Below are 72,089 nucleotides of genomic sequence, written 5' to 3'. Positions count from 1 at the left end.
TGACTTCACTTTCATGATGAGAAATAAATAAGGTAAGAAGGCTGCTACTACAAATATTGTAAATAAACACACAAAATCTCTCCCATCCTATGACCTGGACATAGAAACTGATTCTAATCAATACTTTCTTCTCCTCAGGGTTTTTCTCAGAGCACTTTTCACATCTTTGTTCCTCAGACTGTAGACTAAGGGGTTCATCAAGGGAACCACATTGGTATAAAAGACAGAAGAGATTTTTCCCTCATCCATAGATCCACTAGAAGATGATTTGAGATACACAAATGCCCCAGATCCAAAGAACAGAGAAACAGCAATGATGTGGGAACTGCAGGTGCTGAAGGCTCTGGACCTGCCCTCCATGGACTTGATGTGGAGGATGCTGGACAGGATGAGACCATAAGAGACAAAGATGGTGAGACTGGGCACAATGATGTTGATGCACGCCATGATGAAAACTACCAGCTCAGTGACGTAGGTACTTGTGCAGGAGAGCTGAAGCAGAGGGTGGATGTCACAGAAATAATGGTTGATGGTGTTTGCATCACAGAAGGTCAGTCTCAGCATGCATCCAGTGTGAGCCATAGCACCAGAAAATGCCATCAAGTAGGAAGCAAGCATGAGGCTGGAACACACTTTAGGGGACATGGCAGCATTATACAAGAGTGGCTTACAGATGGCCACATAGCGGTCATAGGCCATTGATGTCAGCACATAGCATTCAGAAACGACAAAAAAACAGAAGAAGTAGAACTGAGTCATGCACCCCATGTAAGAAATAATATTCTCCTTCGATAAGAAATCTATCAGCATTTTGGGTGTAAATACTGAAGAATAACAGAGGTCTGTGAAGGACAAGTTAAAGAGGAAAAAGTACATGGGGGTGTGTAGATGTGAATTTATCCCTATTAGGATTATCAGGCTCAAATTTCCTATCAGAGTGACCATATACATTAATAGAAACAGGAAAAACAAGGGAACTTGGAGATCCAGTTGGTCTGTTAACCCTACCAGGATGAATGCAGTCACGAAAGACCCATTCCCAGGAGCCATTCCTCCCTAAGAAAATCTGTGGACACAGGAGAGGTTTACGTTGGGAATAGTTCAATCCTTCTGACAATATCTCATCCTACAAAAGAGTGTACATACTCAGCGTGTCTGAGACCAGGCCAACCTGGGCCCGTAGAATCTGCCTTTACCATGGGCTTTCCCTTTCCAGAGTCTTGATAAGCTAAATAAAACAAAGAGCGTCACAGACAGCCTACAGAGAGAAGGCAGTGCTGCCATACGGATACATGCCTGCTGTGAAGACGAAGGGATAAGAGAGGGGAATCAAGTTAGAAAGTCCTCCTCTTGTTTCACCTTTTCTTCATTCACTTGAGCCTTCTCCTCTTCGGTAAAATTGTAGGCAGAGACCCCAGTTACAGGTGCTGGCTTCTGGTGCAGATTAGATCTGGTGTGAGTTGGAACCAAGAAGACTGTCTCTAACCAAAGACTAAGGGACCCAAGGCTAGAGGAGGTTAAGTTATTGCCCAAGTAGAAGAGTGAGAGTCTGTCCATAGAAAAGGAACTTACTGACTGAGATACTTCTGCACCTCCTAACCTCTGAAGACTCTCTGATTCCCCTTCAATATAGTCTCCTAAGAGTTTCACTTGAATCTCATGACTGCACAAAATGGTGGGGAGACAGGGAGACAGGAAAGTGGCAGATCTGATATCGGCAGAATTCAGAAACTCACCCTTATGTGGCCAGAAAACTTATGTGGCCAGAGTTCTCCCTAGGTATTTGTCCTGGAAAGGCAGTGTCAGGTCTGAGGCTCTGGTTCATTTGATTATAAAATGAAAAGTTGAGCAGCCCAGACTTATTTTCAGGTATGCCCTGGAAATCTTTCTGAACTACAAATATTAATTTCTAATTATGACTTTGAGTCTTCTCATTCAGCAAGGAAAATTTCACAGCATTGTTATCAGGATTGCCACTTGATAATACATGGAAGATGGACTGTGAGTTTAATGATGTAGTGCACTCGGTTATAAACAGTGTGGAAGCTTGCTCAGTCTCTCCCCAGGGAATAGATTCTATGTGTAAAAAAGAAGTAAGGGAGTTACATTTACCATGTTCTCTACCTAGGTCCTGAGGGACTCAATATTTTCATCCAGTTTACACATAACTCCAGGGATTGCACACCCCCCAGGGCAGAGGTGAAAGTAAGCTCCCATCTTCCTATCATCTTCATCACTTTAGAAAAATCTATTGTGCAGGTTCTATCTCTATGTCTTCCCAGATCCTAAGAGGAAATTTTCCAGAGTCTACCTATGGGTTTCTTCATATCTTTACCTAAAATTTTACAAAGCCTCTAGTAATTCAATTCACTTGTTGTCTCTCATGGATTATCTAAAAGAGAAAATGCTAAAGGCCTTTCTCCCTACTAAATTTTTTGCATTTGAAACACCTACTGGAAATATCTACCTAAGGTTCCAGCTGGGTCCTTAAATGTATTATTTCATTAACTGAAGTCATCAATTATTTCTCATAGTAGAAAAGAGTTGGGGCTATAGAGTTAGAGGGTATGAGTTTGAGGCCTACCCCCATGCTTACTAACTTGGACACAGTGATTAACTCTCCATGCCTCAGGTTCATAATTCCTAAAATATTGATGATAATAATAGCATCTCCTTCATTGGGTTATCTTGATGATTAAATGAAAAAAAATACGAAAAAAAAAAAAAGGTTAGAATAGTACCTGGCATGTAGTATACAGTCAAATAATGCCCACTGTCTTCATATATGTTCTCCAAATTTTCTGTTAAGTCCTCCATCAAAACAATCACCATTTTTCCCTTTAATTCCTGTGTCTCCCTATAAATTATAAGCTCTGTGAGGACTAACATCTCTTCTGTCTTATTTACCACTTCTCTTGTACTGCTGTGAGTAGTGCAGGGACCTCCCTTGTGGCTCAGCTGGTAAAGAATCCTCCTGCAATGCGGGAGACCTGGGTTCCATCCCTGGGTTGGGAAGATCCCCTGGAGAAAGGAATGGATACCCACTCCGGTATTCTGGCCTGGAGAATTCCATGGACTGCGTAGTCCATGGGGGTCACAACGAGTGGGACACGACTGAGTGACTTTCACTCCAACAGTAGGCCCTGCATAAATAACTCTGTAAGTTACATTGTTCTCTGGTGAAGGCCTTCCGAGTGTTTCTCACGTTTCTCACATGCTCGGCGTTAGGGTCTACAGCCACACTGACTCCCATCCTTTTCCCTCAGCCACCACGCAAGCTCAGATACTTTTGAGGTTTTTATTAAACCATATGCTGAAATGTAATGATTCCAGTAACAATTCTAGCTTTTCTCACATACTCCCTCTTATTTGGCCATATACACAGCTGGAGAATAAGTTCTGAAAGCACACCTCTCCCTCCCTTCTTTAAAATTTTCAGTGACCTTCAGTTACCCTGGGACACCTGAATCACTGTAATAAAATTATACGGCAACATTGTAGTAAAAATATAAGTATCAAAACCATGAATACTGGGCATATACCCTTTGAAAACCTCATTGAAAGAGACACATGTTCCCCAATATTTGTGACAGCACTTTTTACAATACCTAGGACAAGCAAGTAACCTAGATGTCCGTTGACAGATTAATGGATACAGAAATAGTGGTACGTATATATACAATAGAATATTACTCAGCTATAAAAAAAAAAGAATGCATTTGAGTCAGTCTTAAGGAAGTGGACGAACCTAGACCCTGTTTTACAGAGTGAAGTACGTTAGAAAGAGAAAGACAAATATTGTGCATTAACACATCATATGGAATCCAGAAAGATAGTACTGATGAACCTCTCTTCAGGGCAGCAATAGAGATGCAGACATAGAGAAGAGACTTGTTGACACAGTAGGGGAAGGCGAGGACGGGACAAATTGAGAGAAACATAAAATATACACATTACCATATGCAAAATAGATATATTTTACATAAAATAAAACATTACCTTCTTCATTCCTGACTGCTCTAAATGGTTATCTTAGTATTTTTGTCCTTAGGAACTGAGATCAAAAGACAAACTCCCTTTACTATGTTTTCTTAAGACTAAATTGAGAAGATAGAGACAATGGTGAGAGAAGCATTTTCTCATTCTCCTTTTCTAAGAAACAAAGGAATCTACCAGACAAAATCCCCTCCAGCACTTTCAATAGAGGTTTATTAAATAAATCAGTAACTTACTGAATCTTAAGTCCACAAAGCCCATATGTCCATGACAAAGCTTCACAGGAGTTCTGGACATACCTTAGTCAAAAATCTCACAACCTTACTGTTTCTGGATTCAACACCATTCACCTTTTTCTACTTAAAACCTTATAATCTCTGAAAATAAGCTTAAGCATGAAAGAATGAATTATACGCTTGGGTTGGCCAATAAGTTCATTTTCCAAATGAACTTATTGGCCAACCCAATACTTTCCTACTTTCTATGAAAGGATGAATGGCTGATTCTCCTCTTCTTTATACTGTGTTTTCTTATAAAGTGATTTTCATAAAAATGTAGCTTGTCTTATTATTTAAATCACCTGCTTTTTTATTTTAATTCCTTTCTCTTTTCTCCATATCATCATACATTGTGTGCCCTTACTAAAATTTGACATCAACAGCTAACACAATTTCTATTCAGAACACCCTATTCCTAACAGTCTTATTCAGTGCAACTTGGACATCTTTGTTCCTCAAACTGTAGATGAAAGGATTCACCATTGGCCCCACAATGGTGTAAAAAACTGTGGACACTTTCCCTTCATCCAGAGACCCAGCAGGAAAAGGCTTGAGATACATGAATGCTGCTGATGCAAAGAAAAGAGAAACCACGATCATGTGGGAGCTGCACGTACTGAAGGCTTTGGACCTGCCCTCTGCGGAATGGATATGAAGGATGTTCAAGAGGATCAAGGTGTAAGAAACGGAGATGGTGACACTGGGCACTATGACATTGACACCCACCACAACGAAAACCACCAGCTCATTGATGGAGGTGCTTGTGCAGGAGAGCTGGAGGAGAGGAGGAATGTCACACATGTAGTGATTGATGATATTTCCATCGCAGAAGGAGAGTCGCAGCATGCACCCAGTGTGGGCCATGGCACCCACAAGCCCCATCGTGTATACACCCACCGTCAGCATGAGGCAGACCTGATGGGACATGGAGACCTTGTAGAGCAGGGGCTTACAGATGGCCACATATCGGTCATAGGCCATTGACGTCAAGATATAGCACTCATCAATAACAAAGAAGGAGAAGAAGCAGAGCTGAGTCATGCACTCTGCATAAGAGACGATGTTCTGGCTCACAAAACTCATCAGCATTTTAGGGGTAATGAGAGAGGAGTGGCAGAGATCAATGAAGGAAAGGTTGAAGAGAAAGTAGTACATGGGAGTGTGCAAGTGAGTGTTCAGAGCAATAAGAATAATCAAGCCAACGTTCCCCACCACAGTGACCACATAAATTGCTAAGAAAATGAAAAAGAGAGGCAGCTGGAGTTCTGGCTTCTGTGTTAAACCCAGCAGGATAAACTCAGTCAATGAAGAGTCATTCTCTGGGGCCATTCTTCCCTAGGACACACCTGGAGAACAGGACAGAGGGTGACGTTAAAATGAGTGCCCCGCTCTCTCCACCCAACCCCACTCTAATGAGAGAGACCCAGAATGCGAGAAGGAACCCCAGCCCACCCTCTGTGTGCCTTTGTTTTCTCTTCTGTATAAAGGCTGAGGGAATTTTTAAAGAAGTATATTAAAAACACTATCAGGCAAGTTCTACAGGGATAAGATTCAGTGATGCTGAACCTCATGACAGCAGCATCTCTGCTCCATTTCTTCTCTGACAGTTACCAGGCTCACCCAATGATCAGTGGTCATCTCAGCAGAGAGAAGACGTGTCATTTCAGGGAGTCCTTGGTTTCCACAGATGAGGTTTGGAAGACAAGTAACAGGACAGATAAAATTCAACACTCACCCTTCTGCACAGAGACTTCAGTGTTGGGACTTGCAACCTCTGCTTCCTTATTCCCAAGGAAGAGCAAAAGGCGCTGATGAATTTTAGAGATGAACAGCCCAGAACAGAGATTCTTCTTCTTTGCTACTGTTTTTGTTTTGAGTGAGTTTTGGACTGAGTCAGAGCACAGACTTCAGTACACCAGGCTCTGAGGTGCCATGAGTTACAGGTCGTGGTTTCTGATGGTGGCTCTGCAGAGTGTCCTCCCCAGTCTAGGGGGTGAAAATAGCATCTACTGGTGCCCAGGGAGTCACCTGCTAATATGACCCAGGGGTTATTGTGAATTGGGAAATCCTGGGGACCTGATTAAAACTTAGAAGTCTTAGGTTTTCATTATGTTTTCCCCAGAGATATGATTTGCTAGAAAGAGAAATTACCCACACTGCATTTCCGAATTCACTAAAATAACAGTGTGTGTTGGAAGTAACCCATTTTGCCCACATTTTGGTTTGTTGCCAAATGGGGCACATCCTCAAATAGAAAAACAGTGAATTTTCCTGCATCCACAGCTCTTAAGAAACACTAGTCACCATGATCCTCTACATAGAAAACCCTAAAGACTCTTCCAGAAAATTACTAGAGCTAATCAATGAATATAGTAAAGTTGCAGGATATAAAATTAATACACAGAAATCCCTTGCATTCCTATATACTAACAATGGAAAAACAGAAAGAGAAATTAAGGAAACAATACCATTCACCATTGCAACAAAAAGAATAAAATACTTAGGAGTATATCTACCTAAAGAAACAAAAGACCTATACATAGAAAACTATAAAACGCTGATGAAAGAAATCAAAGAGGACACAAACAGATGGAGAAACACACCGTGTTCATGCATAGGAAGAATCAATATTGTCAAAATGGCTATTCTACCCAAAGCAATCAATAGATTCAATGCAATCCCTATCAAGCTACCAATGGTATTTTCCACAGAACTAGAACAAATAATTTCACAATTTGTATGGAAATACAAAAAACCTTGAATAGCCAAAGTACTCTTGAGAAAGAAGAATGGAACTGGAGGAATCAACCTGCCTGACTTCAGACTCTACTACAAAGCCACAATCATCAAGACAGTATGGTACAGACACAAAGACAGAAATATAGATCAATGGAACAGAATAGAAAGCCCAGAGATAAATCCACAAACCTATGGACACCTTATCTTTGACAAAGGAGGCAAGGATAGACAATGGAAAAAAGACAAACTCTTTAACAAGTGGTGCTGGGAAAACTGGTCAACCACTTATAAAAGAATGAAACTAGAACACTTTCTAACACCATACACAAAAAAAACTCAAAATGGATTAAAGATCTAAATGTAAGACCAGAAACTATAAAACTCCTAGAGGAGAACATAGGCAAAACACTCTGCGACATGAATCTCAGCAAAATCCTCTATGACCCACCTCCCAGAATATTGGAAATAAAAGCAAAACTAAACAAATGGTACCTAATGAAACTTAAAAGCTTTTGCACAACAAAGGAAACTATAAGTAAGGTGAAAAGACAGCCCTCAGATTGGGAGAAAATAATAGCAAATGAAGCAACAGACAAAGGATTAATCTCAAAAATATACAAACAACTGCTGAAGCTCAATTCCAGAAAAATAAATGACCCAATCAAAAAATGGGCCAAAGAACTAAACAGTCATTTCTCCAAAGAAGACATACAGATGGCTAATAAACACATGAAAAGATGCTCAACATCACTCATCATCAGAGAAATGCAAATCAAAGCCACAATGAGGTACCATTACACGCCAGTCAGGATGGCTGCTATCCAAAAATCTACAAGCAATAAATGCTGGAGAGCGTGTGGAGAAAAGGGAACCCTCTTACACTGTTGGGGGGAATGCAAACTAGTACAGCCACTATGGAGAACAGTGTGGAGATTCCTTAAAAAACTGGAAATAGAACTGCCATATGACCCAGCAATCCCACTCCTGGGCATACAAACCGAGGAAACCAGATCTGAAAGAGACACGTGCACCCCAATGTTCATCGCAGCACTGTTTATAATAGCCAGGACATGGAAGCAACCTAGATGCCCATCAGCAGATAAATGGATAAGGAAGCTGTGGTACATATACACCATGGAATATTACTCAGCCGTTAAAAAGAATTCATTTGAATCAGTTCTAATGAGATGGATCAAACTGGAGCCCATTATACAGAGTGAAGTAAGCCAGAAAGATAAAGAATACTAACATTCTTTACATTACAGCATACTAACACATATATATGGAATTAGAAAGATGGTAATGATAACCCTATATGCAAAAAAGAAAAAGAGACACAGAAGTACAGAACAGACTTTTGAACTCTGTGGGAGAAGGTGAGGGTGGGATGTTTCGAAAGAACAGCATGTATATTATCTATAGTGAAACAGATCACCAGCCCAGGTGGGATGCATGAGACAAGTGCTTGGGCCTGGTGCACTGGGAAGACCCAGAGGAATCGGGTGGAGAGGAAGGTGAGAGGGGGGATTGGGATGGGGATTACATGTAACTCCATGGCTGATTCATGTCAATGTATGACAAAACCCACTGAAATGTTGTGAAGTAATTAGCCTCCAACTAATAAAAAAAAATAATAAAATAAAGACAGCATGTAACCAAAAAAAAAAAAAAAAAGAAATACTAGTCACTTATTTGTTTATCTGGTGTGTCTTCTCACAACACAAACACATACATTCGTACATACACATGCATTTGAACCTAAGTTCCATAAGGGCAGAGATTTTGCCTGTTTTGTTCAGTACGGTTTTTGTAGCAATGTAAAGTAAAACCACACACATACAGTAGGTATTAAATGAACATTCATTTAATAAAAAATGAATGAATTTAATAAAAAACAAATGAATGAAAAGTTTGAGCAAACTTTTCCCCCTCTCCCTCATTTCCCTGGGAACTAAGACTGGCTATCACAACAGAAGTACTGCCCCACAGGCAAAGGCTTATATAGGATCAGTGATTTTCCTTGTAGACCTGAGTGTGGGACTGGACAGACACCAGTGAGGTATGTGAAGGTCACGGGTAAACTCTTAGTGGCCATCTATAAGCCCTATAGATCAAAGTTACTGAACTGAGAGAAAATACATAGTTTCTGTCCTCCCTGAATGTCACATGGATGACTTCCATGGCTCTTAGAGAGGCCTCAGTGCCTCTTCTTGGAAGTCTGCAGCATAGACTCAGATCGGAAGGCAGATTTGGATCAGTTTGGATCAGTACAGGAGGCTTCCAAATGCCCAGATCAAGGTCAGCTCACTAGGGAGGCCATTAGGAACCGTTCAAAATCATTTCTTTTTTGGCACAGGTTTGAAATACTCAAAGTGCCGACTTAGGAAGAGTAATAATGTGGGCACTGGCAGGACAGACTAGAGTAAGAAGGACTGGAGGCAGGTCAGCAATGGGAAGCAATTACAATAGTCAATAAATGATTTTAAATGCCCTGAGTTAATACTGCTACAGTCAAAAATTCTAAAAAGCAAACAAATGAGACAGGAGGGAAGATTCATCAGGACTTCTCACAAAGGGAATCAGTCAGTTCAGTCGCTCAGTCGTGTCCGACTCTTTGTGACCCCATGGACTGCAGCACGCCAAGCCTCCCTGTCCATCACCAACCCCCAAAGTCTGCTCAAACTCATGTCCATCCAGTCAGTGATGCCATGCAACCATCTCATCTTCTGTCGTCCCCTTCTCCTCCTGCCTTCAATCTTTCCCAGCATCAGGGTCTTTTCAAATGAGTCAGCTCTTCGCATCAGGTGGCCAAGGTATTGGAGTTTCAGCTTCAACATCAGTCCTTCCAATGAACATTCAGGACTGATTTCCTTTAAGATGGACTGGTTGGATCTCCTTGCAGTCCAAGACTTTCAAGAGTCTTCTCCAACACCACAGTTCAAAAGCATCAATTCTTCGGTGCTCAGCATTCTTTATAGTCCAACTGTCACATCCATACATGACTACTGGAAAAACCATAGCCTTGACTAGATGGACCTTTGTTGGCAAAGTAATGTTTCTGCCTTTTAATATGCTGTATAATTTGGTCATAACTTTTCTTCCAAGGAATAGAAATAGACAAAAAATTCCCAAAGATACTAGGATAGGTATTTGGATATACTATGGTGTTATTACAAACAGAAGAAAACTCAGAAAAGAGTGAAAATATCCATAAAAATTATACATTTAGTTTCAAACATGGTGGACTTGAGCATCTAGCAGGACACCCAAGTGAGTGAAAGTCATTCAGTAGTGTCCGACTCTTTGAGACCCCATGGACTAACATGTCCATGCAATTCTCCAGGCCAGAATACTGGAGTGGGTAGCCTTTCCCTTCTCCAGGGGATCTTCCCAACCCAGGGATAGAACCCAGGTCTCCCACATTGCAGGCAGATTCTTTACCAGCTGAGTCACCAGGGGACATCCAAGTAAAAGTGTACAATTGGGCAAATGCCTAACTAAGGCTAAAGTGCTTTGTTGGATGGCATCATTGACTCAATGGACATGAGTTTGGGCAAACTTCAGGAGATAGTTAAGCACAGGGAAGCCTGGTGTGCTGCAATCCCTGGGGGTGGTAAAAAGCCCAACATGACTTAGACTGAAGGCTAAAGTAACAACTTACTTTAGTAAGTTTAAAAGTAACAACCTACTTTTAGCAACAAAGGCTAAAAGTAAGAAGAAAGGTCAGAACATGAGAAGGTTTGAGAATTGTTTCCATAGAGATTAAAGCCATGGGATTAGGTAAACTCAGCAAGAGAAAGAAAAAGAAAAAGAGCAGAGGGTAGAAAAATACTTAGGAAATTCCCCAAATTGTGAGTATCGTACTTAGGATAATCTCTTAAACCCGATCGTCACTAAAATGAGTCCCAATCATTTTTCTCAGGTCCCTCACAATTACTAGGGGACCAAAAATTCCTCAAGCCAAAGTTGAACTCTATCCCACAAGGTAGACATTCCTTGACCTCAGCAGTGATAAAGAACTTGGAAATTTATTAAAATGTGTTTTCTATGGAAAGTTCAATAAATCTTATTTAGGCAATACAATAGACAGAAATATTTCCTCTAATTTTATATCAAATCACATTGCAAGAAGAATTATATGCCAGCATTCTAAGCTAGACTTGAAAAATCATTCTTTCATCTTTAATAAGTCACTGTAAATATAAGCAAACATGGAATTAATACAGAGCAATTCCGAGCTTATCCTTACACGGCAAAATTCTCATTCCCTTTCTTTCTTCTCTCTCCATAACCATCAACTTAGCCTAATTCAGGTGTAACTCTCAAATGGTCACACTCACACTGAGATATATTCCAAGGAAAGATTCATCAGGACTTCTCACAAAGATACTAGAGAGAGACAAAAAAAAAAAAATCCCAAAAATAGTAAACTAGATGTTTGGATAAACTATGGTGTTACTACAAACAGAAGAAAAACTCAGAAAAGAGTGGAAATATTCATAAAAATTATACACGCAGTTTTACCCATTCTTAACTCCTTTTTAAGTATCTCGACCCCAATATGTTCTAACTTGTCAAAGTTCGTGGTAATATAAAATTTATATTTTACCATAAAGATGCATAAAACATAAAGATGTCTTTTAACTAAATGGATTTTTAATTGGCAGGATTATGTGACACTAAGCTAACAAGCTACAATCACCCAGAAATATTAACTAATATATTCTCAAAAGTAAAAGTATAACTGAGGTTATAAGTTTTAAGCATAATAAAACAAGTTATCAGATACTAATTTTATACAGATGACTGCTACTAATGTTTTTTAAATATCACAACTATGTCATTGACATTGATTCAGTCAAAATATTGACTATTTCTACCATTGCCACAAGGCTTCTTCATGTTCCCTTTGATACCCACTTTTTCTCTCATCAGTTCAGTTCAGTTCAGTTGCTCAGTCAAGTCCAACTCTTTGCGACCCCATGGACTACAGCACACCAGGCCTCCTGGTCCATCACCAGCTCCTGGAGTTTACTCAAACTCATGCTCATTGAGTCAATGATGCCATCCAACCATCACACCCATTTTTCCTTTCATAGCCACACCCACTTTCTTCCTATCCTCTTCTTCTCTAAACCTTTGGCAACCATGAACAACCAGGTTCTCCATTCCTATAAATTTATCATTTCAAGATTTATGTTATATCACTTAATAGAAGCATACACAGTATAACATTGTATCTTCTATTTCTTGGCTGAGGTTTTCTTTTTAAAAAATTTGTTTCACACGCTTGTAATTGCTCAGTGAAGAAATTCTACAATGACTGCTTTGAAATCTTTGTCAAATGATTCTAACACCTCTATTGTGTAACATGTATTTCTTGTCCTCCTTGCACTGAATTTGAGATCTTCTTTATTCTTCATATAGAAAGTGATTTTTTGAAACCTGGGAACTTTGCAAATTATATTATGAGACTCTATATATTATTTAAACCTTTTGTTTAGCTACTTTTCTTTGATATTGCTCTGCCTGGAGGAACAAGGCTACTCATTGCTGAGTGAGGATTATTGTTTTGCTTCCCCTCATGATCTCATCTGACAGGCAAGGGTGTGTGGGTTAGTCACTCAGTCATGTCCAACATTTGCGAGCCCGTGGACTGTAGCCTGCTAGGTTCCACTGTCCATGGGATTATCCAGGCAAGAATGCTGGAGTGGGTTCTCATTCCCTTATTCAGGGGATCTCCCTTACCCAGGGATTGAACCTGGGTCTCCTGAATTGCAGGCAGGTGCGTTACCATCTGAGTCAACAGGCAATGGGTGTCAGTCATTGCAAGCGGACAATGATAAGAGGCTTGATTCCCCTTAAGTCCTCCTCTGACATGACCTCATGGAGGGCAAGGACTCCCTCATTACTGATGGGTATTGATGGACGTTCAGGCTTCCTCAATGGCTGCTCACCACGTAGGGAGCTCTTGTCACCCAGCAACAATCAAAGCCCTGACTCTACATAGCATTCTCTGATTCCACTTTTACCAGAGAAAGTATTGAGGCAATCATTACATCCTGTGAGGGAGGGAGTCTATGGATTCTTGTTTGAACTTTGCTGTCATGGAGGAGGAGCTACAGGTTTTCCCTGGAGTTGGTCTATGGTACAGTGGTTATTGTACTAAAATTTTCTGTCTTACTTGACTGCGCCTTTCCTGGTCCTTGGACTAAAAAAAAGTAGACTTGTTTTTCCAGCTTTATTGAAGCATGCCCAAGTACATGGTCAGTCACTCAGTCATGTCCGACTCTTTGCAAGCCCATGGCCTGAAGCCCACCTGGCTCCTCTGTCCGTGGAATTCTCCAGGCAAGAATACTGGATTGGGTTGCCATTCCCTTCTCTGGAGGATCTTCCTGACCCAGGGATTGAACCCACATCTCTTAGATCTCCTGCACTGACAGACAGATTCTTTACCACTGAGACAACTTTATTTGTTGTTGTTGTTGATTTTTTTTTTAACCAAGACTCCCCTAAAGTCTTGGTTTAAAAAAAAAAAAAAAAAGCCTTATGACAGGATAGGGGCTCTGAACAGTCCAATCCAATGTGGCTCTCTGGCTGATTAAGAAAAATAAAATCTGTAAAGACACTGAAAACCCAAACTTTTATTCTATTATTTTTATATTAAGCCAGGATACAGAAGGACTTCAAATACTAAAAGAAGAGTTCTTAATGCCAATAAGATTTTGTTCAAGGTGCATTTATCCTATAAGGTGTTCTCTGACCCCTCTACTCTTCTGGATACCCCTAAATCCACAGTACTCATGTGGTCCCCGGGCTCAGTGAAATAGGTCTAGTAGTATGTGTTCTGGAGCCAGAGACCTGGCATGAAATTGTGCCTCTCACTCTGAGTGATCATAAAAGAGTTCCTTAAACTTCAGTCATCCTTTCCTTATCTGCAAGATAAGCACAGCACTACCTGTCTTTAAGGGCAGATGAGACAGGAGATACTGGCTGTAAATTTCCTAATAAGTAATTGGTGCTCAATATCATCTGTGTTATTACTGGTATTCTGGTTGCTATCGCAATCTGTTTCTCTTTTTGTAAGTAACCCACAGGCAGAAATACAGATTAAGTGTCAGAATGTAAGAAATTGCTAGGCTTGCTATATTATGTCATTGATTGATTGAAGGATTGGTAGCTGTGGACCAGTTATGAATTTCTGTTCCATTTACCCTGTGGATGACTGGAAATGAGTCCTAAAAACTGGACTCAGGTAACCGGGTTTGTCCCCCTGGACTTCCCCAGGAGCCATATTCTGCAGTTTCTGTTTCACTAAGGCCGCTGGTGATCTACACTGTAACTACCACAGGCAACCTACTCATCACTGGATTCAGCTGGATGGACCAACGCCTGCACACACAGGTGTCCTTCTTCTTGTGGAACCTGTCCTTCCTGTAGCTGCTGCTCATGTCTGTTGTGGTCCCCAAGATGCTTGTCATCCTCCCATTGGACCACTCCATCTCATTCACCAGCTGCATCATCCAGTCCTACCTCTATTTCGTCCTAGGCACCACCGACTTCTTCCTCTTAGCTGTCATGCCTCTGGATCATTTCCTGCAATCTGTAGACCCGTTCTGCTATGAGACCCTGATGAGTGGTCATGTCTGTTCCCAAATTGCGCTGGCCTCCTGGCCAGCTGGGTTTCTCTGTGTCCTTTGCCCCTCCATCCTCATGGCCAGCCTACCGCTCTGTGGCCCCAGTGGTATTGTTCACTTCTCTTGGGACAGTTGGCCCTTCCTGAGGCTCTCTTGTGGAGACACTTGCCTACTGGAGCTGCTGATTTTCGTGCTATCCGCATCAGTGTCTCTGGGCTCGTTGGCACTGGCCTCAGTTTCCTATACCTGCATTCTTTCCACTGTTCTCAGGGCCCCCACAACAGCTGAGTGAAAGAAAGCGTTCTTCATTTGTGCTTCACACCTTACAGTGGTGATCATCTCTCACAGCAGCTCCATTTTTCTCAACATCCATCTGCCAGAGACTCAGTCCATGCTGTTCAACAAAGGGGCCTCAGTCCTGAACTATATCATCATGCCCCTCCTGAAACCAGTCACCTTCAGTCTCTGCAATGAGAAGGTGAAGTGAGCCCTGAGAGATGCCTTCAGGTGGAACTGACCCATGGCTGTGAGACACCATGAGGGTCACATGTAAAAGGACATATTCCTACTAGATTGGGCAAATATTTTAAGTTCAGGTCACACAGGCAACACCTTGTACTTTTCTCAGATAATGAAGTAGGTCTTCAGCAAATATTTGAAGTTCAGGTCACACAGGCAACACCTTGTACTTTTCTCAGATAATGAAGTAGGTCTTCATAAATATGCAATGTGGAGATCAGCCTTCACTTTCCTCCCTCTAATCTTCCTTATGCCTCCACCTTCACACAGAGAAAGCTGATCCATTTGGTCAAATTTCAAACCTCTGGTGATGACATGTTTCTTCTGAGGTGCTTAAACATTTAGCCTCCATTCATGGAGGCTCCTCTTTTTCCTCACATGTATGTGCTTCAGTTCAGTTCAGTTCAGTCACTCAGTCGTGTCCAACTCTTTGCGACCCCATGAACCGTAGCACACCAGGTCTCCCTGTCCATCACCAACTCCCGGAGTCCACCCAAATCCATGTCCATCGAGTCGGTGATGCCATCCAACCATCTCATGCTCTGTCATCCCCTTCTCCTCCTGCCCTCAGTCTTTCCCAGGATCAGGGTCTTTTCAAATGAGCCAGTTCTTCGCATCAGGTGACCAAAGTATTGGACACGACTGAGCGACTGAACTGAAGAGCAGCTCACTGTTCTAAGTTCCAAATACTGCCACTACCCTGTGGGCAACTTCAGCCGTAACAGTCTATTATGGGAACAAGGGTTATTAAGGGTCTTTGTAGGAACAGTAAGAGGAGGGTGTCAACATTTTGTTTATTGCTTTATCAGTTGTGCTGTACTAATTATTTCAGCTAACCCTAGAACATACATCCCCTCCTAGAAGAAAGAAATGATAGACATACACCACCTGTCAAGTATCTTCAAAATACTATTTTTATTATTAAAATCTCTTTAGTTTTCTCAGCCTCCTAAATTCCAGTGCAAGTCATTGTGTGCTAAGTCGCTTCAGTCATGTCCGACTCTTTGCATCCCTAGGGACTGTAGCCCCCCCGTCTCCTCTGGCCATAGGATTCTCCAGGCAAGAATATTAGAGTGGGATGCTGTGCCCTCCTACAGGGGATCTTCCCAACCCAGGGATCAAACCCAGGTCACTTAGGTCTCCTGTGTTTGCAGGCGGGTTCTGTACCACTGACACTCCCTGGGAAGCCAATGCAAGTAAATGCTACCTGAGCTCTTAGCATATGCCAGTAGACGTGCTAACACTGAGTAAGTCATTTGCTTCCCATATTGTCTCTGTACTCTTCCAGAACTTCTGCCACTCTACTCAGACAAAAAGAAGAACCCTTCAGTAGTACAAAGGGAAAATAGTCTATGAACAATAAGCTGAAGTATTTAGATTCCTTCCTTAAATCATGGTTTCATTAATCTTTCTAATCCAAAAGCTTCCTAATGAGCCTCATAGATAAATACACAGAGAAAACACAGAAACAAAGAAGACACCTATTAGTTTTAACTCTTTTGATCTTTTATCAAGATGATAGTCATGAAATTTGGGTTTGGCAGAGTGAAAAGGATTTTCTGTTTTTCTTCAATGTGTCTTTGACACACTGGGATCTAGGCCTGATTACTGACTAGAACATAGAGTTTTACTTATGAAGGTCCTGGTCAGAAAGAGAAAGAGCAAAATATTAAAAGGAAGCAAAAGAATACACAGGTAAAGGAGTCAGAGGTTCAGAGGGGTGTCTCCACATTCCTTCACTGCATTGCCTCTGAGAACAGAATAAGGGGAATGCCGAGGGCAGAAGCCCTCTTCCTGCTCACATTTAGGGCATTGAATGAACTGGCCCTACAGTCTGTCCACAAACCAACCTGGTATGTGGTCACATTAAATTCATCTGAGAGAAGCAGGGTAGTAAGGCAAAGGATGGGCTGGCAATATCGCTTTTCAAGCACCCTCAAGTTCCCTGTGATAATGGATGGACCCCAAGATCCCGTATGCTAATGAGGAGGGATACAGTTGGGGTCTGAGCTGACAGTAAGTGAATGTGTCCTAGGTTCACAGTGGCCAGGGGTCACATGATTAAGTTCTCTGGGGTGAAAAATTTGGCCTAGGAATGGGTGGAGAAAGAGCAACAGACTCAATGGGATCTATGACCCAAACCAGGGAATTAGGTGAGACTAAGCCTCTTGATGAAAGTGAAAGAGGAGAGTGAAAAAGTTGGCTTAAAGCTTAACATTCAGAAAACTAAGATCATGGCATCCAGTCCCATCACCTCATGGGAAATAGATGGGGAGACAGTGGAAACAGTGTCAGAATTTATTTTGGGGGGGCTCCAAAATCACTGCAGATGGTGACTGCAGTCATGAAATTAAAAGACGCTTACTCCTTGGAAGGAAAGTTACGACCAACCTAGACAGCATATTAAAAATCAGAGATATCACTTTGCCAACAAAGGTCCGTCTGGTCAAGGCTATGGTTTTTCCAGTGGTCATGTATGGATGTGAGAGTTGGACTATGAAGAAAGCTGAGTGCAGAAGAATTGATGCTTTTCAACTGTGGTGTTGGAGAAGACTCTTGAGAGTCCCTTGGACTGCAAGGAGATACAACCAGTCCATCCTAAAGGAGATCAGTCCTGGGTGTTCATGGGAAGGACGGATGCTGAAGCTGAAACTCCAGTACTTTGGCCACCTCATGCGAAGAGTTGACTTATTGGAAAAGACCCTGAGGCTGGGAGGGATTGGGGGCAGGAGGAGAAGGGGGCGACAGAGGATGAGATGGCTGGATGGCATCACTGACTCGATGGGCATGAGTTTGGGTGAACTCTGGGTGTTGGACAGGGAGGCCTGGCGTGCTGTGATTCATGGGGTCACAAAGAATCGGACATGACTGAGCGACTGAACTGAACTGAAGCTCCAATGGGAGCTTCACCCAGCCTGACCAAACAGAGAAACCAAATGTCAGCCTGTCAGTCACAGACTTCAGCATCGGGGTCAGCAAAACATTCAGACATGGAGTTACTCTGGTGTGTCCAGTCACAAGCCCAGAATGCAGCCCAGGTCAGCCACTCTGTAGCAGAAGACGCTGTGTGCATGCGAGGCCTCAGTCTCACTTCAGCCCCATGGGGTCAAGTAAACTGCACTCCTCCTTTATGCACTTTGGTATCACTTTACAAAATGCCAGGCTTCCCTGGTGGCTAAGTGGTAAACAATCCACCTGACAATGCAAGAGACACGGGTTCGATCCCTGGGCAGGGAAGCTCCCATAGTGGTGTAACAACTAAACCCATGTACCACATCTCCTGAGCCTGTGCTCTAGAACCTGAGCACTGCAACTGCTAAAGCCTGCACGCCCTGCAGCCTGTGCTCTGCGATAAGAGAAGCCAGTGCAATGAGAAGCCTGTGCACCACAACTAGAGAATAGCCCCCAGTCGCCACAAGCAGAGAAAAGCCCATGCAGCAATGAAGAACCAGCACAGCCATAAATAAATAAATATTTTTTTTAAAAAAGGACAAAATTGGAAAGAAGGAGAGGCCAGAATTCTAAAGGACTGAGTTATTTTTTGGAAAAAAAAAAAAGACCACTTCTTTTACAGAACTATTTGACTTTATACATAAAAGTAAATGTACTAGACTTGCCTAAATGCTAGCTAAATTTGCCCAAGATGATTCCCTTTTTCTTCATCAACATTAAATTCAAATAGCCTCCTGAAATCATGATTTGACTTCTGACATTTATTTTAACCTACAGATCCCTCCTGTTTCCTGGAAGTTTAGAATTATTTTGAACTCCTCAAAAGTATTTTGTGTCCAAGAAGCAAAATCAGAAAAGAAAACCCAGATGCACCACCTCCACGCATACTGCAGTTTGAACGTTCTCAGCAGGCCCAACATCATAGGGGAAAGTGCCACCGGAGCTAAACATCATTTCCATGTTGCTCTTGAGGCTTTTTCTCTAGGGGAAACGGGAGAAGTTCTCAATTCCATTTTGTTTTTTTTTTAATTTATATTTATTTATTTATTTTTGGCTGTGCTGGGTCTTCGTTGCCGCACAGGCTTTTCTCTAGTTGTGGAGATTGGGGGTTATTCTCTCGTTGGCGGAGCATGGGCTTCTCTTTGCAGTGACTCCTCTTGGCACTCAGGCTTCCATAGCTGTGGCACGTGTGCTAAGTAGTTACAGCTCCCAGGCTCTGGAGCACAGGCTCAATAATTGTGGTGCATGGGCTTAGTTGCTCCACAGCATGCGGGATCTTCACAGATCAGGGATCTAACCCTTGTCTCCTGCATTGGCAGGCAGATCCTTTACCAATAGGGAAGCACTCGATTCCATTTTCTAGCTTTGTTAAAAGTTCAGGTCAGCAGAACTGAGCTGAGGTTAAAACAGTAAAGAAGCAGGAGACTTACTCGTAGCTCTGGCTACTTCATGGGGCTTCTCAGGCGGGTTGCTACACTGAAGCAGAGTTTGGATTCTCAACTCCCTGCTTCTGCTCATCTGGAGGTCAGGGCTCCAGGGGACCCAGAAGGTCCTTTTGCCTCCTCCGCAGCTTCTTCATGGCCATGATCACTTCCTTGTTTCTCAGGGTATAGATGGCAGGATTCAGCATGGGAGTGACCACGGTGTACAGCACAGAGACCACCTTGTCCATGGGGAATGTTCGAAATGGCCGTGCATAGATATAGACACAAGGCACGAAGATTAAGGTGACCACCGCCACATGGGAGGCACAGGTGGACAGGGCTTTGCTTCGGCCCTCCCGCGAGTGGCTTCGGAGCATGACCAGCAGCGCTGTGTAGGATCCCAGGAGCACCAGAAAACACATCAGCGTCACCAGACCATTGTTAGACACCATCAGAAGCTCTAAGACGAAGGTGTCTGTGCAGGCCAACTTGATCAGCTGAGGCACATCACAGTAAAAGTTATCCAGCTTGTCAGGCCCACAGAATGGCAGCTGGACAGTCAGCGCAACCTGTGCGATGGAGTGGATGAAGCCCCCCACCCAGGAGGCTGCCACGAGGAGCCCGCAGACTGTCCGATTCATGATAAGCATATAGCGCAGGGGCTGGGAAATGGCAACATAGCGGTCACACGCCATGACCGTCAGCAGGAAGATCTTGATGCCTCCGATGAAGTGGAAGAAGAAGAGCTGAGTCAGGCAGCCACCGAAGGAAATGACGGGCTTCGGCAAGAGCAAGTCAGCCAGCATCCTCGGCGCCGTGATGGACGAGTAGCAAAAGTCCAGGAAAGAAAGATTGCCTAAGAGAAAGTACATGGTTGTGTGCAGCCGTGGCTCGGAGGTCACTACGGCCACAATCAGGAGATTTCCGGTCACAGTCACAAGATACACAACAGAGAAGATGATAAAGAAGAAAAGCCGGAGCTCCCATATCTGAGAGAGCCCCAGGAGGACAAAACCTGTCAGCTGGGAATGGTTCGCTGCGGTCATCGGCTTGGTGTGGCCTGGTAAGCGAGCCTGCTGAGGAACACGGGCACATTCACTGTGGGCTCCACAAGCTTCTCTGGGACTGTGTCTTCTGGCCTCCCTGGGGAACAGAGTTCGCGCCTGTCACTTAATACAAGAAAGTTGTAAGTGTTTCTACGGGACACCAGCATTTGAACATCATGTACTAGTGTAGTCAAACACCAAGACCATAAAAACAGCATAGCACTGATGGTATTTATAGTTCATGAGGATCACAAATCATCAGTCCTCAAAATTTAAAAAATTGGTACTAGAGGCAATATTGCCAAACTGGGAGTGAATTTTGATTCTTTCAATAACTAGCAGTATAAACAATAACAATCTTCAGAAATTCTCTAAACCTCACTTCCCACATCTATGATATAAATTACCCATAATGCCTGCAAAATATCCTATAGTTTATCATTATATGTGGCATTTATGTAGGAAACCTGATAGATTCCCATGGCAGATATTTAGTTTCCATGAGGTGACAGATTGCTCATTTATATCCCCAAACAAAAAAAAAAAGTGCAAGTTCCCATCATATCCCTGGAAAAACATTCAGTTTTCTTTTGAGTTAGCTCTAACTTGGACATATATTTCCTGCTTTAGGATTTTCATCCTAGAAGGATGTTAAATCATGGGCAAGGGACAAAATAGAAAACACTGTTCCTCAGACTCACGGACTTGGAGAACGAACTTAAGCTTGCTAGAGGGGAAGGATGGGGAAGGGAGAGTTAAGGAGCTGTGATGGACAGGTATGCACTGCTATATTTAAATGTACACACAGCAGTGTCCTACTGTATAGCACACAGAACTCTGCTCCGTGCCATGTGGCAGCCTGGACGGGAGGGCAGTCTGGGGGAGAATGGATACATGTATATGTCCGGCTGAGCCCCGTTGCTGTTCACTTGAAACCTTCACAACATTGTTAACTGGCATTCTCTATATACAAAATAAAAAGTTTAAAAAAAAAAAGTGTTTCTGCACATTATAAAGATATGATCTGTTGCTTTTCTAACATCTGATTAGAAAACATGTGGAATAAATCTTTCTATCATGTGTTTCTGGGAAACCCAGAGAAGTGATAGTCCCCTGGGGAAACAAAAAAGAAGGGTGACTAGAACAGAGTGTGATCATCAATATTAATCTCAGGGTACTTATCTAAAGTGTAATTTCTTATATATATGAAAAGTTTCAAGAGAAGATCACAAATACTGATTTCAGTTTTAAAATCACTATCAAAATACAGAGCTGCCTCAACATTTGAAAACCTTGGAAATAAAAGAGATGTTTCATATATTTAAGCATTGTAAAAGATACTAGGAAAGCTAGCTATTTACAAGAAACCTGGAATACATCTCTTCACATCCCATAACAGAATGGTCACTTATCAATTCAAGTTAAACTTAACTAGTTTTGCACTAGTACATGTGATCTGGGGAAAGTTACTTAACCTCTCTCAACTTTAATTTTCCTGCCAGTAAAATGAAAATGATGACAATATACCCAGTTTGCCTCACTGAGATATTATAAGCATAATATGTAAATTCATATATAAGTATGATTTTTCCCCAGCCTTTGTATGGTTTTAAGCAGATTCTGTCACCAATGAGCCTAAGATAGGAAAGAGTGTACTCTCATTTGTCATACCTGAAATGTTTCTAAATGGGAAATTCTGTGTAATATATCTTATATCTAGCACTGTAAATGTATATGTTAGAGTTTTAACTAACATAGTGGATTGTTCTTTAGCATATATATTTAGGTATTTTTAGTTATAATTCTAAGCAAACATGCAATGCAGGGGAACTGGGTTCCACTCTTGGGTCAGGAAGATCCCCTGGAGAAGGAAATAGCAACCCGCTTTAGTCTTCTTGCCTGGGAAATCCCATGGACAGAAGAGACTGGCAGGCTACAGTCCATGGGGTCAGAAGAGTCAGACACAACTGAGCAACTAAACCACCAAACCACCCCTAGGCATACATTTGTGAATATTCCGTTCACTCCAATTCAGTGATCATTTCTTCTCAGAATATTTTATGTAAGCAAAGAGTACGAGCAACTACAAAAATACTGAAGAAGCACTATGTTATATCTCTACCTTCTTGTATCTTATGTTAGATGGAAAGATGAGAAAATCATTTTGTAAACTAAGAACAAAGTAAAAATTTTATAAATCTAAAATGTGATATAGGTCTCTAAAATGTTATAGATATAGTGCTATTGGGAGGGGAAAAAATTCCTTCTCCTTGAAGGAATAAGCAACTGTGAGACCTCAAGGAGACAGGTTTATTTCATTCATTTTAGGATCTCTACTTCCAGATACCTACGATGCTCAATAGCCATAACTTTTGCCAACACTGTAAAAACCAGCTTGGATAGAGAGGAAATGGTATGTTCCCAGCATCACCACTAGACCCTGGCTTTCGGACTGTGATCTCCTGGTTAAAGAATCTGAATTGTTCTGAATCTAGTCTGTATGGTGTGGGCAATGGTGCCTACACTGCAGCTTTCAATATTGTAAAATGAGGACAACACTTCCCCTGTAGGGGTGATTGAAGCATGAAATTAGACAATGTATAGAAAGCTTTTAGCCTAATGCCCAGAAGAACACTAGATAACACGAGATAACAATATCTTGAATGTAAATAAATAGTAGCTGTACCTTGAAATTTAGACAGTATTCCTAACTCAGAAACAGGGAGGGAGAGAAATGATGCATTTCAGAGGGAAGAGACATTAAGAAAACACACAGAGTGTTCGCTTTGGCAGCACATATACTAAAATTTGGAACAATACAGAGAAGATTAGCATGGCCCCTCCGCAAGGATGACATGCAAATTCGTGAAGCATTCCATGTTTTTATAGAATACATTTTGTATAATAACTGTGTAACTGTTCTTGTTTGGCTTTTTATATTTTTTTAAGAAGCTAACTAGAGAAAAAATTTTGGAAAATCTACTCTAGGACTCCCCCGTGGTCCAGCGGCTAAGACTCCTTATGCCCAATGCAGGGGATTCCTGATCAGGGAAATAGATCCCACTTGCAACAACTAAAGGTTCCCATGCTGCAACTAAGACCTGGTGCAGCCAAAATAAATAAATATTTTTGAAACAAAAATCTATTCTAAAGATGTATATAATGTTGTCAAATACAAAGACCACAAAAAAAGAAAAAGAAAATATACAGAGATGGGACAGCAGAGGGAACGTCTGGATAGAGTCAGAATGTCTTTCTTGAGACAGTGGCAAGAGATAACATAGGAAAAGTAGACGCAGGACACAGATCATAACTTCAGCTTTAGGTAAATGTCAGGTTAAAAAGCTCCTGCTTTAGATAGAGTTTACAAGCAGGGGAGTAAGAAAATCAAAAAGAGTATTAGTACTGCTTAGCTGTGCCATTTGGACACCCTATTTAAGTGAACATTTAAAATTCGTGAATTCTCCTTGGTCAGTGAAACTATAGATACTTAAACCTTTTGTTTGCTCACTCCATTTAAGTGAACCTCCAAGAAGGAGGGAATATACGTATTCAAATAGCTGATACTTCAAAAAGATACAGGCACCTCAATATTTATAGTGGCACTATTTACAATATCCAAGACATAGAAGCAATCTAAATGTCCATTGACAGATGAATGGAGAAAGAGGTAGTAGACAGCCCTCAGATTGGGAGAAAATAATAGCAAACGAAGGAACAGACAAAGGATTAATCTCAAAAATATACAAGCAACTCCTGAAGCTCAATTCCAGAAAAATACATGACCCAATCAAAAAATGGGCCAAAGAAATAAACAGACATTTCTCCAAAAAAGACATGTAGATGGCTAACAAACACATGAAAAGATGCTCAACATCACTCATTATCAGAGAAATGCAAATCACAACCACAATGAGGTACCATTACAAGCCAGTCAGGATGGCTGCTATTCAAAAGTCTACAAGCAATAAATGCTGGAGAGGGTGTGGAGAAAAGGAAACCATCTTACACTGTTGGTGGGAATGCAAACTAGTACAGCCACTATGGAGAACAGTGTGGAGATTCCTTAAAAAACTAGAAATAGAACTGCCATATGACCCAGCAATCCCACTTCTGGGCATACACACCGAGGAAATCAGATCTGAAAGAGACATGTGCACCCCAATGTTCATCGCAGCACTGTTTATTATAGCCAGGACAAGGAAGCAACCTGGACACCCATCAGCAGACGAATGGATAAGGAAGCTGTGGTACACATACACCATGGAATATTACTCAGCTGTTAAAAAGAATTCATTTGAATCAGTTCTAATGAGATGGATGAAACTGGAGCCCATTATACAGAGTGAAGTAAGCCAGAAAGATAAAGACCAATACAGCATACTAACACATATATATGGAATTTAGAAAGATGGTAACGATAACCCTATATGCAAAACAGAAAAAGAGACACAGATGTACAGAACAGACTTTGGGACTCTGTTGGAGAAGGCGAGGGTGGGATGTTTCAAGGGAACAGCATCGAAACATGTATATTATCTAGGGTGAAACAGATCACCAGCCCAGGTTGGATGCATGAGACAAGTGCTCGGGCCTGGTGCACTGGGAAGACCCAGAGGGATTGGGTAGAGAGGGAGGTGGGAGGGGGGATTGGGATGGGGAATACATGTAACTCCATGGCTGATTCATGTCAATGTATGACCAAAACCACTACAATAGTGTCAAGTAATTAGCCTCCAACTAATAAAAATAAATGGAAAAAGAAAAGAAAAGAATATAATAGGATATATTCTTACAAATATACCAGCCACTAAACCCCAGAGATCAGAATCCCTTGGGGGACGCTTGTTTTTTATATCTCTAGGCATAAAATAATTGAACTGAGAACAGAAGTCACACTCACTTAATCCTGCTTCTTCTTCGTATCAAGATGAAAAGGTGCAATTGACTCATTTTTATTCTTAAAGTGATGAGAACAAGGAGGAAGGTGAGTTTCACAATTACAGTTCTCATGTTGTATAGGTATTAAAATAAACAGATTTTAAATTAACTCCTGATTTTCCTGCAAACTGGAGGATCAGGCCACGAAGACACAGGTAGGGAGAGAAGAGCCTGCAGACACCTGCCTCAGACTCAGACTCCTTATCTGAGCAGTCTAGGGGCTAATGTGTGAATCAACCTATGAAGTCATCAGCCTCTAAAGTAGGAATCACAATATGGCCGTCTTTAGAAGTATTTATCATTTTTTATAGATTAAAACATGAAACTCAGAGACTCTCTGCTGAGTCAAACGTTACACTGTGTTACAGTTAGTATTGAAACAAAACATATTTGACTCATGATTCAATGTTCTCTCTGCCACTCTGTGTTAATGGCTTCCTTCTTTAAAGGGGGGCAATTTTTGAAAATCAAATCCAATTTTTTTTATTATATTCTAGACCTGAGCTGTCCAATGGTATAGCCACTAGCTGCATGTGGCCACTGAGCATTTGAAATGGAGTGTGATTTGAGGTGTATTGTTTGGTCAATCAGTGTTAGTAACTGGTGGACTTTGTGACCCCATGGACTACAGCCTACCAGGCTCCTCTGTCCATAGAATTCTTCAGGCAAGAATGCTGGAGTGAGTTGCCATTCCCATCTCCAGGGGATATTGCCAACCCAGGAATTGAACCCAGGTCTGCTGCATTGCAGGCAGATTCCTTACCATCTGAGCCACATTATAAATTTCACCGATTTATACAAAAAATATAAAATACCTCTTAAGAATTTTTACATCATTACATTAAATGTAATTTTTGTATATACTAAATTAAATATAGTAGTAAATTGACTTTAGCTATTTGCTTTTGCTTTGTAAAGAAAAGGGGGGTGCTTGTAGGACATTATAAATCACCCTTGTGACTGCATTATCTTTCTATCGAACAATGCTGACCTAGACTTTACCTTTGAAAAAATACTATCAATTGTCATAGCTTTAATAGCACTGTATGGTGCATGGAAATGTTTAAAAACTTACATTTTGAGTTGCTAAACTGAAAAAAAAACTGCTAAATTGCTTTTGAATCCAAAATTTACATAAGGCCTGAATCAACTGAGTCAGTGTGGTAGATTATTTCAAGGGGGTGTCAAATGTACAACATAAAAAACTTTAACCCGGGCCTAGTAGAATTTACTGCTTAGTAAATGGTTAAATAAAGTCAATACTGGTTAGCATTATTCATTTCTATGTGGATTAAGATGTAATCTGTATAAAAATTCTTCCTATAAACAAAACATCCCAATTCTATGTGTTGTAATAAGCCATTGGAAGGCGTATTACACTGCCGTGGAGTCTCTGAGACTATGTGAAGGGGGAAAAACACTGAAATGTAAAATGGTACAGCTCTATCCTCCATCCAAAAGGCCCTTCTTGAGAGGATGCTTTCAAGAATGGGCTTCAAATGATCCTATAATGCTTTCTGGCACAGAAAAGAAGCAGAGAGAGGTTCGGAGGAGAAAATATGAACAAAGCAAAATGGTTCCAGTTCTAGGAGACAGAAACCTAGAATAGCACCTCTCCAACTTCAGTGTGCACACACATCACGTGGGGAACCTGCTAAAATGCGGATCCTGACTCAATTGGTATGGCTTAGGACCTGAGACCATGCACCAAATCCCCAATGGTGTTAGTGATGTTCCATGTTGAGTAATAAGGACCCACAGCACAGAAATTTTTGGGAAGGAGAGGACAGAGAAGTGAACTGGATTGAGTAGAGGGGAGACAGGTGCAGAGCCCTGGAACAGAACCAGGAACATGGGCAGAATGGCAGACATTTCACTGTGATCAAGAGCCCAGTAAAGATCAGAGGGCATGTGGGAGAATTGGACACATGAGGAGAGAGGTTAGTGAGTTTGTGACACTCAGGGCATGCTGAAGGCATGCTTGAAAAGACCTTATGGGCAAAAAGCTGAGTATTGGGTCTTCTTGAACATTCTTTTTCTGTTTCTGTATGTGATCTCTAGGACTAGACTACACCTGTGTGTGTTAGTTGGCAAGAGTCAAAGGGAAAGGAGGACTCGTGAGCGTTTTAGCAACAGGCTCAGGGCAACTGGACAATCTCTCTTCTTCACATGGTGCCCCTGTCTCCATCCCTCAGGACAGGAAGAGAAGAGCAGATGCAAAGTGTTCTGCAAAATCTGGCCACCTAGCTCAGAGGACAGCTGTTCAGTGTTAGGAAGCTCCTCTGTTTTAAACAGATTTGGGGATGCATGTGGCCAAAGGAAGTGTGCCCTGTCCTGATATGGCAGTAATGGATGGAAGTAAGAGACACAAAAGTTTCTTTAAGAGCCAGGAAGAAAAGTAGATCTGTGCCTGGCAAGTTGAGAAGATACTAAACCAGATGTCTGAGCATTGCCCTGTATAACCGCTAGGTAGACACAAGACTGCAGACTGTGAGCAGCCCAATACCAGAAGAAAACGGGTCTGATTTTTCAGAGGTAAGGTCTTTTTTGATCCCAGGACAGGCATCTCTAAGTGGAGTGCTCTTTTTGCCCCCTCCTGGAGGAAGTGTGGGTGAAAGACAGGAAGCACTACTTGAAAGGCTCCAATGAAAACTGAAATCCACAAATGGCAGCACTAGCAGTAGTATATTGTCTGGCTCAGTACCCTTGGTGATGCAGGTAGGCTTAGCTCAGAGGATTGATAGAGGATCACAGGCAGAAATAACTGTAGGAGTGCTGCCATTCCACCATCATCAAGCTTTACTGAAGTATTAGAAGAATATGCTTTCTACCTGGAAATCAGCTTGTGATTAGATTACAATAGAATAGCAGAAATGAAAATACAGTTTCCTGAAACATGTTCTGAGCCACGCTGGAGCTACAATATGATTGTTTTAAAGTGGAAGGAGGATTCTATCATCAAGTTAGTTTGAAAAAATTGTTTGTTGTAGAGCTGTCCAGGAGAATCTGAAATAGTCTTGGTTACAAAACGTGTTTAACTTTATGTAATTCCGCATGTCTGAAACCAGTATGATCCTAACGTACTTATTTCATGTACACCCTGGAATTAATACTCTAGAAACCCTTGAAAAACTTGATGTGGACATTACAACTAATTTTAACAATAAATACCTCCTCTACAGGAAATCCTGGAGGCGGTTTTGGCTCTAGGCAACTATATTATTAGTAGAAGTATTTTCTAAGCACATAGCTCTTCTTTATGTGCCTTTTCAACTGATTTGCTTTAGAAAAACTCTTCAATGTTCTTTAGCATTAGATTTATTTTTAATGCTGAAGTTAAAGGTTTTATACTTTGCTAAAAGAATTAGAGACAGTAAGGAGGATGTGCAATTTTATATATGGTTCCTAAAATCTATGGGGGCTTCCGCAGTGATTCAGCAGGTATAGAACGCACCTGCAATGCAGGAGATGCAGGTTTGATCCCTGGGTCAGGAAGATCCCTTGGAAGAGAGCATGGCAACCCGCTCCAGTATTCTTGTTGGCAAAATCACATGGACAGAGGATCATGGCAGGCTACGGTCCATGGGGTCGCAAAGAGTCAGACACAACTGAAGCTACTGAGCACACAGAATCTACAGGGAGAGGATACTTACTCTGTTTTATCTGAGATCTGACTTTTGATGGTTCTACCCATCAGTGAAAGCACAGGCTTAGTGCTAGAGGGTAAGAAAACTGGGGTTCAGTGTTTTCACAGAGAGAATATCTGGATTGTAAAGAACTGAAGAGGGGCTGGGACTGCCTGTATAATTTGACTCTTCCCCCTTTATCTCCACAGATTTCTCAGAGGAGAATGGGTGTAAGAAATCAATCCACAGTGACTGAGTTTCTTTTCACGGGATTAACGGACCACCCAGAACTTCAGCTGCCTCTCTTCTGCCTTTTCTTAGGGATTTATATAGCCACGGCCATGGGAAACCTCGGCATGATCCTGATAATCAGGTTGAGTTCTCAACTCCACAAGCCCATGTACTATTTCCTTAGTAGTTTGTCTTTTATAGATTTCTGCTATTCTTCTGTCATTACCCCCAGAATGCTGGCAGGGTTTTTATGCAGAGATAAAGCTATATCCTATTCTGGATGTATGACCCAGCTGTTTTTCTTCTGTATGTTCATCATTTCTGAGTGCTACATGCTGGCAGCAATGGCCTATGACCGCTATGTCGCCATCTGCAGCCCCCTGTTCTACAGCGTCATCATGTCCCCCAGGGTCTGTTCTCTGCTGGTGGCTGCTGTCTTCTCAGTAGGTTTTACTGATGCTATGATCCATGGTGGCTTTACGTTAAGGTTGACTTTCTGCGAATCAAACATCATTAAACATTATTTCTGTGACATCATTCCTCTCATCAAACTCTCCTGTTCCAGCACTTATATTGATGAGCTTTTGATTTTTGTCATTGGAGGATTTAACATGGTAGCCACCAGCTTGACCATCATCACTTCATATGCTTTTATCCTCTCCAGCATCTTCCACATCCATTCTAAAGAAGGTCGGTCCAAAGCCTTCAGCACCTGCAGCTCCCACTTGACAGCTGTCCTTGTATTTTATGGGTCGCTCATGTCCATGTATCTCAAAACTGCTTCCAGCAGTTCACTCACCCAAGAGAAAGTGTCCTCAGTATTTTATACAAATGTGATTCCCATGTTGAATCCTCTGATATATAGTCTGAGGAACAAGGAAGTAAAAAACTCATTGATGAAACTCTTAAGAAGAAAAATTTCCCTGTAATGAAAATGCTTTTTAAAAATTGATTGAGGTATAGTTGTTTTACCATATTGTATTGATTTCTGCTGTACAAAGTAAATCAGCTGTATGTTTACATATGTCCCCTCCCTCTTGGGTCTCCCTCTCACCCCCCATCCCACCCATCTTAAGATTTATTTCTGTATTCATAATCATATGTGCTTGCTTGTATTTATGTCTTTGAGTCTTTAAAAATAATTTGAAATGAAATAAAGTGGTTTTTCCAGTAGTCATGTATGGATGTACAAGTTGGACCATAAAGAAGTTCAGTTCAGTCCAGTCGCTCAGTCGTGTCCAACTCTTTGCGACCCCATGAACTGCAGCACGCCAGGCCTCCCTGTCCATCACCAACTCCCAGAGTTTACTCAAACTCATATCCATTGAGTTGGTGATGCCATTCAACCATCTCATCCTCTGTCATCCCCTTCTCCTCCCACCTTCAATCTTTCCCAGCATTAGGGTCTCTTCAAATGAGTCAGCTCTTCACATCAGGTGGCCAAAGTATTAGAGTTTCAGCTTCAACATCAATCGTTCCAAAGAATATTCAGGACTGATTTCCTTTAGGATGGACTTGTAGGATCTCCTTGCAGTTCAAGGGACTCTCAAGAGACTTCTCCAACACCACAGTTCAAAAGCATCAATTCTTCAGCAGCTGAGCAGCACTGGAGTGACGGAGAGGAGATACCCCACATCCAAGGTCAGAGAAACCCCAGTAAGACGGTAGGTGCTGGAGCAGCTGTGAGAAGATACCCCACACCCAGGGGCAAAGGAGAAGCCCCAGCAAGATGGTAGGAGGGGAGAATTCGCGTTTAGAATCAAACCCCATTCCTGCCAGAGATGCTCAGAGGTCTCAAACAAACCTTGTGTGCACCAGGACCGAGGGACCCCACCGAGACTGAGACAGAACTGTGTCTGAGCATCTCCTGTGGAGGGACGGGCTGGCGGTGGTCTGCCGTTTGGCATGAGCCCTCTTGGAGGAGGTCACCATTCACCCCACCATAGAGCTGCTAGAACTTACACAGGACTGGGAAATAGATTTTTGGAGGGCACAACAGAACCTTGTGCACCAGGACCCAGGAAAAAAGAGCAGGGACCCCACAGGAGACTGTCCCAGACCATAAAGAAGGCTGAATGCCAAAGAATTGATGCTTTTGAACTGTGGTGTTGGAGAAGACTCTTGAAAAGAGTCCCTTGGACAGCAAGGAGATCAAACCAGTCAATCCTAAAGAATATCAGTCCTGAATATTCATTGGAAGGACTGATGGTGAAGATGAAGCTCCAATCCTTTGGCCATCTGATGCGAAGAGCCGACTCATTGGAAAAGACCCTGATGCTCGGAAAGATTGAAGGCAGGAGGAAAAGGGGATGACAGAGAATGAGATGGTTGGATGGCATCACCAATTCAATGGACATAAGACTGAGCAAACTCCGGGAGATTGTGAAGGACAGAGAAGCCTGGTGTGCTACAGTTCATGGGGTTGCAAAGAGTTGGTCACAACTTAGTGAATGAACAACAAAGATTATATATATATATCATATACAATATTATATACATTCAGGTTACTAAATATATTTACACACAAGACTAATAAAATGTAAAACAAGTATAAAAGTAAGAAGTAGCAAGTATTTTCAACTTAAAGTTTAATATCATTCCTGTGATTGAAACTCAATTTTCTATCTTTTAGAAATTCAGTTCCCTGAATCTAAGCAAAAAGAAAACAAAATCTTGAAATACTGTATAGTTATATCAGAAAAAAAAACACACTAAATTCTTGTAGTATGACAAAGTCTTTCCTCTTATTTATTTTACTCAAAAGAGATTTTTCAATAGCAGTCTGCATAGGAAACATTGAACAGTATGGTAAAAATCATTACAACAACTTTGTAATAAATGAGGAAGAACTTTAATTTTAATAACTGGCTTATAAAAGGCCAATATTAAATCAAAATTCAATTTAATGAAGACTGAGCAAAAGGCAAAGCTAATACAGTCCCAATATTTGGTCTCTGGTGATCAAAGGATAAAACTTAGAATATCTAGATTAGATTTTTTTTTTTTTTACAGACTTATCTAAACATCCTGCTTTTTCCTGTGTGGCCAGTACACACGCAGTATTTTACAACTTCATTTGAGTTGTTTTTTCTTTCTAGGCTGTAAACCAGATGCCTTTAATTTCTTCCTCAGAAAATGTTTTGAATTAAACATAATGAAAAAGTTTATGGTTTTCACTAATAAACTCATACACAGTAGACCAAGATAATGCACTGTATGGGGAAAACGTGTAGAATTTCTGATCTTTTAAACTTGTTAAGGTGTGTTTTATGGTCCAGAGTGTAGTCTATCTTGAAGAAAGATCTCTGTGAGCCTCAGAAAAATGTGTATTTTTCCGTTTGGTGTTGAAATAGTCGGTGGATGAAAATTATACCTGGTTGATTAGTGGTGCTATTGAGTTCAACTATATACTTTTTCCTGGCTTATTGGATTTCTTCATTTCTCATAGAGAGCTTTTTAATTCTCCAAGTATAATAGTGGACTCATCTATTTCTCCTGGCAGTCCTATTGGTTTCTGCCTCACATATTTTGACACTCTGCTGTTGTAGATAGGCATATATACAATAACAATTGTCATGTATTCTTTAGGTTTGACCCCTTTATCATCATGTAAAACTCCTCTTTATCTTGTCACTCTTGGTTGAAATATCCTGTATGTTAGTTGAATCAAACTATTAATTGCATTATTCAAATCTTATTTATTGTTTTGTCTGCTTTCTATTTCTTAAGAAGCCATCTTATCTCTTAAGCATTATTAAACTTCCCTCTACAAATATGAGTTTGTCTATTTCTCCTACAAGCACTGTCAGCACTTGCTTTGTATATTCTGATGTCATAGTTTTGGTAGGTACAGATTTAGAATTGTTATATTCCAGTATAGCTCTAGTAACTTCTTGTCATAAAGTCTACTTTAACATTAATGTAGCTACACTTAATTTTTTTTTATTTATTTTTTTTATTAGTTGGAGGCTAAGTAGTTCACAACATTTCAGTGGGTTTTGTCATACATTGACATGAATCAGCCATAGTACACTTACTTTTTTTCTTAGAGTTTGCATTATATATCTTTTTCAGTTCTTTCACTTTCAACAAGCCTATGCCTCAGGCTGTGTAGCTGTGTATAGTTGGGATTTGTAAGCAATCTGAAAATTTAGATTTTTAATTAGAAAATCAAACATATTTACATGTAATATCATCACATATTGACATATGTATGTCTTTAATTCCATTTCATGTTATTATTATGATGTTTTTATTATAAATATATTTAAAATTTTATGAAACCACTATAATTATTTTGTAAAGTCTAAATTAACTCACATTGCCCACATATTTAACTTCTATGTTGTTCTTAATTTCTTTCTGCATATCTAAATTTCTCTTCTTCAATGTTAGTAATAATCTTTAGGTTTTTTTATGCAGATATGCTGGCAATAAATATGTTCAGGTAACTTTTTATTTGAAAATATGAATATCTCTATTTCATTTTTTTGATGAATTTTTTTTTGGACTTGGCCTCTAGGTTGACAATTGCTTTTCTTCCTTTTTTTTTTTTTGTTTCTTTTTTTCTTTTAAATACACATATACATTGTTCAAAGCAAAAATGAGAAATATTCACATTCAGTCAAGCCTATTTTTTCAAGTTCCCTGAGATGGCATATATAGATACACAACATAGCTCAAAGTAACAGCAGAAAGTCAATCATTTACAAAGATCATTTAGATTAAAGTTAAATTTCTTTTTCAACAAACATAATCTACAAGGTAAATTATATCCCGATTGGGTTATTGCTATAAATCTATTCAAATCAGGAAAATACATCATATTTAAAGCTCTCCAAGTAATTTTGGCACAAGTCAAATCTTAAAAGTTTTTTAAGTCCCTGAGCTCTTTAAAAGACTAGCTTGCCTTCAGCCTCTTCCCCAGCTACCTTCCCCTACAATGCCTTGCAACCTGCCTGAGTCTCTCATTAACTGTAAGTCCAAGCTTAAGAATACAGCCTTTCTAACTGACCCTGCTCTGCAGAGGCAATAAATTATGTTCAGGTAACTTTTTATTTGAAAATATGAATATCTCTATTTCATTTTTTTATGAATTTTTTTTTGGACTTGGCCTCTAGGTTGACAGTTGCTTTTCAATAGCATAGGAGTCAGTTTGATCATGTTATGATACATTAATAAGCAACCCCCCAGATTTCATTGGCTAACAAAAAATAAGAAGATTTAGAGACTTACCTGGTTGTCCAGTGGTTAAGGCTCCAAGCTTCCAATTTTGGGGCCATGGGTTCCATTTTCAACTGGGAAGTAAGATCCTACAGGCCACACAGTGCAGCCAAAAGGTAGATAAGAATGAAGATGTGTTTCTTGACCACATTACATGTTACTGGCTCCCTATGTTCTTTGTCTCTGCCCCACATATGTCCTTATTCTGGACTCAGGAGAAAGCAGCAGCCTCTGTCTGGGACATGCCAATCTGTGACAGAGGGAACTGAGCAATAGCTCAAACTTTAGCTCAAGCCTTAAGCACTGCAGGTCCATTTTCTAAAGCATGTCACAAAGCCAGTGTGAGAATGGGATGTGTAAGTGGAGACATGTAAACATCTTATAAAGAAAAGGGGTGCAAAATGATTAAAAACAATAAAGCAATCTACCAAAGTTGGTTCATGTTGCCTTGTGTATCCCTTTTCTTTCCCTTTATTTTTCAATCACAATTTCTACTTCTATTTTAGATGTGTCTCCAGTAATTTAAATGTAGTTGGATTTTTTTAACTAATTCAACAATTTCTGACTTTTAACAGTAAGCAGAAATGTCAACGTGTCTAGGCTTTGACAGAAGGAAATGGATGAGTCCCAGAGACTAAGCTTGTGATGTGAGCTAAATGGAGTGGACAAGAGGTACAATATGAAAAAATACATGCAAGAGTCCACTGGCTGACGGTAATGCCACATGGACATCTCTCTATTCCATGTCTGGCCTCTTTGGAAGGTTTCTACTCACTATCTTTTAGAAAGTACATTTGATCAATCTAGAAAATGCCTGTGCTCACTTATTGGCACCTAAACTTACTCCAAATCACAACCTAAGGATTTTTAGACTAATTTAAGGATGAGGTATACACAAAGAGGAGAGTGGAAAAGTTGGCTTAAAGCTCAACATCCAGAAAACTAAGATCACAGCATCCGGTCCCATCACTTCATGGCAAATAGATGGGGAACTAGTGGAAACAGTGACAGACTTTTTTTGGGGGGGCTCCAGAAATCACTGCAGATGGTGATTGCAGTCATGAAATTAAAAGACACTACTCCTTGGAAGGAAAGTTACAACCAACCTAGACAGCATATTAAAAAGCAGAGACATCACTTTGCCAACAAAGGTTCGTCTAGTCAAGGCTATGATTTTTCCAATAGTCATGCATGCTTGTGAGAGTTGGACTATACAGAAAGCTGAGCGGCAAAGAATTGATGTTTTTGGTTTTTTGTTTTTTGTTTTTTCATTTATTTTTATTAGTTGGAGGCTAGAATTGATGCTTTTGAACTGTGGTGTTAGAGAAGACTCTTGAGAGTCCCTTGGACTGCAAGGAGATCCAACCAGTCCATCCTAAAGGAGATCAGTCCTGAGTGTTCATTGGAAGGACTGATGTTGAAGCTGAAACTCCAATACTGTGGCTACCTGATGCAAAGAGCTGCCTCATCTGAGAAGACCCTGATGCTGGGAAAGATTGAGGGCAGGAGGAGAAGGGGACAACAGAGGGTGAGATGGTTGGATGGCATCATTGACTCCATGGACATGGGTTTGGGTGGACTCCGGGAGTTGGTGATGGACAGGGAGGACTGGCATGCTGCAGTTCATGGGGTCACAAAGAGTCGGACATGACTGAGCAACTGAACTGAACTGAACATTGGCAAGTTTAAAAAAAAATTTTTTTTAACATCTCCGTGTGGCTTGTGGGATCTCAGTTCCCTGACAAGGGATTGCATCCAGGCCATGGCAGTGAAAACTTGGAATCCTAACCACTAAGCCACTAGGAAAGAAAGAAAGTGAAGTCGCTCAGTTGTGTCCAACCCTTTGCGGCCCCATGGACTGTAGCCTACCAGACTCCTCGGTCCATGGGATTTTCCAGACAAGAGTACTGGAGTGGGTTGCCACTTCCTTCTCCAGGGGATCTTCCCAAACAGGGATCAAACCCAGGTCCCCCGCACTGTAGGGAGACGCTTTACTCTATGAGCCACCGGCGAAGTCTAAGCCCTGAGGGGACTCCCTCAAAAGTTTTCTGTGTTTCAGTTTCTCTGAAACTCTAAAACAGGCCACCAAAATTTTATCAACTGAATAAAGCAAAAACATGGTGTGATTCCCCTAGAGGCCTCAACATGTGTATTTGGCATCTCCAACTAAATTTGTAATTGTGATTGTTTTTCAGGGTTAAAATTCTTTGATTATCATAATAGTAATTAACCTCTTTTACTTCACATTCCCAAGAGTCATTCTCAATTAAATTCTTAAGAGTAAGCAAGAGCTTTCAAATTTCACAGCTTATTCATGGCCTATTTTCACAGAGAAAAGGACACATCACATCTTAGATGCAAGAAAAAATTTCAAAGTTCCATTTATCTTATAAAGGATTTGGAGTTTCAGAATAAACACATGAAAACAACTGGTAAGCAGATTTCAAGTCAAAGTAACTTTGGATTTTGTGACAGAGCTTAACAAAGATGTAATAGGTGATCCACAGTAGGTCTCAGGCTAGAAAAATAGTTGAAAAGAATGCTTATATTTAGCCCTTGGTAGAACTCTGTGTGTGTGTGTGTGCTCAGTCATGTCCAACTTTTTGTAACCCCATGGACTACAGCCCACCAGGCTCCACTGTCCATGGAATTCTCCAGGCAAGAACTGGAGTAGGTAGCCATTCCCTTCTCCAGGGCATCTTCTTGAACCCAGGTCTCCTGCATTGTAGGCAGATTCTTTATTGTCTGAGCCACCAGAGGTTGCTTTGGTAGAACTACCTCATCCTAAATATCCTTTCCAATACTAAGACTTTTCTGAATCTAAAATGTTCCAGTTACTCAATTATTCAAAGTAGTAATGAAAGGGGAAACAGACAAAACAGGCTCCATCTTGAAAGCAGGACTCCACCTGGGGCTGGACTGTGGACTTTGAGCTATACACCCAGTATCTATGGAAACGACAAATCAACTGGAAAACCAGGCCCCCTGGAAGGAAGAGCCCCAGGGCTCGTACCTAGACTCTCCATTGCCTAAAAGAATATCCTGATTATCTGTGTAACTGAATAGAATCATGCATTCTATTATGCTTATTGGGGTATGACAACACACCTATTGATAATTGTCCACTGTTAACTACCTAGACTTAAGGCATATGAATCACAGGTTAACTTTGATTGTATCTTTCTTTTCCTTTGTTCAAACTAATTTCAGGGAATTGGGGGAGGTGGGTTTGGGTATGAACACTTAAGGTGTGTAAGATTTTCACAAAAACTGCTCGGGGTCCTTGGCTAAGAGGAGGCTCTGCCTTGGGCCCACCGGTGTAACAAACTGCACTCCACTATCTGCATTGTCCTTCTGAGTGGGTTTGTTTCCTGGAACACATGGCGACAACAGTAAGAACAACATTCCCAAATACGGAACATGGCAATGAGAGTAACATTTTTGCATTAACTAAACTAGAGAAGTGAGTCTTGATCCAGGCTTATGTAACATATCATTTAGACCATAACCTGGGCCTCTCTGACCTCTTTTCCCTCTCTACAAAAGTGGGAATAAGAATCTAGATTGTGACTTTTACTAAAGAATGCATCTTTGGATCAGATAGAACTGGAATTGAATCTGGCTTTGTCACACATTAGCTCTGTGACAGGAAAGTTATTTAAATTCCATAAATTTCAAGTTTTTCATGTGCAAAAGGTAAATCGCAACATCTACTCCCTACTACAAAATGTTGCCAAACATACATGTATGAAATAGCCAAACCTTGAAACAGATTAAAACAGCTACTGACAAAATGCAGGAAAAATATGACACATTCAACATCAATTATAGGGATGATTTAATAGTCATCTATCAGAAATTAATAGATCAAACAAAAGATGATGTGGAAACAATCAGCACAAACCTAAAAATCAGCAAGAAAATTTTGCATCTAAGTAGGCGATACACTTTTTGTTTTGTGGCTGTTGTTGTTCAGTCAAGTCCAACTCTTTGCAACCCCAAGGATTGCAGCACACAGGCTGCTCTGTCCTCCACTGTCTCCCAGAGTTTGCTCAAATTCCTGTCTATTGAGTCAGGTGATGTTATCTAACCATCTCATCCCCTGCCACTCACTTCTCACATTCTTTTTTAATAGTATTTAAATTTTTAAAGCACTTAGCATATAATGACCAGGAACTCAGTGTATGTTAAGTAGTATCACAGCTAGCCCTAGTGGCTCTGTCCCAAAGAATCCACCTGCACTGCAGGAGATGAGGGTTTGATCCCTGGGTCAGGAAGATCCCCTAGAGAAGGAAATTTGCAACCCACTCCAGTATTCTTGCCTGAGAACTCCCATGGACAGAGGAGGCTGGTGGGCTACAGTCCATGGGATCGCAAAGAGTCAAATACAACCTAGCGACTAAACAACAACAAAAATCACAGCTATTACCTGAAACCTAAAAATAGAAATGTAGTCTTTTTGAGAAGAGTGACTTCATCTGTATAGCACTGATTATACAGTACTGAGACCAACTGGGGAAAGTTTCTGGGGAAAAAGGTTTTACCTCAAGTTAATAAAGAATGTCTAAGAGTTAGAGATGATCAAATATGAAACAAGATACAATAATAAGCAACCTGTGTGTTTTCCACAAAAGAAGGATTCTAACCATAGATAGTTTGACATTTTGGACAGGAAGATATGAGAGGTTTGGACAAGTAGCCCCTGGACTGTGAAGCCTTCCAAAAAAATCAGAGCAAGAAAATAGTGCATCATACAGCATTGAGAAGGAATCAAACAAATATAATTCTGAAAAGTTAAGGTTCTTTCTATGTCTAAATATACAAAACACGTGCTGAGAATTATGGGGTCAGTTTTGAATTGCCCACAGGGTATAAGAATGTGTGTGTTTATCTTTCATTTTGTTCTGTGGTAGAAGCGTTTGCTGGAAGAAACGTGGCTTACAAGGTCAAATAGCTTTAGGGTCTTTACACTATCAAAAATTTTATTGTAGACAGAAGTCAGGCAGATGCAGCACAAATCTGAGTTTTCACATCTCCACTTCATATTAATATTTTCACATTTTTATTGCTCATGGAAGACTTCCCTGATGGCTCGGTCAGTAAAAAAAAAAAAAAAAAAAATCTGCCTGTCAATGCAGGAGATGTGGGTTCGATCCCTGGGTCAGAAAGATCCCCTGGAGAAGGAAATGGTAACCCCCTCCAGTATTCTTGCCTGGGAAATCCCATGAATATGAACAGAGGAGCCTGCCAGGCTACAGTTCATGGGAGTCACAAAAGAGTCAGACATGACTTAGCAACTAAACAGCAACAATATATATGGTTGTGCCATGTTTTAGGTGTGACATGTGGGATCTAGTTCCCTGAGCAGGGATGAACCTAGACCCCCTCCAACAGGAGCAGGGGAGTCTCAGCCACTGGACCACCAGGGAAGTCCCTACTTTTTTATTTTTGAACCGTATGATCAAAAGAGGTTGAGTGATTTTCAGTTAATTATATATTTCAGCTAGTTTGAATAAATTTGCATTTAAGAAAGGAAATAAAGAGAAAATAAATATATCAAATAAAAATCAAAGAGTTAAAGTTTAAAGGGATTCATAGAGTTGCTGTTTTCTGGGGGTTTTTTTCCCTAGCGCATCAATTACATAGATGAAAACTGAGGCCAAGTGATTTCCCTGGAGCCACATAATAGAGTCACAGACAGAACTAGAACCCCCTCCTTCTTGAACATTCTCTTCTACATCTAGCAAAATCACAAAACATTTGAAAGACATCTTAAACTGTTCTAACCTCCTTTGTTTCTTCTCCTTCGACATAGAAATGGCCACAAGAAACCAGCCCACCATCACTGAATTCACGCTTATCTCTTTTCCTGCTGTCCGGGAGCTTCAGACGTTGCTTTTTGTCATTCTCCTGTTAGATTATACGCTCACCATAACAGGAAACATTACCATCATTTCCTTAATATGGACCAATAATCGTCTCCAAACACCAATGTACTTCTTCCTCAGTAATCTGTCATTTTTGGACATTTTATTCACAACTACTATTGCTCCAAAGTTGCTAGCTTGCCTCTTACAGGAGGAGAAAACCATATCCCTTGCAGGCTGCATCATCCAAACATACTTCTTCTTCTTCCTGGGGACAGTGGAGTTCATCCTGCTGGTGGTGATGTCCTTTGACCGCTATGTGGCCATCTGCAACCCCCTGCGCTACACCACCATCATCAACAGCAGGGTGTGTCTCCTGCTGGTTCTGGGCTGCTGGGTGGGGGCTTTCCTGTCGGTGCTCTGCCCAACTATTGTGGTGTCCAGGTTGCCCTTCTGCCAGAAGGAGATTAATCACTTCTTCTGTGACATCGCCCCTCTGCTGCAGGCAGCATGCATAGACACTCATTTCATTGAAATGATAAACTTCCTCTTGTCTTCTCTCATCCTCCTGACCTCGATGGTGATCACCACCATGTCCTACACCTACATCATCTCTACCATCCTGCGCATCCCCTCGGCCCAAGGACGTCAGAAAGCCTTCTCCACCTGTGCGTCTCACATCACTGTCGTCTCCATGGCCTACGGGAGCAACATCTTTGTGTATGTGAGACCCAATCAGAACCACTCCCTGGAATTTGACAAGATAGCCACTTTCCTCATTACCATAGTGACTCCTCTTCTGAACCCCTTCATTTACAGCTTGAGGAACGAAAAGGTAAAGGAAATCTTGAGAGAGTCAGTTAGCAGGATAGTTCTACCACATTCCAAAGGAACATGACACTCAGCAGTTTCAGGACATCTAAGACATGCTTCCTCTATACATCACTTTGCTCTGCGTGAAGAATGAAACAGAATCATAACCGAAGTTTCGCAATCTATAGGCAGGGTGAGAAAGCATCACACATCACCAAGAGTCAAGCATTATGAACTTGCTGTGGAAAACCAGGAATAAATAAGGACTCTTTGGCTCCTTAGTCCTTGAAGTATTTTGCATAAATTAATGTAGAAAGGCAGAAACATTCCAGACTCTGAGTTCTACGAGCTGATGTCTAGACATTTGTTCAAGCACTAATTTCGATGGGCTTCAGTAAGCTACTTCTTTAAGCCGCCACTCTCTCATCTGTAAAATGGAGGCAAGAACTGCTGCTCTGTTTATCTTACAGGGCCCTTGGGGCTACAAAATGAGATGCTTTTCATAAAAATAGCATTGTTTTCACATGGAGAGATTGTTGAGATAGAAAAGGAAGCTTTCATCAGCCCTGAGATGCTGGAAGTTCTGACCCTGTTGCTGAGTATCTTAGAAGATAAGAAGCCCAAGGGGCTCAACACATAAATGTAATCTTATGAATCAAAGCAGGTTGGTCCTAGAGAAGGGAGCCTCACATTGCCACTGTAAGGAGGATTATATGAATAATAGCATTTAAGAAAAAAATCAATCCCTGACACAGAACTCATCTGACACTCACAAATAGGTCTCAGTGTTACTGCAAAGTGATACAATGCTTACATATCATCATGCTTTTCACTTGTTGGACAAAAGTTGACAAAACATCCATTTCGCACAAGTGTGCAACAAAAACTACTAAGCATCCTCCTTTGTTGCCAAATGGAATGACTGCTACCTCTTTAACAATTACATCTTTTACATACCAATTACATCTCACTCTGTCTACCCTCATTGCAGAAAAGACTTACTGAGCTACCCAATCCTAGAATTGCCACATCTTTCGGATAACACCCAATCCAGAACAAGCCCCTACTTTCTTAGGTTCATTGTTTCACTGAGACATTCCACATTCTCTGAAGTATGAGTTCTTTCTCATCGGCAGTGAATAATAAACCCAAATTTTTCAACTACAGATGTGTGCCTGGCAGTCCTTTTTTAATTTTTATTGGAGTAGAGTTGATTAACAATGTGTTAGTTTCAGGCGTACAGCAAAGTGACTTCGTTATATGTATACATATTGTTGTTGTTTAGTTCCTCAATCGTGTCCAGTTCTTTGCAGCCTCACAGACTGTAGCCCGTCACAATCCCTTGTCCATGGGATTTTCCAGGCAAGCATACTGGAGTGGGTTGCCATGCCCTCCTCCAGGGGATCTACCAGACCCAGGAATCAAACCCTCCTCTCCTGCATTGGTAGGAGGATTCTTTACCACTGAGCCATGAGGGAAGTCACATATATACATATTCACTTTTTTTTAGATTCTTTTTCCATATATGCCATTACAGACTACTGGCTATAGGCCATTAAGGCACCATAATATGCAGATTGTATTAGTTATGTCTTTCCATACTTCAATAAAAGGTATATAAAACTGGGTTTTGTTTACACATAAAATTAGTTTTATTCTCTCGGTTATCAATAATACCTATGTTATTAAATTCCTGGCTTAAAGAACCCATTTAGGTACTGTTCATGCAGAGCATGTAAACAGAAGTGACCAGAGTCATTATCTGCTTATGAGTTTGATGCCAAAGGTCCATGAGAGCACCAGTTACCAGAATGCTTTTAATCCATCTGGTAGGAAAAGATAACAGATCTAATAAGGGACTGCAAATAAATCTGTGTTCTACTGAATACTCTCCCATCAGAAAAGCCCTATTTTGATTACTTCTTCCTCAAATCCTATTTAGATTTTTATTTCTGCTTTGGAGCTGCCCACTTTTTAAATCCTGTTATATTTTGCTTGCCGGTCCAAACTCTACACCCAAAGAGATCCATTGGAATTCATTCAGTTCAGTCGCTCAGTCGTGTCTGACTCTTTGCGACCCCATGAATCGAAGCACACCAGGCCTCCCTATCCATCAACAACTCCTGGAGTTTACTCAAACTCATGTCCATCGAGTCAGTGATGCCATTACAAATCCAAATTTACTAAACGGCTCCCATTTACTAGATTTTCTCATGCAATTTTGTGATAATTGGAAAATACTAAGTTGTCTAAGGCCTTGCCAGTTATAAAATCAATGATTTTTAAATGTCTATGTTTCCCTCCACGTTTTCAACATTTCATCATTGTTCTAAGAGAGCTGTTAGACAATTACCCCAAATTTCTTAGACATCAGTTCTCTAAACACAAGCTTCTATCCTGCACACTAAAAGCCTGAGTTGAAATTATTTTTGTTGCTGTTGTTGTTCAGACGCTAAGTTATCTCCAACTCTTTGTGACCCCATGGGCTGCAGCACACCAGGCTTCCCTGTCCATCACCATCTCCCAGAGCTTGCTCAAACTCATGCCCATTTAGTCAGTGACACCATCCAACCATCTCATCCTCTGTCGTCCCCTTCTCCTCCTGCCCTCAGTCCTTCCCAGCACCAGGGTCTTTTCCAATGAGTCAGCTCTTCACATCAGGTTGCCAAAATATTGGGGCTTCCAATGAATATGCAGGGTTGATTTCCTTTAGGATGGACTGTTTTGATCTCCTTGCAGACCAAGGGACTCTCAACAGTCTTCTCAAGCACCACAGTTCAAAAGCATCAATTTTTTGGCTCTCAGCCTCCTTTATGGTCCAACTCTCACATCCATATATGACTGCTGAAAAAAACATAGCTTTGACTATATGGACTTTGTCGGCAAAATAATATCTCTGCTTTGTAATACACTGTCTAGCTCTGTCATAGCTTTTCTTCCAAGGAGTTAACATCTTTTAATTTTGTGGCTGCAGACACCATCCACAATGATTTTGGAGCCCAAGTAAATAAAATACTGCCAACTGTTTCCACTTTTCCCCCGTCTATTTGACATAAAGTGATAGGACCAGATGTCATGATCTTTGCTTTTTCAATGTTGAGTTTTACCAGCTTTTTCACTCTGCTCTTTCGCACTTATCAAGAGTCTCTTTATTTATGGTGACAGGTGTTTGTTGTTGTTTTTTTTTCCTATTTATGCTTTTGACATCATGGTGATAATTGGATTCATGTAGCAGTACCTAATTTCACTCAAGCATTTTAAAATGTCCAGGATGGTCTTCCTTACTTTAAGAAGACTTACATCCCATTTAGCTTATACAGTGGAAGCCTAGAGGAGGGGCTATGTTCAAATGAAAAGAGGAAGGTGCTTATACTTTCACTAGAGAAAGCCTATGAGTAAATATGAAACTAAATAGTTAAATATGAAGTTTCAAAACTCTTTTATTCATTCATAGTTATCTCACACATTAGAATTTCTTAAAGGCTGAAATAAAATATTCCAAATAATCAATACTGATTAATTTGAGTGATGCTTTAGGTGATTTTTTTTTTAAACACTCTACTGTTCTACATTTTCTATGCCTGGAATGCATATGTTTTAATTTTAAAATATTGGAATGGGAATTTTTCTGTAGAGGCTAAGGTTGTCTCTATACTAACGCACTGCAACATAAGAAGTGAATCCCATATTTGGTATTTGGTATATAAATACAAAATTATTTTATTCAATCTGTTAAACTCGGGTCATGTTCTTAAAGTTGATGTCCATTGTAAAAGTAGGAACAAAAATATCTACAACTTTCTTTTAAAATTCCAATTATTTTCTGCCCTATTATTATGATTAAACACTCTAAGGAATTCATTTTTTTCCCTTAAGTTTGAAAATTAATCCTGAGGGAAATGTATTAAAACAAACCAAACTGATTGCAACATTTACTATTTTCAGACTATCTCCAACTGAAGATAACAATGAAGTTCTGAAATGACCATAGTCACTAAAAGTGAAGCTTGCTCAGCTGTGCCAACCCTTTGCGAGCCCATGGACTATACAGTCCATGGAATTCTCCAGGCCAGAATACTGGAGTGGGCAGCTGTTCCCTTCTCCAGGGATCGTCCCAACCCAGATATCAAACTCAGGTGTCCCACATTGCAGGCAGATTCTTTACCAGATGAGCCAACAGGGAAGCCCAAGAATACTGGAGTGGGTAACCTATCCCATCTCCAGCAGATCTTCCCAGCCTAAGAACTGAACCAGGGCCTCCTGCATTGCAGGCAGATTCTCTACCAGCTGAGCTACTAAAGAATACAGTAATTAATCAAGGACTCTAGACCCAATATCCAATATTAATAAATCATAGCTACAAAGTAGAATTGAAATTAAAAGTCAAACCAATCCATCAACAAAGAATGATTATCATGATATGCAGAGCTCTACTGCAAGTGGCAATTCTTTAAACTTTTGAAAGTATGGCATCTTTTGTGACTATTTGTGAAGCACAATCTGACAGTCTGATACACTGGAGTGTGATGTGCAAAGCAACACACCAAGAGAGAATCTACAGGGACTTCCCTGGTGGTTCGGTGGTTAAGAACCCACCTGCCAATGCAGGGGACGTGAGTTCGATCCCTTGTCTCGGCAGATGAAGTAGATAAGCCCATGCGCGAAACTACGGAGCCCGTTCACCCTAGAGCACACGCTCTGCAGCAAGAGAAACCACTGCACCCGGACGTCTGGCACACAGCAACGAGAAAGTGGCCCCTGCTGGCTGCAGCTAGACAGAGTTCAAGCACAGCAACGAAGACCCAGCACAGCCAAAAATAAATGAAAGAATACTCCTGAAGACAGCCTCCGGTGATTTTATGGTCCAAATTAGCTCTATGTGAAAGTCACAGAACTTTATAAAGATTCAGTCTCGCTAGGTGTGCCCTGCGGAAATCACTAATATCATTTGAGAATCAGAGCGTACAATGCCTTGACAAGGATATGGAAAAAATGGAAGCTTTGTGCACTGGTGGCGGGATTGTAAATGGATACATGCACTATAGAGAACAATGTGAAGTTTCCCGAAAAATAATTAAAAACAGAACAATGGTAAGATTCAGCAATTCCACTCCTTGGTATATATCCTATGGAAATGAAATCAGCATCTCAAAGCGATATCTGGACTCCCATATCCATGGCATCAATATTCAAAATAGTAAAGATAAGAGAACAGCTAAGAGTCCATTGATGAATGAACAGTTAAAGAAGATGAAACATGTGTATGCAATGGTATATTGTTTATTCACCCTTAGAAAAGAAAATCCTGATATTTGCCACAACATAGATGAAACTAGAGGATGTGCTAAGTGAAATTTGCCAGAAAGGGAAAAATAAAAAAACTGCATGATCTCACTTTTACATAGAATTTTTAAAATCTGGCTCACAGAAACAGAAAGTAGAATGGTGGTGAACAGGACCTGAGGGAAAAAGGGAGGTGGAGAGATGCTGGTCAAAGGCTAGAAATGTTCAGTGACAAGACAAATAAGCTCCAATTATCTAATGTACAGCATGGTGACTATAGTTAATAACACTGTATTGCATGCTTGAAATTTACTAAGAAGAGAGATCTTAATCACTCTCACAAAAAAAAAAAAAAAAACCTATAACTATGTAAGGTGAAGGAGGTATCTTCCCAGGTGGCGCTAGTGGTCAAGAACCCACAGGAGGTAAACAACGCAGAAGACTTAAGAGACGTGGGTTCAATCCCTGGGTCAGAAGATCCCCTGAAGGAGGGCATGGCAACCCATCCCAGTATTCTTGCCTGGAGAATCCCATGGGCAGAGGAGCCTGGTGGGCTACAGTCCATGGGGTCTCACAGAGTCAGACACGACTGAGGCGATAAAGCAGGCACGCAAGGTGAATGATGTGTTAATACTTAACCTCTTTGATGGTCTTTTCACAAATACACGAATGTCATATCATCACATAGCACACTTTAGAGGCAATTTTGTCAAGTATTCCTCAATAAAGCTAAAAAATAAAAAAGTAAACATTAATTAGATGATTCCACTATACATGATCTAATGGCTAAAAATAAAGATTGACAACACACAAGTATTAGCAAGGGTGTGGAACTATGGTACTCACAGACATGGCTAGTAGAAAGGAAAACAATACATCAACTCTGGAAAACACTGGCAGCATCTGGTACAGTTAAACATATGCTTACCAAACAATAGAGTAATTCTACCCCTAGGAACATGTCCAAGAGAAATGAAAACAAATATTCACCAAAAGCATGAACTCAAATGTTCAGAGAAGCTTAATTTGTAATAACTAAAAATTAAAGACAACTCAGGCGTCTATCATGTGGTAAATATACAGCTACACAATCTATAGAGTAGATAATCTTCATACCACAAAGGAAGAAACTACTCATGCCTGAAACACTCAAAGTAATTTCAAAACATCAGATTAAGTGGAAAAAATCAAATCTATATGTTGTAATATAGAATTTATGCATTAGCCTAGAAATTCAACCTTACATGGACAGAAAGCAAATTCATGGTTGTCAGAGAATGAGGAGGGGAGAGGACAGCAATTTACTTCAAAAAGATACAGATGTTTAAGGTAATGTTAAATATCTCACACCATTGATCTACTGGTGGTGGTGACTACATGAATGCACATATTTGTCAAAACTCAAAATTTTATATGTTTAAATTTATCTCTTGTCTGTAAATAATATCTCAATAAAATATCATCCCCAATGGATGTTGTTTTTTATTGAAGTATAGTCGATCTACAGGTTTTTTAAAATATGTACATAGATATATATCTATGCAAATAGTTTCAGTTTGAAAAACAGTTGATTTTAATATATGATTTTTTTAATTTAAATTATCCAAATTTTTAGTTTCCAGAGGCTTTAAACAGAGCTATAAGTTTTTCTTTAAATAAATAAAATAAACACTAAGAAGAGTCTCCCAAAGGACCTTAACTTTCTGTGACTAGTTACTTCACTTCGAACATCCTGGGATTGCACTACTTATAATTAAACTTTTTTTGTGCCAGAATCCCAAGAGCCATTCTAAAGCAAACTTTCAAAAATGAATTAAAGAATCATTAAATATCACATTCATCCAATTGTAACCACCTTAATATGCACAAGGTAGTATTACTTCCAGGAAAAAGTAAATTAAGAATATATATCTGAAATCAAGTTACAATACGGGTGATGAATGAACAGAAGTGACAAAAATAAAAGATGAAACTTCAGAGAGATAGTTCAGTCAGTACAAATATGAAATTTTCTAACAATCAGGACCAATAAAGTAGAATGAGATCCTTTAAGAAACAGCGAGTTTCACATGATTAGACAACAGAGACAGTACAGAATAGTTTAGCACCAGACTATCTCATATGCCTTTTAGTTCTCATCTAATCTGACAGTCTATGATTCTGAATAGCTCCAAGTTTCTGAATGGATGCACAGAAGACATAGAAATTATCAGAACAAACATAAACCTACATATCTATAACTGAAAAACAAAGATCTGAAACTTGGAAAGATTTCAGTCACAAAGTCTTTCAGTCTTCTTGCCAGAGATCTGAACTAGAAGTCGGAGGACCTGCTCTTAATTCATTGGCTTTGATTTCTTGAGTCATAACCAAACTCACCATTCTGGCTTTTTCGTTGGGTTTTTTTTTTTTTTTTTTTGGAAAAGTGTGATCCAAAATACATACTACTTAAAACCTAGAGAAACATTCTAAGATTAAGATTCACTGAATTTATAAAATATTAGATTAAATGATAATATAACACTTGGAATTAATCTTAGTGTAAGTCGAGACATTTTTTTCTGCAGGGATAAGAAAAAGAATTAGGAAAAGTAATCAGAGCTGATAAAAGGACAGGTTATGTTTTATTGGTTTGTTTCTGCTTTTCATTCAAGTGAAGAAGATGAAGTACTTCAGCAAAAACTGAAAAACCGTTTGATGTGGTTTTGTAAACCGGGATGTGTTATCATCTGCGGAAGAGTCTCAGACTAAAACTGAGAGTTATATGGAATTCAAATAGAAGCAGTAAGAGAATTTACAGAAAACGGACAGAAAGCAGTAGGAATAGCCAAAGTTCATGGTTCTTAACATATTTGAGTGAAGAAAATCCCAACTGCTCTACAATCAATATGATGTAAGTATATCTATTACGCAGTCATCTATGCATGCTCTGTAACTTCAGTCGTGTTGGACTCATTGTAACCTCTAGACTGTAGCCCATAAGGCTCCTCTGTCCATAGATTTCCCAGGCAAGAATACTGAAGTGGGTTGCCATTTCCTCCTCCAGGGGATCTTCCCGACCCAGAGATCGAAACTGTATCTCTGGCATCTCCTTCATTGGCAGGTGGATTCTTTTACAACTGAGCCGCTATAAAGTACCCAGCACTAGTTTATATTTGGCTTGCTTTAACTTAAAACTAAAGGATTAGCCACTAAATTATACAGCAAAGGAGTGGGTCAACTGTATTTTATAGACATGCTATAAATGCTCAGCAAAGCTGAACAGTATCCAAAGATTAAGTTGAGGGCTTCAAACACCATCAATCTGCATCCACTTTTTCCACTACTGTTAACAACCTGATTGTCAAATGGCTGAGAAGAATATAAGGTATAAGGGTCCTCTCTGAGAGAACCTACAAAAATCGTTGGAAAATGGGAGGTGAAAGTTACTCTACTAGATGCTGCCATAGATCTAGAGTTGCAAAGAATAAAAAGATACACATTGATCATTTTCAAGAAAATATGTTTCAAACTATATAAAATGTGTTGCAAATAATGAAATATGTATAACTGACCTCCTTGTCCTATAACAGTGTAGACGTAAAACTTTCTATCATTGTAGAAAAAACAAAGAAAAATTATACACCTTTGATGGAGAACTCAACTACTATTATATCAAAAAAACTTAGGTACCATCAGATACTCAATATCAATAACAAAAGTGAGGACAGCTGTTACAGATTCCCTTTTATTTGACTGTCCTGGTTAGTTTCGACTTTTCTGCTCTTTGATTTAGACAACATCTGAAAATTTGAAATAACTTTGAAAAAAGTAATTCAACTTTTATTAACATTCTCTCCATTTTCCAAACTGACAGAAAGAGTGATGTAGATTTCTCTTCGTAGACACAGAACTTAGCTAAGAAAATAGAAGTTTAGGAAGAGTGAAATAGAAAAGGGAAGGACTGTTGTATAAAAAAACAACAGAATCATAAAGACTAGAATTTTATGGAACCATGAAGACAACTTAATACAAAGAAAAAATTTGGATGCGAGAATACTGAGCTTAGAAGAAGTCATGTAATTTATCTAAGATGCTACACTTATAAGAGTAAGAGGCAGAATGAAAATAAATCACTCAACTCTATTCAAATGTTTTTCTACTGCATTTTATGAATGATATTTCATGCATGCTAAGTCACTTCAGTCATGTCTGACTCTTTGCGACCCCATGGACTATAGCCTGCCAGGCTCCTCTGTTCGTGGGATTCTCCAGGCAGGAATACCAGGGTAGGTTGCCATGCCCTTCTCCAGGGGATCTTCCCAACCCAGGGATCGAACCATGCCTTCTGTGGCTCCTACACCACTGGGCCACCAGGGAAGTCTTATCAATGATATTGACAGTTGAAACTTTAAGCTGAATTTGATCTTTTTATTTTATCATTTTCTTTTTTTTTTTTTTTTTTTTTTAAATATTATTTTATTAGTTGGAGGCCAATCACTTTACAACATTTTCTCAGAGACATGCTGCCCACCTTCTCTGCACTCAATGGATGTGCAGAATCAAACCTCAGTGACTGAATTTATCCTGACCGCCTTCCCTGCTCGCCAGAAGCTTCAGACTTTACTCTTCATGGTCCTCTTGTTTACTTACATGCTCACTCTAACTGGAAATGGTATCATCATTTCCCTAATATGGGCTGATTATCGCCTCCAAACCCCAATGTACTTCTTCCTCAGTAACTTAGCCTTTTTGGACATTTTATATACTACATCAGTTACCCCCAAACTGTTGTCCTGTCTCCTAGAAAATAGGAAAACCATATCTTTTGCAGGCTGCATCAGCCAAATATACTTCTTCTTCTTCCTGGGGACAGTGGAGTTCATCCTGCTGGTGGTGATGTCCTTTGACCGCTATGTGGCCATCTGCAACCCCCTGCGCTACACCACCATCATCAACAGCAGGGTGTGTCTCCTGCTGGTTCTGGGCTGCTGGGTGGGGGCTTTCCTGTCCGTGCTCTGCCCAACTGTTGTGGTGTCCAGGCTGCCCTTCTGCCAGAAGGAGATTAATCACTTCTTCTGTGACATCGCCCCTCTGCTGCAGGCGGCCTGCATAGACACTCATTTTATTGAGATGATAAACTTCCTCTTGTCTTCTCTCATCCTCCTGACCTCGCTGGTGATCACCACCATGTCATACACCTACATCATTTCTACCATCCTGCGCATCCCCTCGGCCCAAGGGCGTCAGAAAGCCTTCTCCACCTGCGCCTCTCACATCACTGTCGTGTCTATTGCCTATGGGAGCAACATCTTCATGTATGTGAGACCAAGCCAGAGTCATTCCCTGGAATTTGACAAAGTGACTGCTGTCCTCACCACAATGATGATCCCTCTTCTGAACCCCTTTATTTATAGTCTAAGAAATGAAAAGGTAAAGGAAGTTTTGACAGATGCAGTCAACAAAATTATGTCCTTATTGCCCAGGAAACCTTGAAACATAATTCCACAGGAATCCTTGAAAGTTTGTTTGCTAATAATGGCATTTTCACGTCTTGGACATAATGTGGAGTAAAGCATGCTTGAAGACCATAAAACCAAAGATGTGTGCAAAGAGATGGAAGAACTATGTGCCACACCAGGTACAAAGTATTATGGTCAGAGTCCAGAGGAGGCAGTTCAGCCACAGAGGAAATAACATGCTCTGAACTCTATTACTGGACCTTCTCACACATGGAATTTCATGGATTAATGAAAAACACTGAAGTCAGAAATTTTAAGCCCTCTCTATCACTTTTTTATCAGGTGACACTTAGCCTATCTGAACCTAACATATTATCTGTAAAGTGGGGAATATAGTCTGTGGTTCTTTTTCTTTCTGTTAATGTAGGCTCAACCACGATGGTCTAAGAAATGAAACCACATGTGATTAAAAGTAAGAACTTTTTATGGGTCTTTGCAGACTATTCAGGATGACGAGCTCCAACCCTGACAGCCAGATAATGTAGATAATAATAACAATAACAACAACAAGCTAAGGAAAGGAATAACATGTTCCAATGTTTGTACAGTATACTCCAATATGTACATATATATCTCATTTAGTCCTCTTAACCTTGAGAATGTGATATTATCCCCATTTTACAGCTGAGAAAACTTGGACTCAATGAGATTAAGCATCTTACATCACTAGTTTTGAATATATTTATATATGCAGATATATGTGAACTCTAGCCTACTCAAGCACATCACTGTGTCATGAAGTGTGGAATGGGAAGAAACTTAAGGGGAAAAGAGTTAACATGAAAAGCTATCCATAAGAGCATTCCCCGCCAATTCTAAGTATCGAGAAAACCTGCAGACCAAGGAGTATCAGATGAGTGAGAACAGATTGTGAAAGGCATTGTGTTGGAAAGAAAACCAATTATTCAGAGGCAGTAACTGACAATGAGTCCAGACTGATTGTCTGTGGCAACTGCCCAAAGTGGTCATCATCTATAGAAGAATATGTGTCCTAGGATGCATTTGGTTGGGGAAAATAAAAGCAGAAAAGTAATCGAGCTAGCTTAAGTAACATTGGTATTTATTACAATAATAATGAAGAATACCACATAAAACCTCAAAAGGTAAGAAACAGCAAGACCTGCTAAGGATAAATATTAGTAGCTAGAACTCCTTAAAAATCCAAGGCAGACCCCTCTTCCCTCTGAATCTCTGATCTTGCTCTAGCTTTCTAGAGCAGGCTGAATGATGACCCTGAAAGATATCCATACCTAATTGCTGATCCTGTGAATCTAAGTAACATAGAAAATTTATATGGTGTGTAATGGTACCTCATTGTGGTTTTGATTTGCATTTCTCTGATAATGAGTGATGTTGAGCATCTTTTCATCTGTTTGTTAGCCATCTGAATGTCTTCTTTGGAGAAATGTCTGTTTAGTTCTTTGGCCGATTTTTTGATTGGGTCGTTTATTTTTCTGGAATTGAGCTGCAGGTTACATGCCAGTCAGGATGGCTGCTATCCAAAAGTCTACAAGCAATAAATGTTGGGTGGAGAAAAGGGAATCTTACACTGTTGGTGGGAATGCAAACTAGTATAGCCGCTATGGAGAACAGTGTGGAGATTTCTTTAAAACTGGAAATAGAACTGCCATATGACCCAGCAATCCCACTTCTGGGCATACACACTGAGGAAACCAGATCTGAAAGAGACACGTGCACCCCAACGTTCATCGCAGCACTGTTTATAATAGCCAGGACATGGAAGCAACCTAGATGCCCATCAGCAGATGAATGGATAAGGAAGCTGTGGTACATATACACCATGGAATATTACTCAGCCGTTAAAAAGAATTCATTTGAATCAGTTCTAATGAGATGGATGAAACTGGAGTCCATTATACAGAGTGAAGTAAGTCAGAAAGATATAGAACATTACAGCATACTAACACATATATAAGGAATTTAGAAAGATGGTAATGATAACCCTATATGCAAAACAGAAAAAGAGACACAGATGTACAGAACAGACTTTTGGACTCTGTGGGAGAAGGCGAGGGTGGGATGTTTCGGGAGAACAGCATCGAAACATGTATATTATCTAGGGTGAAACAGATCACCAGCCCAGTTTGGATGCATGAGACAAGTGCTCAGGCCTAGTGCACTGGGAAGACCCAGAGGGATCGAGTAGAGAGGGAGGTGGAAGGGGGGATCAGGATGGGGAATACATGTAACTCCATGGCTGATTCATGTCAATGTATGACAAAACCCACTACAATATTGTAAAGTAATTAGCCTCCAACTAATAAAAATAAATGAAAAGAAATAAAAATAAAAATCTTAATCAAAAAAACTTTATATGGCAAAGCAATTCTGCAGGAGAGATTCAAATTAAAGATCTTGAGATAGGGTGAGGATCTTGACTTACACAGGTGGATACTAACTGTCATCACAAGTGTCATTATATGAGACCACACAAAAGAAGGTAATGTGATCATAGAAGCAGAAATTTGAAGTTGCTGTGCTGCTGGCTTTGAAGATGGAGGAAGGAGCCACAGGCCAAGGAATGCACATCTCAAAGCTGAAAAAGCAAAGCAAAAGATTCTTTCTCCCCATAGAGCCCTTGGAATGGCCCAGCCAACACCCAGGTTTAGGCCCAGTGAAACTGACTTTGGATTTCTGTCTCCAGAGCTGTAACGGAACACATTAGTGTTATCGAAGCCACTGTGTAGTAGTTGGCTATAGCATCTTAGCAAACTGGTACTACAAATTTCATGTATCTCTCTCTGCAGACTATTTATTTCCATTTCTCTGTGCATATGGAAGATAATGGCTGCTTCAGTCATTTGCAAATATATTTTTTTCAGATAATTCCCTGGTAGTCCAGTGGTTAGGACTCCATACTTCCACTGCAGTGGGCACGGGTTTGATCCATGGTCAGGGAACTAAGATCCCACATGCTGTATGGCATGGTCAAAAAAAATATCCATCATAGGTATATTCAATATATATGCATGTATACTGAGTACATTTAAATATATTGAGATATATATACGATTTACATGGATTTTTTTGACTGTGCTCCACAACTTGCAGGATCTTAGTTTCTGAACCGGGGATTGAACCTGGGCCCACAACAATGAAAGTGCCGAATCTTAAGCACTGGACCACAAAGGAATTCTCTATTTTATTTTAGGATATGTATTTTAAATTACCTTTATTCTAAATCCAAATTCCTTGAAAGGTTCACTGGAGTGAATGGTCTGACTGGTCTCACTGAAGAGAGATGATGTCTTCCCCAATTCTCTTTTTGTAAGAGGAAAGTTGGCAAAAGGTAAATTGCCCTCTGTCCACACAGCCCCTGAGCAGGTACAATGGGGACAAGCATCTAAAAAGGGAGCTTGAGAACACGGAGAAAACAAGAGGCATCTTGAAGATCAAACTAGGTCACTACCAGTTTGGTCATGGGTCATCTAGCTTTGTAGACAAAGATGAAGACTTTAAGAATTGGCAGGAAACCCTCATGGGAGAGCAAGCAGAGAAAGTGCTATCTTCAGAACGGATTCAAATACTATAATATATTATAAAATAACACAGGCCATCAAAAAATAAAGCAGTGAACAAATGTTTAAAGATCAAAAGAAAGTAAAACAGTATCACCAGGAATGAAGCATCCATATAATTTTCTGCTCTGTACTCATAATCAGACATTCATTAAGAAGAATTTTGAAAGTTACTTAGTGTCCATAACAAAATTAGCAGTTCAAAAGAATACAAATTTGTTATCTTATAGTTCTGAAGTCAGAAGCCCAACACAAGTCATTACCAAGGCTATCATCCCAGAATTGTATACCTGGTCCCTCCCCCAAGTGGAAACAAACTTCTTATCTAAATTTCAGGAGGAAGCTGCAAAGAGGAAAACACTGGTTAGAACTAACTAGGCCCAAGCTGGCAGAAGTTTTGATCTTGAGCCTCATCATATGGTCCTTATAATTCATTAGCATGCTAAATGACAGTCCCACCAACACAATGACAGTTAACAATTACTAAGACAACAACCCAAAAAGCTTAAGCAAGGACCAACAATCAACAAAGTGAAAGGCAACCTATGCAACAGGAGAAATATTTATGAACCATGTATCTTGATAAGATCTTAACATCCAAAACTCATGAGGAACTAATACATTGCAAAAGCAAATATATATATAGCTATATTATTTATTTAGCAAATAATACATATATAAATAATATATTATTTATTTAGCAAATATACATATATTTGCTATTGCAATATATAAATTCCTCATGTGTTTTGGATATTAGCATCTTATCAAGATACATGGTTCATAAACAATATAAGATTGCACTTATATAATATTCTAGAAAATTCAAATTATGCTGACAGAAAACATCAGTGGTTGTCAGGTGCTGAGGTATGGAGGAAAAGCATTTACTTGCAAAGGTCATGAAAAATGTTTAAAGAAATGTTAAACCAATGTTGTACTGGTAATGGTAGCTACGTAACTGTGTACATTTGTCAAAGTTCAACAAATTATATACTTAAACATGTTTACTGTCTATAAATCTTATCTCAATAAATTTTTAAATATGTACATACACCATCTATATAAGTAATCTCATTTTGACAAGCATCTTAAAACTTATTAAACACATTATAAATATTTTTTAAGTTTTCCAAGTATCTAGTTCACTGAAACTTTAAATCAGATGTCTAAGTTTTTCTTTAGATAAATAAAATAAGCACCCAAGACGGTCTCTCAGGAGACTAACTTTCTGTCATTAGTAACTTCAGTTCTAATATCCCAAGATTGCAATAATAATAATTAACCTTTTTCAATGCCAAAATCCCAAGAGCCATTCTAAACCAAACCTCTAATGGTAAATTTTAAAAAATCTTTAAATATCACAGTGCTTCTAGTTGTAATCACTTTACAAATCACAAGATAACATCATTTCCTAAAGAAAGTAAGTAAGGTGGATATGTCTAAAATCAAGTCACAATATGCCAGCTGAATGAACAGGAGTGACTAAACAAAGTGATGAAAATTTAGAAGGGTAGTTCAGTGAATGCAAATGTAAGTTTTTTCTAACAACCAAAACCAGTAAAGCAGAATGAGATGCCTCAGGAAATAGCTTCACATCACTAGACGACAGGCAATATGGAATGTTTTTGCACCAGACTATCTCATTTGCCCTTGAGTTCTCTTCTAACCTGACAGTCTGCGGTTTTGAATAGTTCCAAGTTTCTGAATAGATCCACAGAAGATACAGAAATTAACCGAATTGTCAGGTTATTACCTTTCTGTATTGAAAAACAAGATCTGAAATTTGGGAGATTTGGGAAGAAAATCTTTCAGTCTTTTTGTCAGAGGCATAAACCAGAAGTCAGAAGACCTGCTCTTAATTCACGGGGTCTAACTTTCTGAGTCATCATCAAAGTTATCGTTCTGCCATTTTGGTAAAAATGTGATACCGAATATGTGTATTAAAAAAAGATTAAGTGATAACATAACGCTTGGACTTAGTACAAGTCAAAACTTAGACTTTTCTGTAAGAATAAAAGAAAACTGGAGAAAGTAATGAGAGCTTATTAAAGGACACTTTTTCATTCAAATGAAGCAGATGCTGTACTTTAGAAAAAACTGAATAACCATTGGTGTGTTTTTGAGAAAAAGGATGTGTATTATTTGGGGAAGAGTTTCAGGGTAAGACAGAGAGATTTATATGGAATTCAAAATCAAAGCAGTAAAAAAACTATAAGGAATAATGGATGGAAGGCATAAGAAGAAAGACAAAATTTTTGATAATTGAATGAAGAAAATGCCACAAGTTCTACATTCAGGAAGATGTAAGTATATTTTATTATGCATTTACCCATATTTATATTTTAAGCTTCTAGGTCTTAGTAAATTTCTTCATATGTTTATTTTATGAGTTAAAGTCCAATTACTGCTTTGCCAAAAAACATTACTTATGACAGAAGTCAAAGGTGATAGCTTTCCCATAATTATGTAAATTCATGTGTTTAATGTCCCTCAGCTACAATTAAACTTTTTCATATTTTCCTGATAGCAGCACAGATTCCCCATCCCCCCCACCCACATCTTAGTGCTTTTCTCTTATCTGTTGAACACAACGTATGTATAAATAATTGCAATATCTCCTGTGTTAGGACTATCAATCTGCCATTAGGACTATAATTCATTCTAGAGAGGAGGAAAATAAAACTCAGGTTGCTTATGAAAGAGTCTTATGAAAGATCTCAAAGGTCTCCATGGCCAAATAAAAAATATAACACAGGTTCTCCAATTTTGATACCTACGAGGTTCTTTTCATCATTTCACAAATTCCTGACTGAACTGGATTCTTGAAGTGTGCGATTTTATGCAGTTTTGCAACGATCCACAGAAATGGTAATGAAAAAAATGGTCCCCAAAAGAAAATCCTCATTTGGCAAGGTTGTAACTAAATTGTTATACACAGGTTGTCCTGGTCCAGAACCTTTCCTCCTGGACATGATGGAATTCTGAGGGCAGAGATGTCATCAAGACAAAGCTAACACAAACCCAGGTTTTCTTCACTATCGTGAACTTGAGAGACTCCAAAAATGAGAGCAATGCTATATCTTTAGTTCTTCTCATAGGAATTTATTTGAACAAACTACAAAAGAATATAAAGATCCCAATACTGTTTTTCCGTAGTTATGTAATCCTATGGCAATCATGGCAAATAGCAACTCTGTGTTTGCACATCTCATATTATTATTGTTGAAAAATGGCATAATGCTTTAAAGATACCAAGTTATTCACATTTTACAATAAGAGGGAATTCAAGCTCATATCAGGGTCATCAAAGACTATATAAGCAAATGGAAAACATTATGGCAGTAGAGAAATAGACAAATGGAAGAAACAGTAGAATAGATGAGAGGCAACTTCTTGAGAACCCACAGTATTCTGTTATGATATTTGTCAATATCCAGTGTTGTTGGTGATGAAGATGGTGACCTAGAAATGAAAGGTACTATCAAATCACATCTACTTCTCTACAAAGTGTGCTCAAATCTACTACTGTACTAAACCTCAATAACATTAACACTGGTTCACCCAGAAACTATTTCTCACTTTAATAGTTTGGAAGTTTATTATCTGGGTGCAGGAGCAGTAGGAGAGGAGTGAATATTAGAATATTTTGTGGTAGAAAGACTTCCTTCTGGTACCAAGACCCTGTGTCAATGGGTGAGACCCTTTGAAGACTTTTGATAACCTAAAAGAAGGTGAAAAAAACTGCTTTATAACAATTTGGAAGGTTATTTGAAGAAATGGAATAATGGACTTTGCAGCTGTAAACTACTCTCTTTTTCCTAGGCAGTTGTTACCTTCTTGTGATGCCCCCTACCTCTAAACCCTGAAAGATCAGATCTATCAGACTCATTGGTGTTTGGGTCCCTTCCCCAAATCCAGCATTAATATGGCAGCAATCAGTTTTCTAGAGCTACATGGATCCTACACTTACAACTAGAGGAAAGTTGACACATGTCAGGAAGGTACAGATTACGGTAAAATCTAGATTTGATACATGAAAATGCAGACTCCTGAGTTTAATCTCGAATAGCTGCACCCTCATGCTTAAGCAGGGAGCTCCACCATGCCGTTTTATTTATTTAATCAATAAATGAATGGGGCTTGTACCCAAAGAATGGGGGCTTAAATAGAGACTGTGACTGCCTTTATGGAAAGCAAAAGATATTATTTAGACGGGAAGGAAAATGTAGATGATCGATACTCTTTTTTATAGATGTGGAAATTGGAGCCCAGGATTTAAGAGAAAGTAAATGAGCTCTCCTGTTAGTTCAATGGCAAGTCAAGCTGCTCAAATCCTATTACATTCAAAAATTATTCTGAGATGAACAGAAACAAGTATGCATTTGTAAAGGAGTTTATTCACCGACCTAGAAAAGTTAAAAAGTCTAAGAAACCAATATTTCCTGGCTAGAACAGAGAAGGTGAAGACAAACACTTGTTATTAAAATAAGAAGAATACATTGATGTGTGGGATAAACGAGAGCTGAATAGAAATAAAGAGATTCCTACAGGACCACAGAAGTCACAGCCAACCTTTCAAATGGAAATTTGTTCACCAGAAAAACAAACCAAAAAAAAAACTGTCTTTAAGTCAAAAGGCAGTTACTAGAAGTTATTTACCCCAGATAGAGTCTGAGGAAACTGACCTCCTTTAAAGACGAACCAGATGGGCTCCAAACCCAGAAAGAATCCAGTGCAGGGTTCATGAGTATCTTGTTTTAACTTGATACTTAAGGGATAGTCACAAAATAATACAACAAATGACAGTAGGCAACTGTGTTCTATACAGTAGATATTCAACAAAGTTGAGCAGTATCCAGAGATAAAAGTGAGTGATTCAAATTATCCGTATCCGTATTTCAACTACTCAGTATCAAACATGATCTTCAAATGGCTGAAAAGAATATAAGAGATGAGTGAGGGAACCTATAAGAATCAATTGGAGGCAAGGGGGCATCCCTGGTGGCTCAGTGGTAAAAAAATCCACTTGCCAATGCAGGAGACACGGGTAGGGATCGAACTGCAGATCAACTCAGATCTCACTGCAGAGCAATGAGCCCCTGAACTACAATTGCTGAAGCCCACACACCCCAGCGCCTGTGCTCCACAACAAGAGAAGTCGCCACATACCACACCAGAGGGCAGCCCCCACTCGCTGCAAGTAGGGTAAAACCCACACAGGAACGAGGACCCAGCACAGCCAAAAAACAAATAAATAAATGTTAATTAAAAAGATTAAAAGAAGAATCAGTTGGGAGATGGGAGGGGAAATTTTGTTATTCTTCTGGATGCTGCCATGGATATAACATGACCAAAAAAGAACCACATTGACCATTTTCCCAAAAACAATTTTTCAAAATATATGAAATCACTTTTGCAAATTGTGAAACACAGACCTACTTGTTGCATAACAGTGCAAACATAACAGTGTAAACATAAAAATTTATATCATTATGGAAAATAAAAACAAAGAAAACCTATGCAGCCTGATGGAGACATCAACTACTATTACAGCAAAGTAACTTGGGTACAGCTTGATACCCAATATAATATTGATAATGAAAGCAAGGAGAGACAGAAACAAGTCCCCTTTCATTTGACTGTCTAGTTTTCATTGTCTCTGCTCTTTGATTTCAACAATACCTGAAACATTGAAATAACTCTGAAAACAGCAATTCAGTTTTATTAACATTTCCTTTTTCCATTTTTCAAGTTGATTGGCTGGATTCTCAGTTAAGGAGGCACAGAATTTAGCTGGGAAAATAACACTAGGAAAAGTGAAAATGAAAAATGGAAGATTTGTATAAAAAAAGAATAAAGTCATGAAGACTAGATTTTTATGGAATCACAAAGATAATTCTATTCAACCAAAAATTTTAATATAAGAATACTGAGTTTAGGGAACTCAGGGCATTAATCCAAGATCTTCCCTTTAATGGGGTTACAGAGAGAAGGAAAACAAATCACCCTCGACTTTTCATTCAGATCTTTTTCTACTGCATCTTAGCAATGATATTGACGATTGAAAGTTTAAGTTGAATTTGATCTTTTTATTTTATTATTTTCTCAGAGACATGCTGCCCACCTTCTCTGCACTCAATGGATGTGCAGAATCAGACCACAGTGACCGAATTTATCCTGACTGCCTTCCCTGCTCGCCAGAAGCTTCAGATTTTCCTCTTCATGGTCCTCTTGTTTACTTACATGCTCACACTAACAGGAAATTGTGTCATCATTTCCCTAATATGGGCTGATAATCGCCTCCAAACCCCAATGTACTTCTTCCTCAGTAATCTGTCATTGCTGGACATTTCATACACTACCTCAGTTACCCCCAAACTGCTGTCCTTTCTCCTCAAGGACAGGAAGACCATATCCCTTGCAGGCTGCATCAGCCAAACATACTTCTTCTTCTTCCTGGGGACAGTGGAGTTCATCCTGCTGGTGGTGATGTCCTTTGACCGCTATGTGGCCATCTGCAACCCCCTGCGCTACACCACCATCATGAACAGCAGGGTGTGCCTCCTTCTGGTTCTGGGCTGCTGGGTGGGGGCCTTCCTGTCCGTGCTCTGCCCAGTTATTCTGCTGTCCAGGCTGCCCTTCTGCCAGAAGGAGATTAATCACTTCTTCTGTGACATCGCCCCTCTGCTGCAGGCGGCCTGCATAGACACTCATCTCCTTGAGATGATAAGCTTCCTCTTGTCTTCTCTCATCCTCCTGACCTCGCTGGTGATCACCACCGTGTCCTACACCTACATCATCTCTACCATCCTGCGCATCCCCTCGGCCCAAGGGCGTCAGAAAGCCTTCTCCACCTGCGCTTCTCACATCACTGTTGTGTCTATTGCCTACGGGAGCAACATCTTCATGTATGTGAGATCCAGCCAAAATCAGTCCTTGGAATTTGACAAAGTGACTGCTGTCTTCACTATAATGGTGACCCCTCTCCTGAACCCCTTCATTTATAGTCTAAGGAATGAAACTGTAAAAGATGTTTTGAGAGATGCAGTCAACAAAATTATATCCTCATTGTACAGGAAACCTTGAAAGCCTGTTTCCTAAAAATGGCACTTTGAGGACTTGCCTGGTGGTCCAGTGGCTAAGACTCTGTGCTCCCAGTGCAGGGGGCCCAGGTTGGATCTCTGGTCAGAGAACTAGATCCCACATGGTATAACTATACATGCCTAATGTTTAATAAGTAAATAAATATTTAAAAAAAAAAGCAAAATGACAGTTTAAAATCTTGGACACATTGTGGAGTAAAGTATGCTTGAAGACCATAAAATCAAAGATGTATAAGAAGAAATGGAAACCCTCGTGCCACATCAGATGCAAAGTCAAAGTCTAAAGGAGGTAATTCAGCCACAGAGGAAAAAAAAAAAAAAAACAGGCTCTGAACTCTTTTACTGAACTGTCTCACACGCAGAATATCATTATTAAAGAAAAATACTAACCAGGGTCAGAAAACCTGAATGTTAAGCCTGACTCTTATATGTTTTTTTAAGCAGGTGACACAGCCTCTCTGACCTTCATTTCCTTCTGTAAAGTGGGGAATACAGCTTGTTCTTTTCCTTTTTGTTAAAATAAGCTTAACTGAAATAGTCTAAGACATGCCACCACATGTAATTAAAAGTGAACTCTTATTACTGGGCATTTTATCATTTGCAAGACTATTGGCTTCAACCCTCTCAGTCAAATACTGTAAATAATAATTGTGAAAAACAACAACAAAATGAGGAAGAAGAGCAACATTTCTCAGTGTTGTACAGTGTACTTAAATGTACGTATGTATATCATTTATTGAAGAAGGAAATGGCAACCCACTCCATTGTTCTTGCCTGGAGACAGCAGAGCCTGGTGGGCTGCCGTCTATGGGGTCGCACAGAGTCAGACACGACTGAAGTGACTTAGCAGCAGTAGCAGCATATTTATCATTTAACCCTCTTAACAACCTTGAAAATCAGATATTTTTTATCTCCATTTTACAGATGAGAAAACTGAAGTTCACTGAGCATCTTGCCCCAAACTACATCACTGATTTTGACTATGTATGTGCAGATATATGTGAGCTCCAGCCTACTTCAGCACTTCCTTACATCATGAAATATTAAATGGGAAGAAAGTTAAGGCAGGAAACAAGTTAACATGGAAGGTATCCACTTTTTCTGAGATAAGAGCCTTCCCTGCCAGTCCTCATTATCTAGAAAACCTGCAGACCAAGAAGTATCAGGATGAGGGAGAACAGACTTTGAGAAGCGACGGACTGAAAGGAAAACCAGTTATTCAGGGGCAGTAACTGACAGTCTAGACTGATGGCCTGTGGCAACTGGCCAATGTGGTCATCATCTATAGAAGAATTAATATCCTAGAATTTACCTGGTTGGGGGAAAACAAATGGGGAAAAGTAACCAAGCGAGCTTAAGTAAAATGGGTATTTATTATAAGAAGAATACCGAATAAAACCCTAGGAGGTAAGAAATAGCAAGGTCTGCAAAGGAGCTAGAATCAGGATCTAGAAATCCTTTAAAAAACACAAGGCAGATACTCTCTTCCCTTTAAGTCTCTCTCCAGCTCGGGGGCAGGGAGGGGGGGCGGGGGGGCACCTAATTGATCTCTGTATTATCAGTTTTTTTCCAAATATCTTGTGGTAGGCCAGATGAATGATGAACCCCAAAGAACCCCTAATACCTGAATCCTGCAAATGTAATGCACAGAGCACGTAAGTAAAGGATTTTCACTTTGTAAAAGTGAATAAGAACTTGAAAAAGGGAGAGGATACCGGATTGCCCAGATGGGTACTAACTGTAATCACAAGGATCCTTATATGAGAGAGCAGAGGGGAGATTTTACCACACAAAAGAAGGTAATGTGATCGTGGAAGCAGAGATTTGAAGTTGCTGTGCTGATAGCTTTGAAGATGGAGGAAGGAGCCATAAGTCAAGGAATGCACCTTCAAAAGCTGGGGAAAAGCCAGGAAATGAATTGCTTCTCCCCTAAAGCCTCTGGTATGGCATAGCTGACAACCAAGTTTAGGCCCAGTGAAACTGACTTTGGATTTCTCTCCTCCAGAACTGTAACAGAACACATTAGTGTTGTTTTAAGCCACCAAGTTTGTGGTGATTTGTTATGGCATCACAGCAAACTAGTACATACCTGATTCATGTTTCTTTCTCTACAGACTATTTATTTCCACTTCTCTCTGCACAAAGAAAGTAATGGCTGCTTCAGTTGTTCACAAATATATGTATATTTCAATCATAAATATATTCAACAAATATATAACTATATATATACATATATATAGGATACATTCAAACATTTGAGATATACATTATTTGTTTGTTGTTGCTGTCGTTTTTTACTAAGTCATATCTGACTCTGTGCAACCCCATAGATGTTAGGCCGCAGGTTTCTCTGTCCATGGGATTTTCCAGGCCAAAATACTGGCGTGGGTTGCCATTTCCTTCTTCAGGGGATTTTCCCCACCCAGGGATCAAACCTGCATCTCCTACATTGGCAGGCAGATTCTTTACAACTGAGCCATCTGGGAAGCTCCATAAATTATTTATATCAATATTTACTTTAAATTATCTGAGTTCTAAATCAAAATCTCTGAAAAGAGGATCAGATTGGTCTAACTGAGGTTCATGATGTCCTCACCTGATTCACTTATTTGTAAGAGGAAGGGGCTGGCAAGAGGTAAACTGCCCTCTGTCCACACAGTCACTGAGCCGGTGCGATGGGTATAAGCATCCAAAAGAGAGCTTAGGAACCGGGAGTAAACAAGAGGCATCAGAAGACAAAACAGGTCACTACCAGCGTGACCCTGGGTCACCTAGCTTCATAGACAAAGATGAAGACCTTAAGAATTAGCAGGAAATCCATCATGGGAGAGTAGGTAGAGAAAGTGCTGTCTTCAGAATGGATTCAGAATATTATAAAAGAACATTGTCCATCAAAAGATCGAGCAGTGGACAAATGTGTAAAGATCAAAAGAAGGTAAAAAGGATCACCAGGAATGAAGCATTCATTATAATTTTCTGATCCATACTCATAATCAAACACTAATTAAGATGGAATTTTGAACAATATATCTTAATGTCCTAAGCCACCATAACAAAATTAGTAGCTTAAAACAATACAGATTCATTATCTTATATTCTGTAGGTCAAGAGTCTAATACAGATCTCACCCAGCTAACATCCACAGGCTATAGTCCTTTCTAGGGCCTTTAGGAGAAAATCCACTTTCTTCTCATTTGGGTTGTTGACAGAATTCATTTCCTTGAAGTCTAGGACCAAGGCCCTATTATGTTGCCGGCTATCAGCCAAGGACCAGTCCCAGTTTCTAGAAGGTGCTGCAGTCCTTGGTTCATTCCGCAACTTCCTCCACCTTCAAAGCCAACAACAGGGCTGCAAGCCTCTCTCTAATGTGTCAGATCTCTGCCCCTTCTTCTTCCATCTCCTCTCTGACTCAGCTGGAAAAAGTTCTTCCTTTTTAAGGATTTATTTGATTGGACTGAACCCATGCAAATAATCCACAATAACATCACCAACTCAAGGTCCACATCCTGAGCTACTTCTGTAAAGTCCCTTTTGCAACTAAAGTGGTATAGAGTTGACCCTCCACATCCTTGAGTCTCACATCCGCTGATTCAACCAACTGTCAATCAAAAGCATTGGAAAAATTAAATTCCAGAAATTACCAGAAAGCAAAATTTAAATTTGCCTCACGCTAACAACTGTTTGCATAACATTTACATTATTAGGTTTTATAGGTAATCTAGAAATGATGCAAATTTTCAAGAGTATTGTGCACAGGTTTAGAAGCAAATAAACAAAAACTGAAAGTTGCTCAGCTATGTCCGACCCTTTGTGACCCCATGAACTATACAGTCCATGGAATTTTCCAGGCCAGAGTACTGGAGTGGGTTGCTGTTCCCTTCCCCAGGGAATCTTTACAACCCAGGTATTGAACCCAGGTCTTCTGCTTTGTGGGTGGATTTCTTTACCAGCTGAGCCACAAGGGAAGCCCAAGAATACTGGAGTGGGTAGCCTACCCCTTCTCCAGAAGATCTTCCCAACCCAGGAATCGAACCAGGGTCTCCTGCATTGCAGGCGGATTCTTTACCAACTGAGCTATCAGGGAAGCCCTTACTATGCCATTTTATATAAAGGTCTGGAGCATCAAGAAATTTTAGTATGGGGATCCTGTACCTAATCCCTTTCAGATACCAAAGGGATGAGTGTATTACAGATCATAGGTATATTATATTCACAGGACAAGGATACCTTTAGGTGCCATTATTCTGCTTACCAATGTTAAATTTCTAGTAGTAATGATGCAGAATGTAAGAGTAAACAAGAGGACATAGTATTTTTTTTTAAGCAAATACTGAATCTTAAACTGTCTTTCATCACTTGTAGCCAGAAGAATTTACAAGCCCCAGAGGATGAAGAAAGACTGAAAAGCAGCAAAATTATTGGTAAGTTCCTATTTTAGTGAAGTGTTTGCTTTTATTTAAATTATTGTCAAGTAGAGATAAATATAGTTAGCCCTTTGTGCTATTTTAACTTTTCATTAATCCATTAATTCCAAAAGCCCACTCTGGTATCATTTAAACAAAAAAGAAAATCCTGAACAAATGAGGTCATTTAAATATGAGGTAAGTACCCATATTGAGCCAGTCTCAGGTTGAACCAGTCTTGAAACTGAAAGTACAAGAAGACTTCATAAACTCTGAAAAATCATATAAATATACTGCTTTTTATATTGCTTGATATTATTCTTTTTCTTTTTTTTTTTTTTTTCAGTGGGTTTTGTCATACATTGATGTGAATCAGCCATAGAGTTACACGTATTCCCCATCCCGATCCCCCCTCCCACCTCCCTCTCCACCCGATTCCTCTGGGTCTTCCCAGTGCACCAGGCCCGAGCACTTGACTCATGCATCCCACCTGGGCTGGTGATCTGTTTCACCATAGATAATATACATGCTGTTCTTTCGAAACATCCCACCCTCACCTTCTCCCACAGAGTTCAAAAGTCTGTTCTGTACTTCTGTGTCTCTTTTTCTGTTTTGCATATAGGGTTATCGTTACCATCTTTCTAAATTCCATATATATGTGTTAGTATGCTGTAATGTTCTTTATCTTTCTGGCTTACTTCACTCTGTATAATGGGCTCCAGTTTCATCCATCTCATTAGAACTGATTGAAATGAATTCTTTTTAACGGCTGAGTATTATTCTTAAGATCAGTACTTATACTACCAGGTAATGATATTTATTTCTACAGTGATTCCAATTAGATTAACTTGGAAAATGGGAACTGCTTGTCCCAAATTTTAAGACAACTAGAAAAGTCTTCCCTCTTCCTATACCCACCTGTGGCTAATGCCTCAAACTATTGTTTTTCAATATGGGAAATGGAGGCAGAAAATATACCAAACTAACTTGTAGACATCTTAGACAGTGTCCACCTGTTAGAAAATGTATATTCCTACAACTACGGAGAGCGGCTTTCCAGGTGGCATTGTGGTAAAGAACATGCCTGCCAACACAGGAGATGCAGGAGAGGCTAGTTCCATCCCTGGATCGGGAAGATCCCCTGGAGAAGGAAGTGACAACTCACTCCAGCATTCTTGCGTGGAGAATTCCATGGACCAGGCATCAGAGAAGCCTGGAAGGTTAGTCCATGGGGTCTCAAAGTGTCCGACTGGACTGAGTATGCAAAAACAGGCAACTACGGATAAAGGCCATCTTAACCAGAGAACCACTGTGTTATGTAAGCAACTCATCTATCCATTTATCAGCTAATTCTCACACACTCCTTCCTCCAGACTCAGCTGTAACAGATTTCTCAGAAAGAAGAACTGTGAATATACATCCCAATCAAATCACAAAAATTCTCAAAGGAGTCAGTGAACTATACCAAGGCATTTATCTGGAGTGTGTCCAAAGTTTAGCTAAGCAGTAGGCCCTCTGGGCGCGCATGACTCTGACTTCTGTGGTCTCCACTCCCTGCCCTGCAGCCCCACCCGGACCCGCACCCCAGATGCTGCGCTGCGCGGGAGGGCCCCACCTGCTCTCCCTGCCCCGCTGGAGCAACCGGGCTCCTCTCCGAGGCACATCCCCACGGTCCCTGCCGGCCGCCCACCCTCTTCCTCAGAGACCTGTTCCTGTATTTGGACAAGCTATCGCTGGGCTGCATGATGCTGGAGCTGCAGGCAACCGTCCTCAGAGATAGAGAACTTCAGAGCCCTGTTCACCGGGCAGAAGAGCTTCAGCTACAAACAGCCTCTCCAAGAGCAATTCCGTCCTTCCTGCACCAAGCTGGCAACCTCACCCACAACAAGGGCACAGGCAAGAGGCATCCATGCTTGGAAGGCACGTTTCTGCAGAGAGCTGCAAGCTGAAGCACCTGTGGGTTCAGGCGTCCTGTCCACCGTACCTGCGGGCCCCACCACCAGTGGGCTCCCAGGTCCTCATTTCTACCCTAAAGGTAAACTGGCTGGAAAGCAAGCTTTGTGTTGTCAAAGGGGGCGTGAAGAGGATAGAATCTCAGCTCCAACAGTGGGAATGAGGTAGGAGACGGATGGGCCTCTGGGCCAGACACCCGGTGTTTGTCAAGTGGAGTAAAATTTAAACTTTGTTCTCACCCAGAAAGTCCAAAGATGAGTGGCAAAACCTGAGCTCAGTTAAGGTAAAGAGATAAGATGTCTACCCTCAGAGGTCAAGGAAGACTTCCCTGTCTGCACATGCGCAGGAAGCCTTCTGGCGGGTCAAAAAGGGAGGGGACCCCACCCCATAATAAGTGTGGACAGGAACCCACAGGCCTCTGCAGTGGGGTCCATCTTAGAGAAAAGTTGCTCATATATATTGAGGAGGGTTCATGGACCAGTCAGGTGTGAAGAAAGGCACAAGATAATTAGTCAAATGTAAACGAAGACCCAGAAGGACTGTCATATGTAGGTGATTTATGTCACCTTACTGGGATCCTCATCCAGGTCTCCCGCACTCCATCACAGACTGCGGCCACTTGAGCTAACCCGCCACCTCTGGGAAGGGCTCTCAGAAACACTGGACCTCACTGGACCTGTGATAGCCAAGAACAAAATCTGACTGCAGGTAGGATTTTTGTTGTTGTTGTTTTACTTTAATTTTTGCTTCCTGTTGGTTTTGTTTATCAAAAGGATATTGTCCACCTGTAGGTGGCAGCAAGAGAGAAGAAATTAACACCTCAACCCCCACCCTTGCCTCAGGGCTGGCCATTCCAGGAGATATTTGCAAGATTAATAGTCCTTTTACTTTACTTCCTCACCTCCTCCTGCTCTGTGTTCAACAAAAGAAACTGACATCCAGACCTCAGTAAGGTGGCTATTTTGAGACACTAGTCAACTATCTTCTTGGTCAGCTGGCTTTCCAAACAAAGTCGTATTCCTTTCCTCAACACCTCATCTCCTGACTTACTGGACTGTTGTGCCACCAGCTGACAGAGTGAGCTTGGACTCAGTAACAGACCTACAAGGCTGCTTTCCCAGGACCCCGTTTCTGAACACCCACCTTGGACACTGACACCACTCTTGTCAGGCACCACCTATGATCACCTGGCCCAAGTTCATCTGTGCCTTGGACGCCGGGGTGGTAGTGGGTTAACTTAGAAGGCAATTTCTAACTTTTCTTAGGCGGAGGGGTCAGGCCAGTTGCTGCAAAGGGCTGTAATATCTTTTTAATGTTGTCTTCCTAAATTAGGGTAATTTAACAAGACTGCCTGGAGGACTTCCCTGGTGGCCCAATGGTTAACACTCTGCTTCTACTGCAGGGCATATGGATTCTATCCCTGCTCTAGGAACTAAGATCCTACATGCCATGCAATATGGTCAAAAAAAAAAAAAGTTAACTGAAGCTGTGGCATTAACTGCTCCATGCTTTGGTCTGACCTGAGTTGATAAAATAGAACAGATCCCCAAAACTTGGCCTTTGGAGCACAATTCAGGCTTTTTTATCACATAGAAAGTGAAGTCGCTCAGTTATGTCCGACTCTTTGCAGCCCCATGGACTGTAGCCTACCAGGCTCCTCTCTCCATGAAATTTTCCAGGCAAGAGTACTAGAGTGGGTTGCCATTTCCTTCCCCAGGGGATCCTCCTAACCCAAGGATTGAACCCAGGTCTCCTGCGTTGCAGGTAGATGTTTTACCGTTTGAGCCACCTGGGAAGCCCTTTGGGTCACACGGCTGAATCCCAGCACCATGAATCCCGGTGGTTTGGAATGAGTCCTTGGGGGCAGAAGCAGCTGGAACCTGGGAACAGACCTGTGTTTGGTCAACGTGAGTTCCCAAGTTGAGAACAGAAATGGCCTGTAAGTGCCTGGTACTCTGGAAGGAAGATGGTAAAGAATCTGCCTGCGATGCAGGAGACTTGGCTTCGATCCCTGGGTTGGGAAGATCCCCTGCGGAAGGGAACGGCTAGCCACTTCAGTATTCTTGCCTGGAGAATCCCCATGGACAGAGGAGCCTGACTGGCTACAGTCCATGGGATCACAGAGAGTCAGACACAACTGAACAGCTTTCACTTTTTACTTTCACTCTGGAAGGAACTCAGTGTATATTTTCTGGTGGGCTGTGACTTTTTGTGTGTGTGAGTTTAATACATTAAATCTACTGATTATATACATAATATACTTAATTTAGTTTTCTCTGAACACCTCTCTCAGTTTCCATTTTCAAATTTATAACTAAATTAAATATTATTTGAATTTTTAAGTTTTTTATTGAAATACACTTGATGTACAATATAATATGAGTTCCACATATACAACATAGTAATTCACAATTTTTACAGCTTATTGTTAACTTATATTTTTTATAAAATATTGGCTATATTTCTTGTGTTGTACAATATATTCTCATAGCTTATTCATTTTGTATGTAATAATTTGTACGTCTGAATTCTCTACCCCACTATTCCTTCTCTCCCAATCCCTCTCCCCACTGGTAACCACTAGATTTTCTATATCTATGAGTATGTTGCTTTTTTCTTAAATTCACTTTGTTATATTTTTTAGATTTCACACATAAGTGAAATCATACAATATTTGTCTCTGTCTGACTTATCTCACTTAGCATAATGTCCTCCAGGTTCTTCCATGGTGTTTCAAATGGTAAAATTTCTTCCTTTTTTAAGGCTAAGTAGTATTCCAATGTGTGTGTGTGTGTGTGTCTGTGTGTGTGTGTATCACATCTTCCATCTGTTGATGGACACTTAGGGTGATTCCATATCTTGGCAATTGTAAAATAATGCTACTATGAACTGTGAACATGGGGTGCATGAGGTTTCCTCAAACATCACAGTGAAAGCTATTCACTTTTATGAGGAAGATTGAGAGTGATCTAGGGGGTTCAAGATTGTCAGTTTGATCTAGATACACCAGAT

General features: G+C 40.3%; 8 protein-coding genes and 1 non-coding gene across 9 annotated transcripts; 6 read left to right on the top strand and 3 right to left on the bottom strand.

Moving 5' to 3' along the window:
* Positions 1-117: 117 nt before the first annotated feature.
* Positions 118-1,050, bottom strand: LOC136168984 (olfactory receptor 8B3-like). Its single transcript, XM_065936732.1, has one exon. It carries the CDS (start codon positions 1,048-1,050, stop codon positions 118-120), a length of 933 nt encoding a protein of 310 aa, XP_065792804.1.
* A 3,623-nt stretch (positions 1,051-4,673) lies between these two features.
* LOC136169021 (olfactory receptor 8B3-like) lies at positions 4,674-5,612 on the bottom strand. The gene has a single exon (XM_065936773.1). It carries the CDS (start codon positions 5,601-5,603, stop codon positions 4,674-4,676), a length of 930 nt encoding a protein of 309 aa, XP_065792845.1. The 5' UTR covers positions 5,604-5,612.
* An 8,632-nt stretch (positions 5,613-14,244) lies between these two features.
* On the top strand, positions 14,245-15,167 carry OR6T1 (olfactory receptor family 6 subfamily T member 1). Its single transcript, XM_065937028.1, is given in 2 exon segments — positions 14,245-14,332; positions 14,335-15,167. Coding segments are annotated over 2 exon segments (921 nt in total).
* Positions 15,168-19,646: 4,479 nt separating this feature from the next.
* Positions 19,647-20,591, bottom strand: OR4D5 (olfactory receptor family 4 subfamily D member 5). Its single transcript, XM_065937027.1, has one exon. It carries the CDS (start codon positions 20,589-20,591, stop codon positions 19,647-19,649), a length of 945 nt encoding a protein of 314 aa, XP_065793099.1.
* Positions 20,592-23,368: 2,777 nt separating this feature from the next.
* On the top strand, positions 23,369-23,476 carry LOC136170057 (U6 spliceosomal RNA). Its single transcript, XR_010663515.1, has one exon. It is a non-coding gene; the product is annotated as a U6 spliceosomal RNA (small nuclear RNA).
* A 5,906-nt stretch (positions 23,477-29,382) lies between these two features.
* Positions 29,383-30,318, top strand: OR8D4 (olfactory receptor family 8 subfamily D member 4). The gene has a single exon (XM_065937026.1). The coding sequence runs from the start codon at positions 29,383-29,385 to the stop codon at positions 30,316-30,318; it is 936 nt and encodes a 311-aa protein (XP_065793098.1).
* A 10,111-nt stretch (positions 30,319-40,429) lies between these two features.
* Positions 40,430-41,377, top strand: LOC136169216 (olfactory receptor 6M1-like). The gene has a single exon (XM_065937025.1). The coding sequence runs from the start codon at positions 40,430-40,432 to the stop codon at positions 41,375-41,377; it is 948 nt and encodes a 315-aa protein (XP_065793097.1).
* A 9,725-nt stretch (positions 41,378-51,102) lies between these two features.
* LOC136169214 (olfactory receptor 6M1-like) lies at positions 51,103-52,050 on the top strand. Its single transcript, XM_065937024.1, has one exon. The coding sequence runs from the start codon at positions 51,103-51,105 to the stop codon at positions 52,048-52,050; it is 948 nt and encodes a 315-aa protein (XP_065793096.1).
* A 9,706-nt stretch (positions 52,051-61,756) lies between these two features.
* Positions 61,757-62,704, top strand: LOC136169213 (olfactory receptor 6M1-like). The gene has a single exon (XM_065937022.1). The coding sequence runs from the start codon at positions 61,757-61,759 to the stop codon at positions 62,702-62,704; it is 948 nt and encodes a 315-aa protein (XP_065793094.1).
* The last annotated feature ends 9,385 nt before the right edge of the window (positions 62,705-72,089 follow it).

This window comes from Muntiacus reevesi, chromosome 5 (genome assembly GCF_963930625.1).
Source record: "Muntiacus reevesi chromosome 5, mMunRee1.1, whole genome shotgun sequence".
In the NCBI taxonomy this organism is placed as follows: Eukaryota; Metazoa; Chordata; class Mammalia; order Artiodactyla; family Cervidae; genus Muntiacus; species Muntiacus reevesi.
This window is presented reverse-complemented; position numbering and strand designations above follow the sequence as displayed.

What these genes read in the sequence shown, in the direction of transcription:
- LOC136168984 (XM_065936732.1), bottom strand. Translation starts at nt 1,050, where the DNA reads ATGGCTCCTGGGAATGGGTCTTTCGTGACTGCATTCATCCTGGTAGGG.
- LOC136169021 (XM_065936773.1), bottom strand. Translation starts at nt 5,603, where the DNA reads ATGGCCCCAGAGAATGACTCTTCATTGACTGAGTTTATCCTGCTGGGT.
- OR4D5 (XM_065937027.1), bottom strand. Translation starts at nt 20,591, where the DNA reads ATGACCGCAGCGAACCATTCCCAGCTGACAGGTTTTGTCCTCCTGGGG.
- OR8D4 (XM_065937026.1), top strand. Translation starts at nt 29,383, where the DNA reads ATGGGTGTAAGAAATCAATCCACAGTGACTGAGTTTCTTTTCACGGGA.
- LOC136169216 (XM_065937025.1), top strand. Translation starts at nt 40,430, where the DNA reads ATGGCCACAAGAAACCAGCCCACCATCACTGAATTCACGCTTATCTCT.
- LOC136169214 (XM_065937024.1), top strand. Translation starts at nt 51,103, where the DNA reads ATGGATGTGCAGAATCAAACCTCAGTGACTGAATTTATCCTGACCGCC.
- LOC136169213 (XM_065937022.1), top strand. Translation starts at nt 61,757, where the DNA reads ATGGATGTGCAGAATCAGACCACAGTGACCGAATTTATCCTGACTGCC.